Source organism: Lathyrus oleraceus, chromosome 5 (assembly GCF_024323335.1).
Source record: "Lathyrus oleraceus cultivar Zhongwan6 chromosome 5, CAAS_Psat_ZW6_1.0, whole genome shotgun sequence".
Taxonomy (NCBI): domain Eukaryota; kingdom Viridiplantae; phylum Streptophyta; class Magnoliopsida; order Fabales; family Fabaceae; genus Lathyrus; species Lathyrus oleraceus.
Window position 1 is genome coordinate 111568523 of NC_066583.1, and position 72089 is coordinate 111640611.

The following is a 72089-nucleotide window of genomic DNA, read 5'->3' on the forward strand; positions in this document are numbered from 1 at the left end:
ATAAGCCTCTTTTGAACCTGAATGAGATGTTGAAACTCATTTCTCCCCCTCTTAGCCCTCAGTTGACTTTTTGTTGACTTTCATGGTTGACAGATGACTTAAACATGCACAAATGATTTTGAGCCTCAACCATTTGATGAAATGGCTCCAAAATGAAACCCTAGCTTGTACAAGCTCACTAAAATCAATATGATGATCTCCATCTCAATAAAGACCTCATCTCCTTGAGAATCCCTGGTTGAAAGAATACCATTGATTAGGGTTGACCAGAGGTCAAAACCCTAATCCTAGAGAACATGATCAGGCACAATGAACCCCTTGAGGATGATAAGACCATGATGATGGTGATATATCCTTGCCAACAGGATAATGCTCAACCCTTGAGGAACCAATAAAACCCTAATTGAAGAGCAACCCTCAGATGATTGATCAATTCAACAAGACCCTCAGGCTTGAATCTCTCAACCTTTCTATCTTCTGAGAAAGACTTAGGAGGATGACTTATTTATTTTCACATGATATGCAAAGATGCAATGCCTAATGTCCTAAAACATGAAATGCAATATGCTAAGCTAGTCCCAAGAAGAGGAGGGCAAATTTTGAGGTGTTACAGTCATTTTTGCAAACAAAACAGTAAAATGAAAATGAACACAGAGATGTACTGAATAACATGATTTTATTGATTGAGTGGCCTCTGAATAGGCATTTACATCAGGAAGCAATCCCTGGAAAGAGGTAATTGCGCAAAAGATAAAAATAGAAATTAATCTAATGGCGATGTGAAATGGATTTCTATCGGGCTCCAATCCTGCTATGACTCGCTCGTCTTCAAGATCCTCCAGATGATCAGCTTTCTGAAAAGGGTGATTGGAATGTTTCCTACCTTTCGAAAGTTTCCAGTTATTGACATGAGATGAGATTTAGAACTACTCAGAACGCAGTCATTCGCTTAATCCCTAACTTTTGCCTGGATCGCCCTTTTCGGGTTTTCAATCCACTGGGATACCCATTTTTGCCTAAGTTGCCCTTTCAGGTTTTCAACTTACTGGGTGTACAATCTTTTCATTTTTAATCCCTAATTTTTGCCCGAACCTTTTCATTTTCTTGGTTCGTCGGGATGCCCATTTTTTGCCTGGACTATTCTTTTTATTGTCCAGCGGGTCTATTTTATGCGAAGTATTTTTTAACTGCGTCTGAGTTCACAGGGGAAGTGAAGTTTTCACCAATCATAGTTGCAAGCATTAAGGCCCCACCATCAAAAACCTTGTTGACAATATACGGTTCATCATAGTTAGGAGTCCACTTGCCCCTGTGATCTGTCTGGGGAGGAAGGATCCGTTTCAACACTAAATCTCCAACTTGGAAACACCGAGGATGCACTTTCCGGTCAAAGGCTCTCTTCATTCGACTCTGATACAACTGCCCATGACAAATGGCTGCCATTCGCTTCTCTTCGATAAGACTCAACTCGTTGAACCTCGTCCAAATCCATTCAGCTTCGTCTAGCTTGACATCCAACAGGACTCTTAGAGAAGGAATCTCCACTTCAACAGGTATGACTGCGTCCATACCATATACAAGGGAGTAAGGGGTTTCCCCGGTCGACGTACGTACTGAAGTACAGTACCCATGCAAGGCGAAGGGTAGCATCTCATGCCAATCTCTGTACGTAACAACCATCTTCTGCACAATCTTCTTTATGTTCTTATTTGCCGCCTCAACAGCACCGTTCATCTTAGGACGATAAGGGGAAGAATTGTGATGTTGAATGTTGAAGTTCTGGCACAACTCCTTCATCATTTTGTTGTTGAGATTAGAACCATTATCAGTAATGATTCTTTCGGGAATCCCATAGCGACAAATGATTTCTTTCTTGATGAATCGGGCAACCACATGTCTGGTGACATTTGCGAACGATGCTGCTTCGACCCACTTGGTGAAATAGTCGATGGCAACAAGGATGAAGCGATGCCCATTGGAGGCGGTCGGCTCAATCTTTCCAATCATATCAATGCCCCACATAACAAAAGGCCACGACGAAGACATCACATTCAAAGGATTTGGCGGCACATGTACCTTATCAGCATAAATCTGGAATTTATGACACTTCCAAGCATATTTGAAACAATTAGATTCCATGGTCATCCAGTAATAACCCGCTCTCAATAATTTCTTAGCCATTGCATGTCCGCCAGCATGAGTACCGAAGGAGCCTTCATGAACTTCCTGCATTAACATGTCTGCTTCGTGTCTATCCACGCATCTGAGCAAAACCATGTCGAAGTTCCTCTTATACAACACATCATCTTTGTTCAAGAAGAAACTGCCTGCCAATCTTCTCAAAGTCTTTCTATCATCGTTGGATGCCCCTGCAGGGTACTCTTGATTCTTCAGAAAGCACTTGATGTTGTGGTACCAGGGCTTGTTGTCAACTACCAGTTCAGCATCAAACACATACGCGGCCCTGTCGAGGCGCATAACATCAATCCTAGGAGCGTGGTTCCACCGAATCACCTTGATCATGGAGGACAGAGTAGCAAGAGCATCTACCATCTGGTTCTCATCACTATAACACCTCAAAATTTGCCCTCCTCTCTTGGGACTAGCTTAACATATTACATATCATTTTTAGGTCATTAGGCATTGCATATTGCATATCATGTGGTTACATTGTGCAAGTTATCCTCCTAAGTCTGGATCAGAAGATGAAGAGGTTATGTGCAAGCCTAGGGTTTTATTGACTGATCATTAGCCATCTGAGGATTGGGCTATAAATTAGGGTTTTTGATTTCTCAAGGGGATTGGTCTTGATCTTGGTTGAAGTGATACATCATCATCATCATGGTCTTGATATCATCCAAGAGATTCAGAAGATTGATCGAAATACCTTGAGATTAGGGTTTTGACCACTGGTCAACCCTAATCAGTTGCATTGGGCCAATCAGGGCATATGAAGGAGATGGGGTCTATGATGGATATGGGGATCATTTCATGATTGTATTGAGCTTAGGGAGGCTAGGGTTTCACCCTTGAGCCATTTCATCAGGAGATTGGGGCTCAGATTGATCAGTGCATTGCCAGATTCATCTATCAGTTGAAAAAGTCAACTGTGGTCAACTGTGCTTGATTTTATGGATTTGGAGGTGGGATTGAGTTGGATACACTTACTTCATGTTGGAACAAGTGTCATTTGACATGTCAAAGCTCAAGAATGAAGAAAATAAAGTCAGAACAAAAATTGCCAAAAATGGAAAGTGACTTGTAATGGAAGTTTCCAAAAATGGAAAGTTTTTCACCACAAAATTACATGTCCAAGAAAGCTTCAAATGAAAATTTGTTCAACATGAAAGTTGTAGATCTTGGTCTCACCTTTCCAAAAAGTCCAAGAACTTGAAAATCCCACGTATGGTTGGCAAGTTATGGTCCATTCAATTTCAAAAATGACCCATAATCAAAGTGGCATAACTTTCACATGGAGTGTCCAAATTGAGTGATCTTTTTATGAGCAAACTCCATTTAACATGAACTTTCATGGTGCATAATTGGAATTCATCAAAAATGGTCAATGCAAAAGGTCAATTTTCAAGTGCACAATTAAAAGTCCAAGGGCAAAATGGTCCAAGTTGAGAAATAATTGGAATTTTGGCATGGGAGTTTTTGCAACACCTCACATATGCCAATTATAGATGGTTTGAATTGTCACAAGTGCTCAAGGTGCAATATTTGGTTAAGTCATTTTGGAACTTCACTTGAAAATGCACAATTTGGCATAGCATAGTAAAAATGAAAAATACAATGCCAATTGATGTGGGACCAATGCCAACACATCACAAATGATATTTGGAAGGTGTCTGAGCTGTCATACAGCTGTCACAAAGCTGTCACAAAGCCTGATGTGAAATACCAATTTTGCCCTTGCCTTAAGAAATTGCATTAAGCTAATCATTTTCATTTTGGTTAATTGGTGATTAATAAGGTGATTAAGTGGAAGTATAAGAGCTTAATCATAACTGAATTTGGATCAGAAACACATTTCACAAGAATTCATAACCACTTTTCCCTCCAATTTTCCAAATTCATCAAGAACCTTCATCAACCAAATTCATTGGAACTTCCTCAATTCTTCACCAAAGTGCAAAATTCCTTTTGCTTCGTGCTCTAATCATCTTCCTCTCCATCTGTTTCATCAAACCTTGGCCTGTATCATCAAGATTCGCAATTGTTCATAAGGAGCTCATCAATGGCAAATTGGAATTGTTCACATCTGGATCGTGTTTGAGCTTACTTAATCACTCCAATTACCTTGCCGTACCTCCTTCTTCATCTGTTTTGAGGAATCGCGCGCAAAAGCTCAAAGATCCAACACTGTCTTCAATTTAAGGTGTGATTTCGAATCTCATGATTTTGTGAATTGTCATATGCGTTCTATAGAGCATGCCACGTAGATGATTGTGATGTGCTTAGTTTTTGAAATGATGAACTATAGGTCGAGTTATGTGCCTTTGAATGTTTGAATGCAAAACCTAAATTGATCGATCCGGATTGTACAGTTAGAGTTAGGTTAATTAGGTTACATATTTGAAATCCTCATGCTCAGACCTTTCCAATGGATATCCGTTTGTTAATTTTGATGGAGATTTGATGTTCATGCGTTCTTGGCATTTTCTGGAAAACTGGTGAAGGACGATGATGATTTTCTGGAAATAAGCTTGTTAGATCTTCGTTTTCGCCTGGCCGTTTGAAATTGTTGTTTGCCGCCTTCGTTTGGCCAATTGGAACATTCCAATTCCGCGCCTGAAACGACGCCGTTTTGGCCGGTTTCACCTTAATTTCAAAAATGCCACTGCCTATTTAATTTAAATAATTATTCTATTTCCTTTTTATTTGTTTTTTCATTTAATTACATGATCTTAGAAAATTCCTATAGGATTCATTTTTTATCCAATTTGAGTGCAATTTTTTGCATTTTTCTCATGAGAATGTGTAGAATTTAATGATATTTTTTGTGGATTTTTTGCATGTGTAGAAAAATAAAATGCTTAGGGATTGTTTGATGTGTCACATTTTTGTACACTTCACCATATTCATCATGAAATGCTCATACTTCCAAAGAAATGATTGAAATTTTTTGTGCTTATTCTGGACATGTTGATGGTGATTTTCATGTAAATTTTATGATTTTTGGATACTTGGTTGATTAGATGTGATTTTTTGAAGTAAAGTGTGACAATTTGTGTCACACCAAGCTAGGTCAACTTTCTGATTTTATTTGTCTGGCTTAAAAATGTTGAATTGCTCCAATTTTTTGCATGAATGATCATTGATATGTCAAGATAACATGTGATTTTTGCTGGAATTTTTGGTTGCATTTTCAAATTGATTGATAATTTTCTTCACTGTTGGTTCATTTTGCAACATTGTGTGATACATGTTGGCATTTTGCTTGTGAAATTCTCATAGTGTATTGGATGAAGATGAAATTTGGTGTGAGCATTGTAGACACATTATAGGACATCATAGTTTTGATCCCATTCATTTCTTAATTGTTGTCACTGTTTTATGAATTATGGAAGTTGATGCTTATGTTGATGCCTTGAATTGGCTTGAATAATTGTGTCTGGATTTCTTGATTTTCATTGACCTACTTTCTTTTGTCCAATTGAGCTGAAAATTGACATGCTACTTGTTGATTGTGTCCTGTTTAGGTGTGAATTATTTGAGGATTTTTGGAATTGTTTTGGTATGCTTTTGAGTGAGATAGTTCTGTTTGGTCAATTGAAGTTGCAAATTGCATGTTTGATGTTAAATTGTGCATGAAATGATAATGGTGAATGGTATGAGCATGGGACCAATTGCATTTGCTTTTAATTTGTTTGAATGTGATTTTGGTTGGTTGACACTTGCTGTTTAGAGTTTTTTATCCCCTTTGGACCCTAGGCTTGGCCTAGTGGTCTAGTTTCTCACATTTGGTGTGGATTTTCAGGTTGAAATGCAAAAGGCTTAAGGGAAAAAGTGCAAGTTGCAAAAATTGAATGTGTTTGATGTTGTCCACTAACATGACTTTGTGTTGTAGGGATTAAAGCTTGAGCTTGGGATTATAGCTTGCACTTATGTGCATTAACTTGTGTTGTCTGTATAGATTGACTTTTGCTGTTTATTGTTGGTTTGTCTGAGTACTGATGATACTTGATTGATTTCAGGTACATTTAGTCGCTTACAGTTCTTTAAGAACTTGCTTGCTGCTGCTTGGTTTTTAAACCAATTGAGGTAGGACTTCTATTCTTCATGTAGTCTGGAAGACCTGGCCTGTTACTTGGCCAGGCAACTGTCTGAAGTCCTCCTTAAGAGGCGATGTTTGTGGTTGTTTACATTTGTGCCCAAGCAGGTAAAGACCTCTATGAGGCAATTGGCGGATCATAGGGATATGCAATCTATCCCCCGCTATTCTGTTGAGTCGTCCCTCTGCTCACACGGCTGCGTATTGATGCATTGGGACACAAACCCAAGATCTTGTGCTGTTGCACAATCGAGTCAGAGTCTTTGAGCGTAGAAGGGTCCCTTCATTCTGGACCCACGCTCCTTTGTCTGAAGCTCTCCCTGGTCAGGGATAAGAGCTGTGAAGTCTAATCTTCACTTACCTTTCATCTGCTTCACCTTAGCCCCGCAATGGCAAGGTTAAGAGCGAATACTACCCGTGTACAGATGACTTGCTTCGGCAGTCAAACCCATTGTTTGAGCCTCACTTGACTGGTTATAGTGTGTGCTTTGTGAATATTTGTTTGCTCTGTTTGCTTGTATGCTTGTATGCTTGCTTTCTTCCTGGATAGGATTAGCTTGCAGTTGTGCAAGTAGGTAGAAACCTCAACGTAGGGCAATGATGCATGATAACACTAGGCTCGAGTCCAGCTCCCTGGTAGTGTGTCTCCCCTTTGGTTTCTGGCTAGAATTTCTTTCCCTTTCAGGGGAACTACATCGCCCTGATCCTCGTTCCAGACGAGGTATGTAGGCAGGAGACCGTGCGAGGTCTCTCCGGGCACCCTTTTCTTTTTTGCGTGTGTTTTGTTTGCCAGCTATCAGGCTCGAGTTCCCGACTCCCTGTTAGTCTGTGTGTTCAGTTTCTTCTGACGTCTCAGCGTCTCTTCTGGCTTGCTTGATGACTTGTAGGCTCGAGTTCCCGACTCCCTACTAGTTTGCATGTTCTTTCTTTCCCTTTCGGGGGAACTACATCGCCCTGATCCTCGTTCCAGACGAGGTATGTAGGCAGGAGACCGTGCGAGGTCTCTCCGGGAACTTTTTTTCTTTTTGTATGCGTTTGCTTGTTATATTCTTGTGTGTCAGGATATGGACGTAAGCCCAGCGATTGGCTGTACGTATCCTGATTGTGTTTGTTTGGTTCGGAAGCTGACGTAATTCCATCGAGTGGTTGTCGGGTTCCAGGTTTGCCTGTGGGTGTGTGTGTTGTTTGGCGTGCGTGAGCCGAACTACGGCAGCTCTGATTCTCGTTCCAGACGAGATACGTAGGCATAGGATGCGACGTCCTATCGAGCTCCCTTCCTCTTAACCCCACATGTGTTGTCTTCGGTGCGTGTGTGTGTGTGGTGTTTTAGCAACCTTTTCTTTTCTTAGAGCGTGGATCCCGTCGAGTACGACGGACGTGAGGGGTGCTAATACCTTCCCCTTGCGTAACCGACTCCCTTACCCTTTCTCTTTGGTCGCGAGACCATGCTTTTTCCAGGTTTCTCTGAGCGTTTCCTTTCCCTATTTTGGGATAAATAACGCGCAGTGGCGGCTGTGTTGTTTTTTTGTTTCAGCTCGCCGGTTGTTTTTCGCGGATGCGACAGCTGGCGACTCTGCTGGGGACTCTCGGATGTAGACCTGTGCTGGTCCATCGTCCCTAAGCGAGTCCTTCCTAGCGTGCTAGGATTAGTTTAGGTTGCTTGTGTTGTGTTATTTATTGCATTTATTATTCTAACCAGTGTATATATTTGCATAAATATTTGCATGCATCATACTATCATGTTGCCGTCCTCTGTGCAGGTGGTTCCTCTGTTTTGGGGTGGGTGTTCTGAGTGGGGCTAAAACCCAGGCCCGAGTATACACCTAGGATTAGTGTGGTCTCATGTTGCCTCTTTCATGTTAAGTCAATATGTGCCTGGCAACATGATGTACCACAAGCCGGACGAGGTTCATTTGATAGTGCTTGCCTCTGTGGGTATTCCACTTTGGTTGAGTTACTTCATCTGAACTGTTGACTCTGGTGACCGATCATTTCCCGGATCTTTGGTTTAGACGATCTCAGGAGAGCTACAATGGCACACCCGAAAGGGCAAACCCATTGAGTATCTCTGCCCGATTGTCGAGACTATTATCCGCCTTAGGATGACCTGATTAGAATTTACCTATGAGGGGAGGGTGATTCTTTCAGATGCATGTTCAGATGGTGACTCAGATGGTGATTTTTTGTTCCGTGGATCAGAGTCCTATTTATAAGTAGGATTTATGGCCATTTATTTCTGAGACGCCGGAGTGCTGTCCAAGTTACTTATCAGTGGGGATCCGTTTATTTCAGGATTCCCCGGGCCGATTCAGATGATTGTGGGTATCTGCTCAGAGATGGTCTGGTGATGATGATGATGTATCTTGCAGTTCCGCTTATTTCGGAACCCGTGGATCGGATTATTGGTTACATATTTCCCTCAGATGGTTATGATCAGTTCAGAGACCAGGTTTCAGTGCAGATGATCAGATGGCTTGGAGGATGGCAACGCATTGCATTCATTCATCAACATCATTACATCTTGCATTAATTGCATCTAACACATGTTTATCCATATGCAGGGACATTTTTGATCGAGATCCTGGTTGAGAGACTTTCTGCTGAGATATGAGGACCGGTTTGAAAGACAACGTTGCCTACAGTTTCTTCAACCCAGAGATTGACGAGTTGAGAGATATGATAGCATTGATTATACCCGACCATGTGGGAATGTTCAGAGAGTCATACGGTAGTATCCTGAAGATGGTTTTCAGACTCACTGACAGCGACAGAAGTGCCATTCATACTCTTCTCCAGTTCTATGACCCGGGCCTGAGATGCTTCGTGTTTCCAGACTATTTGTTGGGACCCCTGATGGAGGACTATGCTAGCATTCTAGGTATGCAGATCCGTGATCAGATTCCTTTCTGTGCTATTAGAGGAGAGCCTGATGTCCTGGGGATTTCCCGTGCTCTTTATTTGAGTCCGGAAATGATCAAGGAGGGTTTGAAGGAAAAGGGGAAGTTACCTGGATTTCATTTGAGTTTCTTGGAGGCTAATGCCAAGGAGCATGCTGTTATGGGTAATTGGAAGACGGTTTGTGCTTTGGTTGCTGTGAGCATTTATGGGATAGTTCTGTTTCCTAATCAGAAGAACTTTGTGGACCATAATGCCATCAGATTGCTTATGCAGAGGAACCCTATTCCTACTCTGATCGGAGATGTTTACTACTCGGTTCATAACAGGAACGAGAAGCGGCGTGGGGGTTTGATCAGGTGCTGTGCTCAGTTACTCTTTAGGTGGTTTATGGGGTATTTGCCTTCCAGAGGTGCTTTTGCTCATCTTGATCCTTCGGTCAAGTGGTCCTTCAGGTTGATGGGTTTGCGGGCTGATGATATTGCATGGACTCATAATGGTTTGGCAGGACGGGATTTTATATATAGCTGTGGGAGTTTACCTAATGTGCCTCTTGTGGGAGTTCAGGGTTGCATCAATTACAACCCGGTGCTTCTCAGGAGACAGATGGGGTTTGCTGTAGAGGGTCCTCCTCTCAGTCGAGAGATTCAGGAGTCCTTTTACTTCCCGGTTGATGGCAATCAGGCCAAGCTGAGGCAAGTGTTGGATGAGTGGCGTGATATTCAGAGGAAGGGCAAGATTCCTTATGGGAAGGTCAACTGTCGGTATTTTCCATTATTTGAGGATTGGTTGCGGAAGAGAATTGAGATTACACATCTACCATTTCCGGGAGGTGATCTTGGGTGTCCTATGATCGAGGGTCCAAGTTCTTCTGTCAGTATGGAAGAATTCCTCGAGATGAAGAGAGCCAGAGATCAGTTGCTTGCGGAGAAAGCGGAATTGGAGATGACTGTTGCTCGGGTTCAGATAGCCAACCAGGAGATCAAAGTGAAGATGGAAGATCAAGACAAGCGACATGCCATGGAAGCAAAGCGCTTTGAGATAGACACTGCCTACTATGGGAAAATTAACCAAGCCCTAGCGTCATCTACCAGAGAGCACGACATCACTAAGGAGAAGCTAGCCAGAGCTGCAAAGGTTATTGAGGATCAGAAGAGGAGGCAGATTCTCGTGAAGGATCAGAGAGACGACAGAGTCAGAGTTCTCATTGCTGAGTGGGAAGCCAAGCTGAAGGTTAAGGAAGCGGAGAAAGCGAAGATTGTCGCCGAGAGAGATCACTGTATAGCTGAGAGGGATCATTATATGGCAGAGAGAGATCACTACTTCAGGCAGATGAAGATTCATCAGAAAGAAGTGGGGAGATTGCAGCAGGAGAACACCGAGCTCAGGTTCGCCGTTGAGTTCGCGAAGATGGAAGATGAGATAGGGCCATCTGTGGGACCCTCATCCAGCTAGATCTTTCATTTGTGTTGGATTACCGTCAGGCTTGTTGACGGAATTCGTTTGCTTGTATTTCTTTCTCGATTCTGGAGATTTGTATCTGATTTGATGTATGACTATGGCACTTATTGTGCACTTTTGGCTATGTGATGGTATTTTTCATTCAGTGGTTGATCTTCAAGCTTTATTTGCTTTACCGTATGCACTCACACAAGCACACACATGGTTGGGGTTATTTTTGCTAAATCACATATCTCTGGATCTGCACGATGAAAGTAAATGCTGATTATCAAAATATTGATGCCGGATTATTATTTGTCTCAATGAAGCCAGGATCAAGAGACAAAGTGTTCCTCATGTGGATGGACATTGCATTCATGCATAATAACTTGTCTTCTGTTTTGCAGGTGTCGGTTTCTAACCTGTTTGATTGACACAGGAATGATGAATCCGTCCAACACCGACATTCTCGAGCTGAAAGAGAAGATGGGAGAGCTGATCAGTGTCATGCAAGAGTTCGCCTTGGGGCAGAAGGCGATTGCCGAGAAAGTGGGGAGGATTGAGGACTGGCTGAAGAAGGGGGAGATGCAGGGAAACGTTTCGTCGTCTGGACCGAAGAAATCCTTTGGTAATGACCAGCGCAAGGATGAGGGTGAATCGAGTGCTGTGCATGCCCAAAGAGGACGGGGTAGGGATCGTTACTACCAGCACACTGCTGCAGTAACCCTCCCTGCTGGCAATCAGTCAATCCGACGGCAGCATCAGCCAACCTCACAGAGAGCACAGGGAGCTGGGAGCCAAGTGAGAGGAAAGGGGGTCGATCGCCATTTTGACAAGCCGCCCGTGACATATGCTATTCTGTTTAAAAAGTTGATGGATTTTGGGTTGGTTCAGCCGAGGGCGATGGTTCCGATGAGAATAGATCAGAAGCCTCCTAACTATGATGAGAATGCCCAGTGTGAATTTCATTCTGGAACACCGGGGCATAACATTGAGGGCTGTAGAGCATTCAAGAATGTTGTCCAGGATCTGGTAGACTCCAAGGCTATCAGTTTTGCGCCATCGCCGAATGTTAATGCTAATCCCATGCCGGCGCATGGTCAGGCAATGGTGAGTGCAATTGTTGAAGATTCGGGTCACGCCTATACAGTGGGTGAAAAGACTGATGGTAACTGCAAGTGATGGTTGGATAAAGTTGTGCGCACCAGGGATGGAAGTCCAGAACTGGAAGGCTAAAAAGATCATCCGGGTCACTCTGCTGGAAGAGTAATATTTTTCCTGTTTTCAGATTTTATTTGCATGAAAGCCTTACGTGTTGCCCGACACATAATGGTTCATTGTAAGGGCCACCTCATGTTTAAATTTGCAAATTCGCATCATGAATAAAAGGATGTTTTTCAATTAAAAGCGGTGTTCCCTGTTTTTCATTTATTTTTGCAATTTAAAAATAAAAACAAATAAAAATGGCAATGTTTTCATTTTTTCTTTTCAATTTCTCACACCGGTTCTAAAGCAATGCATGAATCAACATTCATGCAGATGCGATTCTTCTCCGGATCTCATTGATAACAATCCTGTTACACCCTTGTATGACTTCGACAATCCAATCTATCTTGCTGAAGAAGAAGACGAAGAAGATTGTGAACTGCCAGGGGAATTAGCCAGGTTGTTAAAACAAGAGGAGAAGGTGATTCAGCCGCACGAAGAGCCGATTGAGGTCGTGAATTTGGGTACCGACGAGGTCAAGAGAGAAGTGAAAATCGGGGCTGCTTTGGAGGAAAGTGTCAAGAGCAGATTGGTAGTATTGTTGAAAGAGTATGTCGACATCTTTGCCTGGTCTTATCAAGATATGCCCGGGTTGGATACCGATATTGTTGTGCACAAGCTACCGTTGAGAACAGATTGTCCTCCAGTGAAGCAGAAGTTGCGCAGAACTCGACCTGACATGGCAATGAAAATTAAAGAGGAAGTGCAGAAGCAGTGGGATGCTGGTTTCCTTGCTGTCACAAATTACCCGCCATGGGTTGCGAACATTGTGCCAGTCCCGAAGAAAGATGGGAAAGTGAGAATGTGTGTGGACTACCGAGATCTGAATAGAGCTAGTCCGAAAGATGATTTTCCATTACCGCACATTGATGTGTTGGTAGATAATACAACTCAATTCTCGGTGTTTTCCTTCATGGATGGCTTTTCTGGCTATAATCAAATCAAAATGTCACCAGATGATATGGAGAAAACAACGTTCATTACACCATAGGGCACCTTTTGTTATAAGGTGATGCCATTTGGTCTCAAGAATGCCGGTGCTACTTATCAGAGGGCCATGGTGACTTTGTTTCATGATATGATTCATCATGAAATTGAATGCTATGTTGATGACATGATAGCAAAGTCCCAGACAGAAGAGGGGCATTTGGTAGATCTGGCCAAGTTGTTTGACCGGCTGAGACAGTTCAGACTGAGGTTGAATCCGAACAAGTGCACGTTTGGAGTGCGGTCCGGTAAATTGCTGGGGTTCATTGTAAGCGAGAAAGGAATCGAGGTTGATCCTGCAAAAGTAAAAAACAAAATAAGAAATGCCTGAACCGAGAACAAAAAAAGAGAGGTTCGTGGTTTTTTAGGTAGATTGAACTACATGTCATGGTTCACATCTCACCTAACGGCCACGTGGGAACCCATTCAAGAAAAAAAACAGATCAAACGGTCAGGTGAAATAATGATTGCCAAGGGGCATTGAAAAAAAAAGAATGACTAGCAGGAACCTCTGATTCTGTTGCCTCCCTATGGAAAGAGATTGTTAATCTGGTATTTGACGGCCTTCGAGGGGTCTACGAGGTGTATTGGGGCAGCATGACTAGTCTTGTCGAAAAGAGCATGCAATTTACCTAAGCAAAAAGTTTACCGACTGTGAAACAATACATTCACTGCTCGAGAAAACTTGCTGCACTTTGGCATAGGCTGCTCGCCGACTGAGACAGTATATGCTGGTTCATACCACTTTGTGGATGTCTAAGACGGATCCGGTCGAGTATGGGTTTGAGAGCCAGCAATGACCGGACGGGTTGCGAAAGGGTCAATGATTTTGATTGAATACGATATACGATATACCTCTCAGAAAGCAATCAAGGGGAGTGTATTGTCTGATTACGTTGCCCAACAACCCTTGGAGGATTATCAATCGATGAAGTTTGAGTTCCCTGATGAGGACATCTCGAGGTGCTCTGGTCGAAAGATTGAGAGTAGCCGATCCCGGAGGAGGGGCCTGACCCTGAATCCGAACGGATTCTGATGTCTGATAGGGAGGTTAAAGTGAATGAGCTTTTGTTGCCTGGATAACATTTGGATGCGCTCACAGGGGTGACTGAGTACGAAGCTTGTACCCTGGGTGCCGAACCTCGAGGCGTACATCTACCGGGGCAACTCCTTTCTCATTGGTATATGGAATGAAAGTTGTGTTACCGGTTGAGGTTCAAATTCCCTCTTTGAGAGTCCTGATGGACGTGAAGCTGCAAGAGGCTGAATGGGTAAGGACCCGGTACGAAGAGTTGAGCCTGATTGAGGAAAAGAGGCTAGCAGCCATCTGTCATGGGCAGTTATACCAGCAAAGGATGAAGCGTGCTTTTGACAGAAAGGTACGACCTCGGGTATATCACGTAGGTGATATGGGGCTGAAAAGGATCCTTCCTCCTCAAAACGATCGAAGGGGCAAATGGACACCGAATTATGAAGGTCCGTTCGTGGTCAAGAAGGTTTTCTCTGGCGGAGCCTTGTTGTTAACGACCATGGATGGTGAGGATTTTCCATCCCCTGTGAATGCGGACGCAGTTAAAAAATACTTCGTGTAAAGAGACCCGCTGGACGAAAAGAATAAAATAGTCCAGGCAAAAATGGGCATCCCGGCAACCAAAAACAGAAAAAAGGTTCGGGCAAAAATTAGGGATAAAATGAAAAAATGTACACCCGGCAAGTCGTAAACCTGAAAAGGCGACTTGGGCAAAAAGGGGTATCCCGGTGGACTGAAAACCCGAAAGGGCGGTCCAGGCAAAAGAGGGATTGAAACGAACAACTGCGTCTAGCATGATCGTTTGCGCTTTGGTTAAGGCACATGGATAATACCCGGTGGGGATCAATCAGAAACGTCTTGTTCAGAAGGCAGAAAGCACGGAGAGTCTGAGGACATATGGGGTGTAACCGAGTTGGAACTCGATGAGATCACGGGTTTCACATTGCCATTAGGATAGATTTTTCCTTTTGTGCGCAATTACCTCTTTTCAGGAATTGCTTCCTTTGTATTGCTCATTTGAGCCACACAATTTTCAATCAATAAAATGCATATTCAGTCAAATAATTTTGTTTTTGTTTTTCATTACCGCTCTGATTGCAAAAACATCCAATTGTTTGTGATAAAGAATCTTGCATTTTAAGACATACAGGTCCCTTCCGATGCATGTTTATAAGATTGAAAGCTGGAAATCTTATTCGGAAGGTTGGGTGACCCAAGTGTTGAAATCTTGACATGCCTGGGGCACGGTTCTATCTAACGATCTGTTTCGCAGGAACTGTTAGATATTTTCACTCACTTGCAGGTTGTGATGTGGAAGCTGTTGACAAAACAAATCTCCATGGAGTCCGATCAGGGACGAGGGACGGACGAAAGAATGTGAAGGGATGACGAAGAAACGTTGAGACGTACGCCGATCCTTGAATGATAATCAAGAAGACTCTTCAAAATCGGAAGATTGGAAAGTCTGTGGAAATTCCCCGCAGGGTCCAGGCAGGGACGAAAGAATATGAAGGAATGACGGAGAAGACGTTGAGACGTACGACGATCCTTGATGATAATCAAGAAGACTCTTCAAAATCGGAAGAGTGGAAAGTCTGTAGAAATTCCCTGCAGGGTTCAATCAGGGACGAATGAATGGGTAGAGAAGCAGTGAGAGACGTCGAGACGTCCGACGACCCTTGGAATTATTCAAGAAGACTCTTCAAAGTCGGAAAATTGGAATTTCTGTATAAGTCCCAGGAGTTCGCTCTCCGTCGAGCGCGGAGCGATTGGGAATACAAGATGATGGAGCAGAAAAGGTCCAGACGAGTCTGGAAATTCTCAAAAGTGGAAAGCTGATACGAGATTGGGAGGTGGATACCATGGTTCGACAGGTCGACGGGTGTTCTATACCAACTATTCTCATTTCCCCAGCGAGGTCCCCCAGCAGAGTTGTGAGGGCCAACTCCCCAGCAGATCCAAGGTCTATGGATCCCTTAGCCGAGTCGAGATGGTTATCCCCGGCAGGTTTAAAACGGTGTCTCCTTAGCAGCCAGGCTTGAAGGTTGCTATTCCCTGAGTGGAGCGGGTTTCAATGAAATATATCTCCAACAGTGTTCATCCTACCAGTGGATTGGATGAGTTTCCGTAGCAGTCTGATATCTGCATCCCCAACTGAGTTGATTCTACCTATGGATTGCATGGGTTGTCCCCAGCGGAGTGGCATTCGCTTCCCTAGCAGGGTCAGGATGGTTATCCGTAGCAGGTGTCAGATCGATGTTTCCCTAGTTGCCAGGCCTGGATGTGGCTGTTTCCCAGTAGAGTATCTGTGAGCATTTCCCCAGTGAAGTCGTCAGGTATCTGTGAGGGTTTCTCGAAGCAGAGTCGGGATTGATATCCTCAGCAAGTCGAAGACTGTTGTATCCCCACAGAGTGTTGGTGGTTCTTATCCCCAGCAGTTTCTTGAGCGGATTGGGTGCAAAGGAAGTTCTTCCCCAGCAAGGGTTGCCTTATCCCAGCAACAGTGATATTCCCCAGCAGGTTGGAGATCGGAGATTGTCGAGTTCCTCAGCAGAGTGTTTCGAGCTCCTCAGAGGAGTCCCTTGAGGGGGACATTTTTTATACATTCATCATGAAAAATAGCATAGCATGTTGCATAAAAAATAATAATAAATCGCGTAGCGTTTCCATAATTATGGAGCATTACGCAGAAAAAATCAATCATGCATCATATTGCAAGCACAAGTTAGTCTCAAGCCGTGGTTACTATTTGAGAGGTGGTTTTATCCGCAAAGCAAGGTGTTACTCCGAGGAGTTTGGCCTCATGATTTGATCAAAGGTATTTCCCCAGTAGTGCGATACTGGAGGAGTTTTTCCGTCAGGCAGAGATGGAAAGGTTACGCGATCAGCGCGATTCAAGCCGTGGTTACCGCTTGAAGGTTTGGTTTCATCCGATGGTGAAGAGGGTACTCTGAGGAGTTTAGCATCACGACGTCAGATCAACAATGTTCCCCAGTAGTGCGATATTGGAGGAAATGTTTCCGTCGGACAGAGATGGAAATAATATCAGAAGACGTTACGCGATCAGCGCGATTCCGGGGTTCAAATGGAGAAAAGGAGATGTTGCGACATTTTCTGGAGATCGGGGTTCAATCAGAGAAGAGTATATGCTGAGGCATTTTCTGGGGTTCAAATGGAGATTGGAGTTGAAGATTATGTCCGGGATGAGGTCCTCAGGATTATCTTCTGTTCATGTGTCACCTTAGACTTTGGCGGATGCCAGTGGGGGTCGTTACGGGTGTCTTCGGAAGAAGAGATGCACATGTTACCTTCCTTTTGTGAAGGTTTACCCTCTAATATGTCGCCCTCAGAGTGGTGTTTGGTGTTATTTCCGACGTTGCCAGCGGAATTATCACAAGAAATTGGAGATCGGGGTTCAAACGGAGAAAGGGAAGTGTTGAGGCATTTTCTGGAGAGCGGGGTTCAAATGGAGAAAAGGAGACACGAGGTGTTTTCTGGAGATGGGGTTCACATTGGCGATCGTGAGTTATCGTCAGGCGACTGGGGTTCAAACTGGAGAATGGGGTTCATTATTTTGGCAAATAGGAGAACGGGGTTCAAATGCAGTGATCGGGGATCATTGGCGCGAAAGAAAATTTCGGGGTTCAAGAAAAGCATAAAAAAGAAGAAATAATAATCCCCAGCGGATGTGTGGTGTTCAGGCCAAGGTTATCCCTGCGTTACCATTTATTTTGGTATCCAGGTGGATATTGCTGTTTCGGTGATCAAGCCGAGTTTTCTCCGTTCCCGACGGATTTTTCTTCAAGACTGCTTCTTTGTCGATTCTGAGAGGCATTGTTAATTATTTTCCCGATCAGAGTGCAAATTGTTCGTCTGTTCTTGGTATTCAATCACTCTTCATCCTGATCATCTGAAAGCCGAGGCTGTTCATATCGACAGGTTCACAGTGGATTGAATAGGGGCAGCTGTAACACCTCAAAATTTGCCCTCCTCTCTTGGGACTAGCTTAACATATTACATATCATTTTTAGGTCATTAGGCATTGCATATTGCATATCATGTGGTTACATTGTGCAAGTTATCCTCCTAAGTCTGGATCAGAAGATGAAGAGGTTATGTGCAAGCCTAGGGTTTTATTGACTGATCATTAGCCATCTGAGGATTGGGCTATAAATTAGGGTTTTTGATTTCTCAAGGGGATTGGTCTTGATCTTGGTTGAAGTGATACATCATCATCATCATGGTCTTGATATCATCCAAGAGATTCAGAAGATTGATCGAAATACCTTGAGATTAGGGTTTTGACCACTGGTCAACCCTAATCAGTTGCATTGGGCCAATCAGGGCATATGAAGGAGATGGGGTCTATGATGGATATGGGGATCATTTCATGATTGTATTGAGCTTAGGGAGGCTAGGGTTTCACCCTTGAGCCATTTCATCAGGAGATTGGGGCTCAGATTGATCAGTGCATTGCCAGATTCATCTATCAGTTGAAAAAGTCAACTGTGGTCAACTGTGCTTGATTTTATGAATTTGGAGGTGGGATTGAGTTGGATACACTTCCTTCATGTTGGAACAAGTGTCATTTGACATGTCAAAGCTCAAGAATGAAGAAAATAAAGTCAGAACAAAAATTGCCAAAAATGGAAAGTGACTTGTAATGGAAGTTTCCAAAAATGGAAAGTTTTTCACCACAAAATTACATGTCCAAGAAAGCTTCAAATGAAAATTTGTTCAACATGAAAGTTGTAGATCTTGGTCTCACCTTTCCAAAAAGTCCAAGAACTTGAAAATCCCACGTATGGTTGGCAAGTTATGGTCCATTCAATTTCAAAAATGACCCATAATCAAAGTGGCATAACTTTCACATGGAGTGTCCAAATTGAGTGATCTTTTTATGAGCAAACTCCATTTAACATGAACTTTCATGGTGCATAATTGGAATTCATCAAAAATGGTCAATGCAAAAGGTCAATTTTCAAGTGCACAATTAAAAGTCCAAGGGCAAAATGGTCCAAGTTGAGAAATAATTGGAATTTTGGCATGGGAGTTTTTGCAACACCTCACATATGCCAATTAGAGATGGTTTGAATTGTCACAAGTGCTCAAGGTGCAATATTTGGTTAAGTCATTTTGGAACTTCACTTGAAAATGCACAATTTGGCATAGCATAGTAAAAATGAAAAATACAATGCCAATTGATGTGGGACCAATGCCAACACATCACAAATGATATTTGGAAGGTGTCTGAGCTGTCATACAGCTGTCACAAAGCCTGATGTGAAATACCAATTTTGCCCTTGCCTTAAGAAATTGCATTAAGCTAATCATTTTCATTTTGGTTAATTGGTGATTAATAAGGTGATTAAGTGGAAGTATAAGAGCTTAATCATAACTGAATTTGGATCAGAAACACATTTCACAAGAATTCATAACCACTTTTCCCTCCAATTTTCCAAATTCATCAAGAACCTTCATCAACCAAATTCATTGGAACTTCCTCAATTCTTCACCAAAGTGCAAAATTCCTTTTGCTTCGTGCTCTAATCATCTTCCTCTCCATCTGTTTCATCAAACCTTGGCCTGTATCATCAAGATTCGCAACTGTTCATAAGGAGCTCATCAATGGCAAATTGGAATTGTTCACATCTGGATCGTGTTTGAGCTTACTTAATCACTCCAATTACCTTGCCGTACCTCCTTCTTCATCTGTTTTGAGGAATCGCGCGCAAAAGCTCAAAGATCCAACACTGTCTTCAATTTAAGGTGTGATTTCGAATCTCATGATTTTGTGAATTGTCATATGCGTTCTATAGAGCATGCCACGTAGATGATTGTGATGTGCTTAGTTTTTGAAATGATGAACTATAGGTCGAGTTATGTGCCTTTGAATGTTTGAATGCAAAACCTAAATTGATCGATCCGGATTGTACAGTTAGAGTTAGGTTAATTAGGTTACATATTTGAAATCCTCATGCTCAGACCTTTCCAATGGATATCCGTTTGTTAATTTTGATGGAGATTTGATGTTCATGCGTTCTTGGCATTTTCTGGAAAACTGGTGAAGGACGATGATGATTTTCTGGAAATAAGCTTGTTAGATCTTCGTTTTCGCCTGGCCGTTTGAAATTGTTGTTTGCCGCCTTCGTTTGGCCAATAGGAACATTCTAATTCCGCGCCTGAAACGACGCCGTTTTGGCCGGTTTCACCTAAATTTCAAAAATGCCACTGCCTATTTAATTTAAATAATTATTCTATTTCCTTTTTATTTGTTTTTTCATTTAATTACATGATCTTAGAAAATTCCTATAGGATTCATTTTTATCCAATTTGAGTGCAATTTTTTGCATTTTTCTCATGAGAATGTGTAGAATTTAATGATACTTTTTGTGGATTTTTTGCATGTGTAGAAAAATAAAATGCTTAGGGATTGTTTGATGTGTCACATTTTTGTACACTTCACCATATTCATCATGAAATGTTCATACTTCCAAAGAAATGATTGAAAATTTTTGTGTTTATTCTGGACATGTTGATGGTAATTTTCATGTAAAGTTTATGATTTTTGGATACTTGGTTGATTAGATGTGATTTTATGAAGTAAGGTGTGACAATTTGTGTCACACCAAGCTAGGTCAACTTTCTGATTTTATTTGCCTGGCTTAAAAATGTTGAATTGCTCCAATGTTTTGCATGAATGATCATTGATATGTCAAGATAACATGTGATTTTTGCTGGAATTTTTGGTTGCATTTTCAAATTGATTGATAATTTTCTTCACTGTTGGTTCATTTTGCAACATTGTGTGATACATGTTGGCATTTTGCTTGTGAAATTCTCATAGTGTATTGGATGAAGATGAAATTTGGTGTGAGCATTGTAGACACATTATAGGACATCATAGTTTTGATCCCATTCATTTCTTAATTGTTGTCACTGTTTTATGAATTATGGAAGTTGATGCTTATGTTGATGCCTTGAATTGGCTTGAATAATTGTGTCTGGATTTCTTGATTTTAATTGACCTACTTTCTTTTGTCGAATTGAGCTGAAAATTGACATGCTACTTGTTGATTGTGTCCTGTTTAGGTGTGAATTATTTGAGGATTTTTGGAATTGTTTTGGTATGCTTTTGAGTGAGATAGTTCTGTTTGGTCAATTGAAGTTGCAAATTGCATGTTTGATGTTAAATTGTGCATGAAATGATAATGGTGAATGGTATGAGCATGGGACCAATTGCATTTGCTTTTAATTTGTTTGAATGTGATTTTGGTTGGTTGACACTTGCTGTTTAGAGTTTTTTATCCCCTTTGGACCCTAGGCTTGGCCTAGTGGTCTAGTTTCTCACATTTGGTGTGGATTTTCAGGTTGAAATGCAAAAGGCTTAAGGGAAAAAGTGCAAGTTGCAAAAATTGAATGTGTTTGATGTTGTCCACTAACATGACTTTGTGTTGTAGGGATTAAAGCTTGAGCTTGGGATTATAGCTTGCACTTATGTGCATTAACTTGTGTTGTCTGTATAGATTGACTTTTGCTGTTTATTGTTGGTTTGTCTGAGTACTGATGATACTTGATTGATTTCAGGTACATTTAGTCGCTTACAGTTCTTTAAGAACTTGCTTGCTGCTGCTTGGTTTTTAAACCAATTGAGGTAGGACTTCTATTCTTCATGTAGTCTGGAAGACCTGGCCTGTTACTTGGCCAGGCAACTGTCTGAAGTCCTCCTTAAGAGGCGATGTTTGTGGTTGTTTACATTTGTGCCCAAGCAGGTAAAGACCTCTATGAGGCAATTGGCGGATCATAGGGATATGCAATCTATCCCCCGCTATTCTGTTGAGTCGTCCCTCTGCTCACACGGCTGCGTGTTGATGCATTGGGACACAAACCCAAGATCTTGTGCTGTTGCACAATCGAGTCAGAGTCTTTGAGCGTAGAAGGGTCCCTTCATTCTGGACCCACGCTCCTTTGTATGAAGCTCTCCCTGGTCAGGGATAAGAGCTGTGAAGTCTAATCTTCACTTACCTTTCATCTGCTTCACCTTAGCCCCGCAATGGCAAGGTTAAGAGCGAATACTACCCGTGTACAGATGACTTGCTTCGGCAGTCAAACCCATTGTTTAAGCCTCACTTGACTGGTTATAGTGTGTGCTTTGTGAATATTTGTTTGCTCTGTTTGCTTGTATGCTTGTATGCTTGCTTTCTTCCTGGATAGGATTAGCTTGCAGTTGTGCAAGTAGGTAGAAACCTCAACGTAGGGCAATGATGCATGATAACACTAGGCTCGAGTCCAGCTCCCTGGTAGTGTGTCTCCCCTTTGGTTTCTGGCTAGAATTTCTTTCCCTTTCAGGGGAACTACATCGCCCTGATCCTCGTTCCAGACGAGGTATGTAGGCAGGAGACCGTGCGAGGTCTCTCCGGGCACCCTTTTCTTTTTTGCGTGTGTTTTGTTTGCCAGCTATCAGGCTCGAGTTCCCGACTCCCTGTTAGTCTGTGTGTTCAGTTTCTTCTGACGTCTCAGCGTCTCTTCTGGCTTGCTTGATGACTTGTAGGCTTGAGTTCCCGACTCCCTACTAGTTTGCATGTTCTTTCTTTCCCTTTCGGGGGAACTACATCGCCCTGATCCTCGTTCCAGACGAGGTATGTAGGCAGGAGACCGTGCGAGGTCTCTCTGGGAACTTTTTTTCTTTTTGTATGCGTTTGCTTGTTATATTCTTGTGTGTCAGGATATGGACGTAAGCCCAACGATTGGCTGTACGTATCCTGATTGTGTTTGTTTGGTTCGGAAGCTGACGTAATTCCATCGAGTGGTTGTCGGGTTCCAGGTTTGCCTGTGGGTGTGTGTGTTGTTTGGCGTGCGTGAGCCGAACTACGGCAGCTCTGATTCTCGTTCCAGACGAGATACGTAGGCATAGGATGCGACGTCCTATCGAGCTCCGTTCCTCTTAACCCCACCTGTGTTGTCTTCGGTGCGTGTGTGTGTGTGGTGTTTTAGCAACCTTTTCTTTTCTTAGAGCGTGGATCCCGTCGAGTACGACGGACGTGAGGGGTGCTAATACCTTCCCCTTGCGTAACCGACTCCCTTACCCTTTCTCTTTGGTCGCGAGACCATGCTTTTTCCAGGTTTCTCTGAGCGTTTCCTTTCCCTATTTTGGGATAAATAACGCGCAGTGGCGGCTCTGTTTGTTTTTGTTTTAGCCCGCCGGTTGTTTTTCGCGGATGCGACAATCACGAGGTATATGATACAGCCTTACTGTTGTGAAGAAAGTCAACAGTCTTCTCGTGTAATCTCTGTAGGGGACCAAATTGGGCTGGAGGGTGTTCCAATCACCATTCACTTGATTGATCACTAGAGCTGAATCTCCAAAGATGTCCAGAGTCTTGATTCTCAAATCAATGGCTTGCTCAATACCCAAGACACAGGCTTCATACTCAGCTTCATTATTGGTGCACTCAAAAGTCAGACAAGCGGTGAAAGGCATGTGGGCACCTTTCGGAGTAGTAATGACAGCATCAATTCCACTTCCTCTGGCATTGACAGCCCCATCAAACAACAAAGTCCACTTTTCATCTGGATCAGGTCCCTCCTCAACAACTGGCTCTTCGCAGTCTTTCATCTTGAGGAACATGATGTCTTCATCTGGAAAATCAAACTTCATCGGCTCATAATCATCAATCGGCTGCTGAGCAAGATAGTCTGACAAAATACTCCTTTTGATGGCTTTCTGGGATGTATACTGGATGTCGTACTCTGTCAGTACCATTTGCCAACGAGCAACCCTTCCGGTGAGAGCTGGCTTCTCGAATATATACTTGACTGGATCCATCTTGGAGATCAGTAGGGTCGTGTGAGTCAACATGTATTGTCTCAACTGCTTAGCAGCCCATGCAAGTGCACAACATGTCTTTTCAAGCGTTGAGTATCTCGACTCGCAATCTGTGAATTTTTTACTCAGGTAGTAGATGGCATGCTCTTTCCTACCTGTCTCGTCGTGTTGACCGAGAACACAACCCATGGAATTGTCTAGTACTGTCAAGTACATAATCAGTGGTCTCCCTGGGACTGGAGGCATGAGGATTCTGCAAATACTCTTTTATCTTCTCGAAAGCCTTTTGGCAATCATCATTCCACCTGATGGCCTGATCTTTTCTCAACAATTTGAATATTGGCTCACACGTGGCTGTTAGGTGAGAGATGAACCTTGCAATATAGTTCAACCTCCCTAAGAAACCACAGACTTGTTTCTCTGTTCTTGGATCAGGCATTTCTTGTATCGCTTTTACTTTAGCCGGATCCACCTCAATCCCTTTTTCACTAACAATAAAACCCAGCAGTTTTCCAGATCTCACCCCGAAAGTACACTTGTTCGGATTAAGCCTCAGCTTGAATTTTCTCAAACGCTCAAACAGTTTCCGTAGATTCACCAAATGTTCTTCTTCTGTCTGAGATTTGGAAATCATATCATCCACATAAACCTCGATTTCATGATGGATCATATCATGGAAAAGAGTCACCATCGCTCGTTGATATGTTGCCCCAACGTTTTTCAGACCAAACGACATCACCTTGTAGCAGAAGGTGTCCCATGGGGTTATGAAAGTTGTCTTCTCCATGTCTTCTGGTGCCATCTTGATTTGATTATAGCCAGAAAAGCCATCCATGAAGGAGAATACCGAGAACTGAGCTGTAATGTGAGGTAATGGGAAATCATCCTTAGGGCTAGCTCTGTTCAGATCCCGGTAGTCGACACACATCCGTACCTTTCCATCCTTCTTAGGCACCGAAACGATATTTGCAACCCATGGCGGATAATGGGTGACTGCTAGAAACCCTGCATCCAACTGTTTTTGCACTTCTTCCTTTATCTTGACAGCCATCTTTGGTCTTGTTCTTCTGAGCTTCTGCTTGACAGGAGGACAATCCTCTTTGAGAGGCAAACGGTGTACCACAATGTCTGTGTCAAGCCCTGGCGTGTCCTGATAAGACCAGGCGAAGATGTCAACATACTCTCGCAACAATTCAATCAGCCCCTTCTTCACATTATCTTCCAAAGCAACCCCTATCTTGATCTCTCTCTTGGCGTCCTCGGTGTCGAGATTAATCACTTCAACAGACTCTTGATGTGGTTGAATGACCCTTTCCTCTTGTTTTAATAGCCTGGCAAGTTCTTCAGGGAGTTCACAGTCTTCATCACCCTCTTCTTCAGCTTGAAAGATTGGATTTTCAAATTCGAAGCGAGCCATAGCAGAACTGTTATCAATAGGATCCGGTGACGTGCATCTGCATGAGTGATGGTATGTGCTTATGAGTGTGAACAAGAAGTGGAAACTAAACAAAACATTGCCAAATGTATTTTTTTTATTTTTGAAAACTGCAAAAATAGAAAGATAGTGAACAAACTATTTGAGTGCAAAAAGACGTCCTTTATTGATGATAAAAAATGCAGGTATTCACATAGATGATCCCTACAATGAGTCATTATGCCCTGGGCGGAACGTAAGACTTGGATATGCATGAATAAACAAAGAAAATTACTCCTCCAGAAAAGTGGCTTGGACAATCTCCTCAAAAGACCAATTGTTGAGAACTTCACCCGGGACCCTCGAACGCACCCAGTTGTCGATGTCGCAATCACTATCCCTATCTTCATTGTTGACCGTAAATACTTGGCCATATTGGATGATGCCAGCACTGGAGAAAGTAATCGGCCCCTGACGAGTCTGAAGTGTTGAAGTCAGAGCTGGCTGATACCCAATCCCGAACTTGTCTTCCTTCATTTGTAACTCCAACAGACGTCCCCAACCGGGAGCAACACTTGAACCTACCAAAGCCTGTGCCTGCTTGAAGGATGAGATAGAGGCACCCGCTTTAACTTCTTCCACCGGAGCTGCGTCCTTGATCTGAACTGCCTCAAAGTGATGTGATGCAATGCAAAATGAATGCAAAATGATGTGATGCAATGCAAAATGAATGCAAAATGAATGCAAATGATGTGATGCAATGCAGTGACATGGAAATCAAGATTGCTGTATCTGCTTGAACAACTGTCGGATTGCACTGTTTGAAGAGAAACCCACTGAGGAATATAATACAAGATCAAAACTCTGCTCCAGAAAACCGGGTTGGTTGAAGGTTGAGGTTTCCTGAATTTAGCCCGCCCCTCACTGGTAGGTTCTAAGAACAGAAGTTCGTCAGCTTCGGTCCTTCAGTCGAGAATAATACGTTTACCACTGAAGGTTTGGCATTATTACGGGATAAAAGACCTCCACTGACTCCCCTCAACAGGATATCCTAAAGCAAGTTCCCAGTCTCGGGGTCCTCGGATTGAGCAGCGAGAATGCGCCCACCAGAGCTAACATAAACGCGTCTCGGAGGAGAGGCCTCGACTGAGTTCTCGGGAAATGGTCACCAGAGTCGACGATTTCTAAAGGAACATCATGTCGTTACGAAACACCCGTAGGGCAGAATATATCCAAAAGAAACCTCGTCTGGAATGTGGGTCTTCATGAACGACTTAACGTAGCAACATGCCACGCAAGCCTCATGACTATCCACTCTAAAACCTGTGTGTACGCTCAAGCTTGGGTAGTGGCCTTATCTCTCATGGAACATCCCACCCCAACAAACAAACAAACCAAACAGAGCCAGCAGACACAACAATGATATGTACATAATGCAATAAGATAAAGCAGATAAATGCCGAAAGTAAATAACTGTACAAAAGACTAAACACCCAACAAACAAGAAAACTACAAAAGCTAGGAGGGACTCGCTTAGGGAAACATATTCCCCAGCAGAGTCGCCAGCTGTCGCAACCTGCGAAAAAACAACCGGCGAAAAAAGAAAGAAATGACAGAAGAGTCACCACTGTGCGTTATTTATCCCAAAGGAGGGAAAGGAACCGCTCGAAGTAAACCTGGAAAAAGGAAAGGAAAAGACAAGGTCTCGCAACCAAATCTCGGGTTCGGGAGCCGATTATGCGAGGGGAAGGTATTAACACCCCTACGCATCCGTAGTACTCTACGGGATCCACTCTTGTGGTTCTTGTCTAAAGGGTGTGGGTTTATCTAATGTACTATTTACTAAAAGAGGGGTCAAAAGAAAATGACTCGCACGGATGTCGCATCCACTGCATACGTATCTCATCTGAATATGAGAATCAAAGTCTTCGTAGCTCGGCTACCTATGGGTTAAAGAGGAATGTGCTCGCTAAGACATCGCGTCTTATGCCTACGTATCTCATCTGGAATGAGAATCAGAGCAAGCCATAGTTCGGCCGACTACGGGTTAAGGGTTGTGTTTTTTAGACGAACGACGTTACTACGCAATCTACCGGATGCTCGACCTTTGGAGACTTACTCACCTGTAGTAGAAGGAGTTAACGTGTTCTTAGGGGAAGAAAAATCAATGAGTTTGTTTGTGTTTTAGGAATGCTCATGCAAAAAGGGAGTCCTAGACGAAGGAACCGTGCTACCTTAATTGACATGCAGACGAGAGACTATACGAAGCCTAGCAATCCTATGGGGAGACGATCACACCACACAAAAAAGCATGCATAAAGTAAACATGCCAACAAGGGGCTCAAACATACGTGGGTAGGGCTTTAGTCAAGAGGGGTCATATCAACCTCGACAAACAAGCCATGGAAAGGTAATCAAATGGACTCTTAACCAACTGACATTGAACGTCAGGGTGAGCAGATCAAAAGGGTAAAGAGGGTAAGACCTCATAGCTCTTAACCCTGGACAGGGTGAGCTCATGACAAAAAGTGGGGATTCAGGAAGATGGAACCCTCTCCACTGACTGACCGGACAAAAGATCTGGGGCTTTTGTTCTGAAGCATTGGCACGTAGTGCGAGCATAAAGAACGACATACTGAATAATAGGGGATTGACTACTAATCCCTTTTATCCGTCAATTTCCTCTTCATGGAGGTCTTTAGGCACAAAAGTAAACACACAAAAACATTGCCTCCTATCGAGGTCTTCCAGCTAAGAAAGCGATAAAATACGGGAAAGACGTAAAAGGGATCAAGAGATCTACCACACGGATAAAGATCCGAAGTAACAGCAACTAAAGAAATAAGAATCCCGGAGGTCTCTCAAGCTAACACCATCAAAGAAAGCAAGTCAGCAAAGCAATCAGAATATATCTCTCAAATGGTATCCCACAAATAAAGTGGAATACCAAGCAAGCTATTTCTTCAAGAGTCATGTGAGCCCTCACAAAAACTCAACAAACAAGTTAGACTAATAAGATGGGGTGCCATCAAAAGTTGCACCAAATCAGAATCAAAATGTAACCACATGAATCACACCACAAAAAGCTCACAAAAAGCAACCAAGGGTAAGAGGCCTACACCTCTTGTCAAACAAATGCATCAAAAAGGTATCAAAACTCAAAGTCAGGGGGCAAGGATCCACACATCGAGACATGACATACATAGTAAAACACATGCCCGGATGCAATAGAAAGCATGTCATAACAAACATAAAACAAGTTGGAGAGCAAACAGAAAAAACAGCTACTGTCGCGATCGCTACTGCTTCGCTTAGCGAAGGCTTAGCGAAGCTTCGCTGCAGGCTCGCCTAGCGATGGGCTAGTGAATGCCTGCGGGTTCTGGGTTTTTCTCTGGTAACAGTACGATTTCAGAAATTAAGTGATAAAACATTCAAAGCATTGTTCTACACATTCATGCATAGCTAAACCCACATGTGAAACCTAACGGTACCCACTCTTCCAAATTCACCCGTAATGCCTTATACATTTAGAAATTTCAAATTGAAAGCACGAAATAATGGAGATAAGGCAAACCTGATTAGAGAGATCGGATGAAATTGAATTGCCCAGTTGGGTTTGCAAAGCAATCTTAGAATTGGTAGAGGTGATCCTCTGCAGAGAAAAAAAAATTCTTCAGTGTCTATGGAGGCTGCTCTGAATTCTGTTAGCTCTTCTCTTCTCTCTAGGGTTTTGTTTCAATGAAATCTTAGAATTTATAACCTGATTTTCGTGGCTTTGTGGGCTCAAATGAGAGAGGTCCAAGCCCAATATTTTTCTGTTATATTTTGAAAATGCGTTCGCTTCGCCTAGCGAGCATGACAGTTCAGATTCGCTAAGCGAACCACGCTGCTCGCCTAGCGAGCATGACAGCTCAGGAATAGACTTTTGCTCCTTCAAGATTAGCGTTTTGAATGATGGATAGACCCCATTTGAACATGTTGGAAGTAACTCAAGTCATTCCCTTGTGTTGACTGATCGCCCAGATAGAACCCACAAAGTGTCTTGGATGATATTCAAGCTTTTTGGAGCTAATTCTGACTGACATGATGAAATGCAATATGAAATGTTAAATGACCTAAACATGAATGCATGAATGAGGGGGGAAAATTTGAGGTGCTACAGTATTCGACTACCACATTATGGTATTCGAATACCAAGGTGAAGAAATGCATTATTTCATGTTCTTGATGTTTCTAACACTTTGCAATACTTCATACTTTGATTCCAAACATGTGCATCTGCTCATAGAGGTATCATAGGATATATATAAGGTTATATACTTTTTAAATTCAAATCACCTCTTTCATAAATTTAATTTCATATGATTCAAATAAGTTTTCAAGTGTCCATACAACTTTAACAATGAAACTTTATGTATAACATTCATATCATTTGATGAGTTTCATTCAAACATTCTCAGCACTTAAGATTTATATGATATAATTGTAATATTGAGAAAGTAAGATCTATCATCTTGGAATCAATTCAAGGAATAACTTTATTCATTTCCATACAAAGTGTATATATTACTTTTCATCATAGCGTGTTGATGAAAGGTGTTTGTAAATAAAAAGTTATGCATTTTCTATTTATTTTTTTGTGAGAATCATCATAGTGTTTGATGATTTTGAAAAAGATTCTATGAATTGAAGTGATTCAAAGTCCATCATAAGTTTGATGTCTATTGTTGTAAAAAGAAAGCAGTGTTCTTTCTTTTTGTGTATGCTTTATAAGGATGTATAGAAGTATTGGCATGAGAGACTTGTAAAAGAATCTAAATATAGTGGAAAAATGTTCAAGGTATGAAGACACTATGTACCATTGGTTGATAAGGAGAACTAGTATAATTGTCTTGTGTCCTTTATTTTTTAGCACTTTAATTTTCTTCATTTTGTTATCCTAAGAGCACGTAACATATTCATAACTACCATAAAAATCGGGAAACCTTAACTCACCCCCCCCCCCCCCCAATGCCCTCTTACGTTGCAACCTGTAGTTACATATGAAAAAAAATCTCTCTCTCTCTCTCTCTCTATATATATATATATATATATATATATATATATATATATATATATATATATATATATATATATATATATATATATATTATGTACCAAAATAATTTGTTTATACCAAAACCAAAATGACACACATGTTACTTTTTATAACAAAACTAAAATATACAAATGGTTAACCAACAAGGCAACAACCAAGAGAAATTAGTGTGCTTGTAAAATAAAAAACTATAGGAAGCACGTTGCCCAACATGAATGAACGTCATTTATGTCTTCTTTTATGAATGGTGTTCGGTTGTTAAAAACCTATAACTTAAATGACATTTAAATTAGGTTATCACAACAACAATAACATTAAACTTACAATCTCCAAAACAATAACAGTAAACCTTTTACATGTTGAAAAAAATTAAATCTTAGTAAAAAATATTCAAAAGTAAAGTGGACATTTTAGTATTACAAATAATACCACTAATGCGCTAGTTATATCTTTTATACTTGAATCAAGTTGTTTGCCTAAGGAACATAACATAATTACACTATTCTTCTAAGGATTTGTCATTATTAATTATCAATGACCACTATATGAACACCTGAAAAATTAATAAGTAAAGTTGCATGTCTCTGCTGCCTTAAGGGTTATGATTTTGTTGCCTGTCTTTTAAGCTTTTCATTTTAGTTTTATGTAATTTAGTCTCCTCATCAATTGAGCATCTATGGATTGAGTTTTAGATCCTTTTTTTTTAGCATAGGCATAAATCAAACAGTTTGATTATATTATAAGAAATATACTTTAATTCTTTTTTTGAATCAAGAGCTATATTTTAGATTGGTTCAAGTCATGCAATTGGTAGAATCCCAAAAGCTCTTTAAAATTTCAATAAAATTTAGATTCTAGGAGTGTGATTCGAATCATACATCCCATGACTCGAATCAAATGAAACAAAGACTTTTAGGAAATGTTTGAAGCTATTATGACTTGAATCATAACTTGTACTTGATTCGAATCATAACACCCTTGATTCGAATCAAGCATGACTACATTTCTATGGTTTACCATTGTCTCATTTGATTAGAATCACATGTTTCATGACTCGAATCAGGTGACTCGAATCACACAGATGAGTTTCTCATATATTTTAGGTCTTGATTAAAAAAACTTTTCCATTTGGCTCAAATCTTACTTTTTGCTTATGACTCAAATCAAACATCCTTTTTCACTCATTTTTATGTTAGATCTCTAGCACCTATAAGAATCATTTTCTCTCAAAGCCTTCACAATTCTAGAAAACACACACTTTTAATATTGATTTAAAAACTCACAAACCACTTGTTCTCTCATATTTTCAAAAGAGTTTTGAATCTCTCTTGAACACTTGCAAAAAAATTCTTTCATCTCCTATCTCATTCTTTCTCCATTATTGTATGGATCTGAATCTCATCTTTGGAGATTTGTCATTGTTAATGAGATTCATTTTTGGATTTAACTTCCTTTGAAGATTTGGTAAAGATTTTAGAGGTCCACAAGGTGCGTGATGTTATGGTTGTTTTTGACAATTCCAATGGAAGAGAAGGAGATTCTTCTTTCCAGGTTCATCTTGGTAGTATTATGCGGAAGCCTATAGACAAGGTGGGAGTTCTTCTCAAACACCAAATAGACAAACACTCAAGATACCTATAGGATCGAGTAAATATTGATGCAAAACAGAGACTTAGGAGAAGGTTGTTAGGGATGGAAGATTAATGATGATTTCGTGTGAAGATTTCGTAAAGAGTTTAGTTTGTAGACTGTGTACAAGTCAAATATCCATATTGAATATCTTTATATTTTTAGTGTTAATTTGGATATTGTGATTATACTAAACTCATGTAATATGGTCACAAATATTATTGGAATACCAAATTTTTTAATGGGAAACCATTGAATAGTGGATTAAGCTTAGCGATGACGATAACACAACCACTATAAGTCTCGGTCTACACTTCTCTCTCTCTCTCTCTCTCTCTCTCTCTCTCTCTCTCTCTCTCTCTCTCTCTCTCTCTCTCTCTCTCTCCTTTTAAGACATTGCATGTTAGGTTGTTCTTTATTGCTTTCTAGAATTGCATGCCTTTAGGATTTCTTCTAGTAGTGGTTTGTTCATAAGGTGTATGTATTTTTTAGAATTGGAAATTTAATTTTGTCTTGTTGAAGATTAAGCTGAAAACTGTGATTGTAGAATCCATATAGTGTTTGTGTTATAAAATCACACTTCTCGTGTAATTTTGTCAATTATTCAAATACAACTCATTAGTTTGTATATTTGGTTTACTTTTTGCTTCAATCTTGATTGTTTTTTGAACTCTCTAAGTCATTATGTGCCAATTCCAATCGATAACCATAATTGCTCTATTAGCTAAAAGTTGCTTTTGCCGCGCAAAATCATTTTTGTTTTAAAACTATAATAAAAGTTTTTCAAATTATTTTCAACAAAAGTTTTAATTGGGATGTCTATTCACCCCCCTCCCCCCAGACCTTTGGTGTACTTCATAAATGGTTATAAATAAGAGAAAATACAAATTCATATATACTTACGAATTGATAAATGGTGATTGGTAACAAACTCTTTTATGTTGAATTAACTTATTTTGTATGTAAGTTTGAATTTCTATTTATTAATGCCCTAAATATTGAATATTATATGGTCCCAAGAATACATACACATCGGATTTATTTATTTCTTTACAAAGCCGATGCATGTACCTAAATATTAAAACAAAATCAATATGTATTTTAGAACAACTAATATAAATTTATATCACTCTAAAATATGTATTTATGTGCATCATAATTGTAGTATATCCATCTCAAGACAATTAGTACCCCATACAAGATCCATAATACACCTCTTTTGAAGAAAAAAAAACTTCATAATGCTCTAGATCGTGCTCGAATAATATTTTGATAGCATCTCCCATATCTTTGAACATGCTTGGAAATCTTCGCATTGGATCTAATTGAGGAACTGAGGTCTTAATCTTATGTTGGGGGATAGAAACTACCTTTCGTGATTGCACCATCCAAAGCAACTTTCTCAAAAAGGTATAATGGATTATTATTTGGTCAGATGAATAGACCCATCGATTTGAATCTCTGCATATTAAAAAAAAATAACAACACAACATATGATTTTAAGAACACAAACAACAACAACACATAACATATACTTTTAATCAGACAGAAAAAAAGTAAGTTCCAAAACCAAACTTATAGTGACCTCAATCACCTTTCAGACAACCCTCACCCGCACAATCAATTTCTCCTTTTCAAATATTTCTTCAAACCTTTGATCAAAGAGTTATTAAATTTGTTTCTATCGCAATTCTTCAATATTTAAAGATGATCTGAAATGATGTCTCGGGTCGATGCCTCATTCGATTCCACAAACACACCCACCATGCTCCTTTGTTCCAACCGCTTCTACTAATATTTCATGGAATTATTGTGTAACAAAGGCACTGACATTGGATTTATCAACTAACAAATCCTACAGCACAAATAAAAGTTCATTACCAAAGTGAATTACTTACAATTAATATTCTTGAAAAAATAATATACTTACAATCTTCTCAGCAACTACGTTTGTAGCCTATGATGTGAACTCGTCTCCTAGTCTTTGTCGTGCTCTCTTCCATTTCTCATGACGTGATGGTGGAGATGAGTTATGATCAAGGCATAATGAAATATCTCCCAATTATTGTTCTCTTTGTTTTATTTTTTTCTTTAAACATTATCTCCTCTAATTCTTCATATCCTCCACGAGACAATCTATGTGGATATATATTTTTAGCATTATTTTTATTTCCTCTTTGACTCTTAGCCTATTATAAACATAGTGGATACTTATTTAAGGGGTTGTATTAATTTAAAAAATGATCAAAATTATACATAAAATTAATACTAACCTGGACATCAGTAGAGTAGTGAGACTCTACAAACTTATCTCAAGTCTCATGGTCAACATAACTATACATCTTAGGTGGATGCTTTATGTTAGGCTTTGGACTTGTAATTTAATATTTTATGAGTTGTGTCTTAAAGCTCCTCCAACACTCACCAACATATGAAATTCATGTCTTTGTCAGCTTATCATCATCATGAACAATAAAAACATCATACATTTAAATCATAAATTTGGTATTAGTATTAAACAAAAAAAATGGTTATATATACTTATAAAAAAATATGAAAGTTAAAATTAATATTGCAACATTGGTCCATATGCTTTCTTTCACTTCAAGATTTACCTAGCTCTAATCTTCTAACAAAATACTCATTTTGCTTCAACTAAATAATGTCACATAACTTCGAAACATTGTAGCATGAGCACCATAACAATATCCCTCAACATAATTTTCATACCCTAATTTTGACCCTCATTCAATAAATCAATACATATATCATGACATTTGTATCATCTCCATAGCATAACATATATTTCATCTCGCAATGCCTAAAATGTGAACCAGAATAATTTTTCGGATTTACAGACATATCGGTCAAACTGATTCTCAATTGTGCGTAAAATTAGTGGATAATTTTTTTAAAAATCGAGCTTGCAGATGTCAGTGTTCTTAATATATGGTTCGCGTGGTTTAATCCGACATGCTCATTTTTATTTTTTAACTATTTTTTCGGTTGCATTTTGACCCGTCTGAGCAGTTTAACCATCAAATTTTATTTCAAAGATTGATTAAAACTTGTATGTTTCCAAAAAAATTATTTCGCGATGATTATTTTAGTGTATTCGATTTAATTTTTAGAGCGTTTTTGCATCCAAATTTTATTCATTTTGAATTATTTTATTTAGGTTTTTATTTACCAAAATATTTAGAAAAAATAAATAGGTTTATCTATATTTTCATTTCAATTTTATTCTGATTATTTTAAATTGTTTGAATTTTATTTTATTTATTTAATTTGAACTTGTTTTAACTCTAAAATAAACATTAAGGACTTTGTTGTCATTTTTAAAAAATTTAAACCCTAAGTAACACAAATATATACTATGTGTTGAAAAAGAGAGGGGACGAACACCAATCAACACAGAGGCGGAGCGACACCCATTAATCTCACTCTGAAAATCCAAAGCAAAAAAAAACAAAAATAAGGAGAGATGACTTATTTCTTTTAGTTTTGAATCAATAGCCTCCAGTATTCATGCACATACCTTGTCCTCTTTATCAGTAACCAATAATGCACAGCGAACCACATACCAAATTACTACTACAAGACCCTCATCTTAATTATTTTCTTCTTCTCATTTTTGAAAAGCCACATTTTTATACACCATCACCTTAAAACTACACACATACAAAATCTTAAAAAAAAACTCATCTCTAACAAACAACCACGCTTCAAGAAGCACAAAACCTTACTTTCTCACCGACTAAAAACAACTTCATTCATTTTTCTACTCTTATTTTTTTATTTATTATTATTTTACTTTCTTTTACTATTTACTCTTTTCTTCTTTATATATATATATATATATATATATATATATATATATATATATATATATATATATATATATATATATTAGTTTCATATATGTTGTTGTGCTTAGTGATTGTATATAGATAAATAGTTCTAACTTGTTAGTTTTTTATATATTTTACCATTCTTTTTAATTATATAAAAGTTTCGATAATGATTATAATAGCCACTTTTTAATCCCAATTTGCTAACATTTCAGTAAATATGTGCTACTTTATATAGTTACTTTGTTGTTTCGGTTTCCTTTATATATATATATATATATATATATATATATATATATATATATATATATATATATATATATATATATTACTTTACTTTTTGTATTATAGTTTTATATATGTTTCTTCACTTTCTATTATAGTTTTATATATGTTATTTCAATTTATGTCATAATTATATATATATATATATATATATATATATATATATATATATATATATATATATATATATATATATATATATATATATATAATTTTTTTTATCAATTTCATAGCAATACGAATTTATTGTGAATACTATATGTGTAGTGTTTAGGTTTCTATTATTTATTTATTTAATTTAATTGATGTAAAAAAATTGTGACATTGTAATAATAATAATGTGTTTGATTGTTGTTTGATTTATTGTCGTGTTGCGATTTCAAAGTTAAAATCTAATTTAACTTTCGAAAATTGTTTGGACGCATAGACTTTGTTGTTCGGCTTCTTATAAAGTGATTCATCTATGAGTCTACTTTAAGTTAGTTTAGAGCTAAGTTTGATTTGCTTTCGATTTCGGTTGGATTCCGGTCTCGTGGTTTACTCTTGGGCCTTCTTACAATGAGCTCTTTTCTTTTTGCGTGCTCGCATTTACTTGTTTGCATTTCAATTATCCTCAAATCACTTCAAACCATTTTCATAACTAAATTGGAAGAAAAAGACTACCTGAATGAAAGGTCCAGATGTAGTCCCGAATGCTAGGCCCGAGTTGTAAGAGCCTGTGAGCCATAAGTGTTCGTCTTCCCTTCAAAACACTTGTAAATATTCAAACCCTTTATCTTAATAAAATTGGAAGAAAAAGATTACCTGGGTGAAAGGTTTAGACGTAGTCCCGAGTATTAGACCCAAGTTGTAAGAGCTAGCAAGTCATAAATACTCGTCCTTCAAGCCCCAAAAATACATCCAACCAATCAAACTCTTTTCTTCACCGTCGTGCAGTCTTTAAAACCTTTTCATAAACGAAAGACATCTTGTCTTAAGATGATGTAAAGCAATGCTTCGTCCATAATTGTTGAGTTGAGATAAGTGTGATTTTTCCGAATGTTGATTTGTAAATCCATTCGATGTGTGGTATACGTCCGCTCTTTATCTGTTTTGGGTAAAACAATGTTTTTCGTTGATTAATACATTATAGTTTTCGCTAAAATCGACCAACAAACAAACATTTTCTACCCAGAACTACGTAATCCTTGAGTTCTCTATTGCATCCAGAGATACGTAGGAGCAAGATTTGTAAATCTTGTTAGGCCCATTAATAAAAAACTTAGCTTTAGTCCCCTTCGTTAAAAATCCAAAAACATTCTTCTCTCTTCTATTCTTTCTTTCCCACTTAATAACTTGAGAAGCGTAACATTTCTAAGCTAACACTAACACACACAATTAACCTAATGGTTCCCGTTGAGTACAACAGACGTGAGGGGTGCTAATACCTTCCCCTTGCGTAATCGACTCTCGAACCCTGATTTGGTTGCGATGACCATAATCATTGTCATTCTTTCTTTGGTTTTATCAATATTTCCCCTTTCCCATTTTGGGAATAAATAAAGTTCGGTGGCGACTCTGTTTAGTCCATCCTGCGAGCGTGCGATTGCACTTTGCTAAGTCGTGTTCTCATCTTTTCGAGGTGCGACAGATGGCGACTCTGCTGGGGACAACGATTTCCCTAAGTGAGTCAAGCCTAGTTAGGTCGCTCGGAGAGTAAGTTGCCGTAAGTTTTGATATTTTCATTAGGATCCATGACTCTGAGGATCATTTGTAGAACCTTAATCCTTTGACCAATTAGGAAATATGGTTGCATAGTGTGGATCCGCGAGATGAATTTCTCATTGGGTCCATGCGAGAACCTCACTTAGAGTAGATTCTTTGGATGGAGTTGATTCCCGGCAAGTAAGTTTCCACAGGAAGTAAATAGTCTAATGAATCCATGACAATAAGAACTTTTTTTGAAACCCTACACCATACCTGGTGAGAACTCTGTTCCATATGAAGCAATCAAATTTATCCATACCTCGAGCCTATGAACTTATATATAAAAAATGCAACACATACATTGCATCAACATCATAAAAATAAAACTCTTAGTTATCTCTTAGTTGTTTCAGGAATTGAGAACTTGAAAATGACAACTCCAAGAAGAAACACGTTCTCACTTAAGTACAAGGAACCTAAGCTTGACAGTCTGAAAGAATTAATCTCTGATTTGACTCTCAATAAGCGTGATGACTTCGGAAAAGACTATGGGAAAATTTTGAGCCTTCTGACTAAGAAATATGACTATGGGATTATCAACTCTTTGGCACAATATTATGATTCGCCTCTACGCTGTTTCACATTTGTTAATTTCCAACTAGCTCATACTTTGGAAGAAATTGAGAGAATTTTGGGTCTAAAGTTGAAAGACTTCAATCCATTTCTAAAGCTTGAAGAGGAAGTGGTCCCAAAGAAGATACCATTAGCCCTAAGTATCAAAGTCCCAACAGTTCTAGCCAATTGGGCCGAGAAAGGGGGATTTCAAAGGTTTTGCCATGAGGTTCTTGGAAGAATTAGCTCTGAAGTTCAAGAAAGAAGGAAATTGGAAGGCATTTTATGTTGTGTTGGCTCTGTTGATCCATGGGATTATGCTCTTCCCAAACATTAAAAAGTTTGTGGATCATGTAGCCGTAGAAGTCTTTCTCTCCGGCAATCCTGTATCATTTCTCTTAGCTGACATTTACCATGCCTTTCCCGCTTGACATGAAAAGAGGGGTGGAACTTTGTTATGTTATGCTCATTTGCTTTATACTTGGTTCATGCAACATATGCCCGAAAAAGTCCCTTTTATGGCAAAAGAGCTTAAATATCCTCAACGAATAGCTCCTCTCACTGTAAATTCCATCAGATGGTACGTCAGAGAATGGGAAACCCCATACATTATTGTCAGCTGTGGTGAATTTCCTAAGGTGCCACTGTTAAAAACTAAGGGTTGCATCAATTATAACCCTATGTTATCTCAGATGCAACACGGCTACTCCATGGATGGTCCTCCTGAAGCAAAAAACTTCCAGCCATTTGTGTCTTTGACATCCAAGCAAGTAATCCTGATGTAATAATAATCCGTAAGGCTTGGTTGAAGATTTTTAGAAAGGGTAAAGAGTTCGAAAAAAGGAACACTCTTGTCAAAGAACCTTACACTCAATGGGTGAAGGAGAGATTTGAAGTAATCCATTTGCCATTTATCTTTGATGCTTCAGCTTTCCCTAAGGTTCCTGAGCTAAAACCTATACTTCTTGAGGACATGGAGAAAATCAATGTTAAGGTTAAATAGCTAGAATTGGAGAATATTGAGTTACGAATTCAGATGAACTGAGTTGTCTTGGAAAATCAAAATTTGAAGGATGAACGTAAGGGGAAAGCCCAGAAACTTAAAGATAGTAAAAAAAGAGCCAGGTTATTGGAAGACCATAAAGATGATCTTGATCATATCCTTATAGGTTCCATATCAGTGATCTAGACCAGAAAGGAAGAGCTAAAGAAAGTTGAATATATAATTTATGAGTTAGGAAGGATGTTGGATAGGTCTCTTATAGAAAATAGGGAAATTAAGCTTGACTTTGAAGCACAGATCTGTGAATTAAAGGACACTCTCAAAAAGTGCAAACATAAGTTGTCTCGTGAGATACTCTAGAAAGAAGAAGCTGAAAAAAACTGTCATCATCTCGAGTACCAGTTGGAAGAAGCTAATAGGAGGTTTGCAGTTTTGGAGAACCAAGAAGGTGATGCAACCTACTTGCTCTTAAAGAATGACTGTGTGTATTGGAGGAGGCTGTATAGAGAGGCTAGAGCAGCCCTAGATGAAGATCAATGCGTCACCAAGAAACTCTGAGACCTCTATGTTGAACGGAATGGCAAGTTCCGCTACTTGGCTAGATTTGCTAACCTCAACATGTTGGAACTCCCATAAAAACTCCAAGAAGCTGATTGGTGTATGTGTCCAGAGAACACACCTCCCCAGGTTTTCAATTTTGTCAAGTTTTGCAGGAAAATGGTTAAGGAGCTCACCACAGATCTTGCTACAATCAAAAGGGCTGAGATGGAGCTTAAGTTTACTTGTACTTGAATTTGAATTGCTTGTATTTGATGATTTTGTATTTGAATTTGAATCATTTGTACTTGAAGTTAAAACACTTTGCATTCGAATTTGAATTTAAATTAATGGAAGTTGTCATTTCGGGTCTTAATTATTATGCTTTTATTCTTATTTAAGATATTGCAAAAAATATGTTCTAATATTTCTGAAATAAATAACGAAGATAACTAAGAGTTTTGCACAAAATGCATCCATATATGTGCCCATACATGCATCTATGACATTCTTCAAACAAAAAAACTCATTTTTGTGTCTTCTTCCAGTTCCACACTGAGTCTTCAATACCACTACAACACCAGAGTCATCGCTCATCAAAGAATGGAAGATCAAGAGTAAGAATTGGAGAGAGTAAGCTCAGAACTTGAGGAACTACGAGGAAACATGGGTCAAGTCATAGAGATACTACAAGTCATTAAGGATATGTTGGACACCCAAACGAAGGTTATTTCAGAAGTCACCTGTCCTACGATTGAACTCCAACCTGCAAGAACAATGCCTACTACTTGGCCAATCTTCGGTTTACCTCCCGACTTCACACCTCCAGTTGAAGGTGGCCCTGGTGTTGTACAATCCACACAGCAGACAGTTCCTCTACCAACTATCAATGAAGCTCATCCTGTAGTCCACACATTTGCACCACCCCTTGTCCATGCACATGTGCAACCTTATTTTGAAGATCAACAACATGCTTAGGATTTTTCTGACGAAGATGATGAAAGGCATGAAGACATAAGAGGAATGAAATAGAATTTCCATATTCTTGAGAAAAATTTAAGGGCTATGTAAGGTGATCGAGTCTTTGGTGTCGCTCTTAGGGAGATATGCCTAGTGTCTGGTCTAGTGATCCCCGCGAAATTCAAGACCCCGTATTTTGATAAGTACAAGAGCCACTCATGCCCTAAAAGTTACCTCATTATGTACTATCGGAAAATGCTTGCGCACATTGAGGACGATAAACTTATGATACATTGCTTCCAAGACAGCTTGAGGGGTGCTCCCTCTAAGTGGTACTTAAGCCTTGATCAAAATAGAATTTGTTGTTTCCAAGACTTATCTGATGCTTTCATCCAGCATTATAAGTATAACATGGATATGGCTCTAGATAGAAGGAAATTGTTTAGCATGTCTCATAAAGATAACGAGACTTTTAAGGAATATGCACAACGATGGAGGGAAGTGGCCTCGCAAGTCAAACCACCCCTTGTTGAGAAGGAGCTAGCAAATTAGTTCATGGATACAGTAAAGCCTATGTTATATGAAAGGATGGCGACTAGTGTATCGACAAGTTTCTCTGACTTGGTTGTCGTGGGCATAAAAGTCGAGCTTGGATTGAAGAATGGAAAAATGATAACTACCACTGAAACATTCAGTAACAATGTCAAAAGATTTTCTGGAGGTTTTCAAAGAAAGAAAGAGGGTGAAATAAACACAGTGTAAACCAGTCAAAGAAGGAGTTACTCGTGGAAGAAGCAGTAGTAACAAATTGCTCAACACCAACCAACTTATACAGTGCATTATATCCAACAACCGTATATGGAAGCAGTCACACCGGCTTTCAACCAACCACAAGCTCCTATCTATCAACCTGTTTAACAAGTACAAGTATACCAACGAGCACCTACGGAACCCATTTATCAACAACCAAGGCCATAAGCCCCACGTCCTTAAAATATTCCAAATCAGAATAGGGTACAAAAGAGGTAGAACTCTTTTTGCTCCGATCCCTATGATGTACATTGAGTTGTACCCATTATTGCTGCAAATACTTTGCCTTCATGGTGACTCCTAGACCTTTGGGTCCTCCACCAAATACTTTGCCTCCATGGTACAATCAAGATGCCCATTGTCCTTTCCATGAGGGCTCCCCTGAGCATGATTTGGAAGGATGTTATGCTTTGAAGCATATTGTGCCAAAGTTGGTTGAGAAGAAGATCTTTTCATTCAGAGATGTTGGACCCAACGTAAAGAGTAATCCTCTGCCTACGCATGGTGCTGTTAATGCCATTGAAGATGTATATGACATTTGTATAATAAAAAATGTTAAAGATGTTAAAAATCCATTGCTAGCACTCCATGCAAGATTTATGGGAGTTAGTTTGATCATTACCTGTCACGATAACTGTGAAGAATGTGTCATTTGTCCAAGAGGGTGTAAATTGGTACGAGCCGATATTCAAAATTTAATGGATCAGAGTGTTTTACAAGTTTGTGGTCCTGCAACAAACGAGGAAATTTTAGTAATTGAACCCTTTTTCAATCTACCAGAACTTGTTGAGATAACCTATCAAAGAAGAGATGTTGTTCATCCATCACCCGCGGTAGTCTGTATGCCTACCCCCTTTTCCCTTCAAAAGCACCAAGGTCGTGCCTTGGAAATATGACATAACTATGGTAGATGGAGTGGTGGATGGAGTGGTAGATGGAGAATCCAAAGATGTTGGATGTGAGAAGAGCTTGGAGAATGTTGATGTCAATATTATGAACATCATAGGGACGAGCAGAATGACCCGCAGTGGTCAGATTTATACCCCTGATTTCAATATAATTCCGCAAGAATTGACAAAGGAAACTACAACTACAGTTCCTGCCCCAGAATCTGGAGGGGTACAGTCAGTGGTGCAATCTGATGAAGCAGTTGAATTTCTGAAAATGATAAATAAAATCGACTACAAGATAGTCGATCAGCTACATCAAACACCGTCAAAAATATATATCTTATCTTTTCTTTTGAACCCCAAGCTCGTAGGGAGGCTTTACTGAAAGTGTTTTCTCAAGCTCATGTTACTCAGGATATAACGGTTGGCTAATTCGATGGGGTGGTCACCAATATCACAGCTTGCAACACTCTAAGTTCAACAATAAAGAGTTGCCCAAGGAAGGACAAAATCACAATCGTGCCTTGCATGTATCCCTAAAGTGACAAGAAGATGCTCTGTCCAGGGTCTTAGTTGACACTGGATCATCCCTAAATGTATTTCCAAAAAGGGTGTTTGCTAAATCATCTTACCAAGGTTCAGAGATGAAACCCAATGCGCTCGTGGTAAAAGAATTTGACGGTTCCCAGAGGACAGTAGTTAGGGAGGTAGAGCTACCAATCCAAATAGGACTGCATGTATTCCCCATCACATTCCAAGTCATGGACATCAATCCCGCTTATATTTGCCTTTTGGGACGTCCATGGATACATGTTGCTGGGGCAGTAACTTCTATTTTGCACCAGAAAATGAAGTTTGTCGTCAACAACAAGCTCGTCATTGTCTTAGGTGAAGAAGATTTCATCATTAGTCAACTCTCATCTTTCTGTTCAAGGCTGATGAAGATGCATTGGAGACTTCTTTCCAAGCACTTGAAATAGCCAATGCCACACTTGCATAAGTAAAGGATCCCATTGAGAATGCCAGTTTGTCATTCGCATCTTTGAAAAGCGTGAAATCAACAGTTGAAAGTGGAGGTCCTGCAGGTTGGGGGCAAGTCATCAACGTCAGTGAGAAAAAGGATCGTTTCGGTTTGGGGTACAAGCCTATTGCTAAGGAAGGAGCCCCGATCCCTGCAAAAGACCGTATACGGAGCATTCAAGAAGTCTTCTTAAGCACAGGTTTTATCCATAGGGATCAAGCTGGTGCAGTTGAAGGTGACACTGAAGTTGGAGAAGCATCAAATCTGATATATCGTTGTGAAGCAGCCTTAACAAATTGGGATGCAGTTGAGATTCTAGAAGCTTTTCCCGTGTCAAAGTAATTGTGTTTTCTTTTGTTTTTCAAAACCCTTAGCTCTGTCCAAGGCTAACGGATCATTTGTCGGGCCACTTTAAATTCCAATCCTTTCAAAAACTACAAAAATATTTTTCTTTCTTTTGCATTTTTATTTCCACTCTTCTAAGAAGACCATCATATAAAAAACATGCAGAATAATCAATAAACCAGTTGAATTCGGTGACCCTACTACTTCTTATAACTTTGAATTCCCCACCTACCAAGCAGAAGAGGATAGTGAGGAAGATTGTGACTTCCCCGAAGAAATGGAAAGGTTGCTCGAGCATGAGTCCAAGGCCCTTCAGCCGCATCAAGAACCAGTGGAGACAATCAACCTTGGCACCGAGGAAGAGAAGAAAGAGGTCAAAGTTGGGACTACACTTGGGCAAGCATCAAAGAAAGATTGATCAAGTTGCTACAAGAATATGTAGATGTATTTGCATGGTCGTATCAGGATATGCCAGGTTTAGATACTGATATTATTGTTCACAAGCTGCCACTACAGCTAAATTTCCTGCCAATGAAGTAGAAGCTCCGAAGAGCAAGACTCGACATGGCTCTAAAGATTTGTGACGAGGTAAAATGCCAATTTGATACCGATTTTCTAGCAGTTGCGAAGTACCCTTAATGGGTAGCTAATATCATACAAGTACCCAAAAAGGATGGCAAGGTTAGGATGTGTTTTTATTACAGGGATCTAAATAAAGCTAGCCCAAAGGACAATTTCCCCCTGCCACATATTGACACTCTGGTAGGAAACATTGCTAAGTTTGCAGTCTTCTCCTTCAGGGATGGATTCTCAGGTTATAATCAAATTAAGATGACTCTAGAATACATGGAAAATACCACATTCATCACCCCTTGGGGAACATTTTTCTACAAGGTAATGTCATTCGGTCTCAAAAACGCCGGGCAACTTACCAAAGAGAAATGGTCACTCTTTTCCATGTTATGATGCACAAGGAAATTGAGGTTTATGTCGATGATATGATCGCAAAATCCCATAGCGAAGAAGACCATATGGACCATCTAAAGAAGTTATTTGAGAATCTTAGAAAATTCCAACTATGATTGAATCCTGCTAAATGCACCTTTGGTGTCCGATCTGGAAAGTTGCTTGGTTTCATTGTTAGTTAACGAGGAATTAAGATAGATCTAGAAAAGGTTAGAGCAATACAAGAAATTCCTGCTCCACGTACATAGAAAGAAGTTAGAGGATTCCTTGGACGATTGAACTATATATCTAGGTTTATATCTCATATGACTGCTACGTATGAGCCCATATTCAAGTTGCTTCGAAAAGATCAAGCAATTGAATGGAACTTTAACTGCCAAAGAGCTTTCGAGAAGATCAGACAATACCTGCAAGAGCCCCCTATTCTAATTCCACCTGTTCATGGGAAACCACTCTTTATGTATTTAACTATGCTTGAAAAGTCAATGGGATGCGTGTTGGGACAACATGATGAAACCAGTCGAAAAGAACATGTCATCTACTATCTGAGCAAGAAGTTTACCGATTGTGAAACTCAATATTCACTCTTGGAGAAAAGTTTTTGTGCTTTAGCATGGGCCGCTCTCCGTCTAAGGCAGTACATAATTTGTCATACTACTTTGTTGATCTCAAAAATGGATCCAATAAAGTATATCTTTGAAAAGCCTATTTTAACTGGAAGACTCGCCCGTTGGCAGATGTTACTGTCTGAGTATGACATCCAGTATGTATCCCAGAAAGCCATTAAAGGAAGAGTGTTGTTTGATTACCTGGCACACTAGCCTGTTGAAGACTACCAGACATTGAAATTTGACTTTCCTAATGAAGACATTATGGTAGTAAAAGATTGTGAAACCCCAGGAACTGATGAAGGGCCTGGACCCAGATCTTGGTGGAAGCTCATGTTTGATGGTTCCTCCAATTACATGGGGCATGGTGTCAGAGTTGTTATGTTAAATCCAAATGGTGGATACACCCCTTTCACAACAAGGTTGTGTTTTGATTGCACGAACAATATAGCAGAGTATGAGGCGTGCATCCTAGGCATTGAAGAAACAATTGACCTCTGAATCAAAATTCTTAAAGTATATGGAGACTCAACCTTGGTGATATACCAAGTCAAAGGCGAATGGGAAACCTATGACACCTAATTGATCCCATATCGTGCCTATGTCGTGGAGCTGATAAAATACTTTGACGAAATCACTTTCCGTCATATCCCGAGAATTGAGAATCAAATAGTTTATGCTTTGGCTATGTTGGCTTAAATATACCAAGTTAGATTCTATAATGAAGCGCCTCTCATTCAGATAGAACGGAAAGTTGAGCATGCCTACTATCAGTTGGTTGAAGAGGAAACGATGGTAAACCTTGGTTTCACAATATTAAATGCTTTTTGCAAAACCAAGAATGTCCAACAGATGCAATAACCATTGACAACAAAACATTGAGGAAGTTAGCATCCAAACTCTTCTTAAGAAATAATGTGTTATACAAGAGAAGCCACAACATGATTCTACTCATATGCATGGATGGTCACGAAGCGGACCTGCTGATCAAGGAGATTCATGAAGGATCCTTTAGAACTCATACCAATGGGCATGCCATGGACAAGAAGATTTTGAGAGCTGGTTACTAATGGTTGACCATGGAATCTGACTGCTTCAATAATGCCAGAAAATGTCATAAATGCCAAATTTATGCTGACAAGGTGCATGTGCCGCCAACGCTACTAAACGTTTTGACATCATTGGTTGTTCTCAATGTGGGGGAATTGACATGATTGGCGTCATCGAGCCTAAAGCTTCCAATGGTCACCACTTCATCCTGGTTGCCATTGATTACTTTACCAAATGGGTAGAAGCCGCCTTTAATGCTAATGTGACAAAACAAGTGGTCACACGGTTCCTTAAGAAGGAGATTATTTACCGCTATGGAGTTCCAAGCCGGATCATTACAGACAATGGGACGAATCTGAATAATAAGAAAATGAAATAATTATGCGAAAACTTCAAGATTGAGCAACATAACTCTTCACCATATCGTCCAAAGACGAATGGTGTTGTTGAAGCCACTAATAAAAACATCAAGAAGATCCTGCAGAAAATGGTGAAAACCTATAAGGATTGGCACGAAATGCTACCCTTTGCACTGCATGGATACCAGACTTCCGTTTGCACTTCAACCGAGGCAACCCCATTTTCTTTAGTATACGGGATGAAGGAAGTTCTCCCAATCGAGGTGGAAATACCTTCAATGAGAATCTTAAGGGAGACCAAGCTGGAAGAGGATGAATGGATCCAAAACAGATTCGACCAGTTAAACCTCATAGATGAGAAGCGAATGACCTCTTTGTGCTATAGACAGTTGTACCAGAAACGGCTCAAGAGGGCTTTTGACAAGAAAGTACGTGTTCGGGAATTCAGAGAAGGAGACCTCGTGCTTAAGAAGATCTTGGTAGTACACAAGGACTTGCGTGGGAAATGGACTCCCAATTATGAAAGCCCATATTTTGTAAAGAAAGCCTTCTCCGGAGGTGCCTTGATTCTTACAACTATGGATGATGAAGAGCTCTCACACCCCGTGAACTCTGATGCAGTTAAAAAATACTATGCCTAATAAAAAACCCGCTAAGTCGAAAACCTGAAATGGAGACTTAGGCAAAAATGAGTATCCTGGTGGATCGAAAATCTAAAAGGGCGATCCAGGCAAAAGTTAGGGATAATAAAAATGATAGCTCGCTAAGTTGAAAACCCGAAAAGGATACTTAGGCAAAAAAAGCATCCCGGTGGATTGAAAACCTGAAAGGGCGGTCCAGGAAAAAATTAGGGATAAAAGGCATAAACTACATTAGTTGTTACTGATCAACACAGAAGAATCAGAGGTGGAAAATCAATCCAGTTATTCCCTTCGGAAGGTTTTGGGGAGTCATGGTATTAGGGATAGTAGTGGCCATTGGATTCAATGTAAACCTTTCCTCATTGGCATTTTCAAAAATTGTAACATTTCATGGAGCTACTCCATTTTCGTGCTACCATTCTTAATAAAATACAAGTTTTGCCTGTTAATCATTGTTAATTGTGTTCTTCTATGTTTTTCTTTATTATGCAAAGCGCCATTTATTTGTTAATAATGAAATTTTTAATCTTGAAAAGAATTAAAAACATATTGAAAAAAAAAACTTTGATATATGTGAAAACCAAGAGAAAATCATTTGTTTTCCCGAAAGTCTCAAGGTTGCAGAAGCACTCCTAGATCACCAACAAGAATCTCCATGAAGCACAACCTATTAATCTTACCAAAGGATCCCCTTGGATAGTTGTATTTGTCTCTTGATAGAGTCTCCTTTGAATGCGCCTATTATATGCGATTGGTTAAGTTATTGCTATTGAGGAATCAGGACCTTTATAAACAATCCCTACAAACTCCTAGTCTGCTTAGCGCCAGCATTGCATATCATGGTCATTCATATATCACGCATAAAACCAAAATCAAATCATGCATGGTTCAAAATGTACTTTGTACTCATTTGTGCCGCCCTTTGGTATCGTCTTTGATTGTTATCCCTTGAACCAAAGTCCAGTTGTCACTGGCACCCCGTCCAAAGTCCAATCATAATGGGAATCCTGAAGAATTCACTCGCCACTGGGGTTATTTCTAATCCGATTGTTATTTGTATGTCTGGTTCAGTTGTCACTGATATTTTGTCAGAAATCCAATTGTTATTTGGTACCCTTAAAATCTAGTTGTCACTAGTATCATTTCAAAAGCTCAATTATCATTGGAGTCTCTAGAATTCAGTTGTTACTGGCATTATCTTCAAAAAATCTAGTTGTTACTAGCATCATTTCAAAATCCCATTGTCATTTGTATTTATTGAAAGTCCAGTAGTAACTGGTGCTCTGTTCTTAAAATCCAATTATTGTTGGCTTTCTCTAAAAGTCCAGTTATAACTGGCACTCAGTTTGAAAATCCAATCGTAATTGGTACCCGAAGATTGGTTGTCGCCAACATCATCTAAAGTCCAGTTATAACTGGCACTCCATTTGAAAATCCAATCGTAATTGGTACCTGAAGTTTGGCTATCACCAACATCATTTAAAGTCCAATTGTTGTTAGCACCAATCCGTTAGAATTTGGTTGTAACTAATGCTTACGGTCTAAGTCCAACTTTGTTGGCACATACAAAGAGTTTTATTACCCTGTTGTTCCTGAAGGTTCTTAGAAATTCATGTACGACTCATTATTTTAAGTAATTCCCATAAGCTTGGATGTTATTCTAGTTAGAAATAACTCCAATGATGTTTGCATTGATTGATTTCTTCATAAAGAGTCATCTTAGTCTTTTACATGGAGGATCTTCTCGTAAGAAGACTCTTAATTTAGTTTGTGTGGATGATTTTCTAGTAAGAAAACTCCAATATGTTGTGTGCATGATCTTCTCGTAAGAAGTCTCCCATTTATTTTTGTCTTGGATAAATTCCATGTTAGGAATCTCAAAATCTTTAATTGGATGAATTTCTTGTGAGAAGTCTCCAGAATTGTCAGAAGTATTCTAAAGGGTTAGGTCATGTCTGAACTTGTTTGATAAAACATACTTTGGATATTTCTTATGAAAAATCTCCAAAACTATCAGATACATTACGAAGTGTTAGGTCATATCTGAACCTATTGACAAATCATACTTTGAATGTTCCCCAGTATCTCTTCTCCAACAAATTGTCGTCCCCCAATGAGTTTTCACTAATTGCTTTTGACATTTCCCATGGACCACCGACACCATATGTCTCTATCACTCCCCACGGGTTTTTCCATCATCTATCATAAAAATGCTAAGGCCTGTTTCATTTCACATCATATCTCTAGTAAACAAAAAAAGGTCTGTCGCACCTCAAAAAAAATGAGAACACGACTTAGCGAAGCATAATCGCACGCTCGCATGATGGACTAAACAAAGTCTCCACCGAACTTTATTTATTCATAAAAAAGAAAGGGGAAATATCAATACAACCTAAGAAATAACGACAATGATTATGGCCGTCACAACCAATATCAGGGTTTGGGAGTCGATTATGCAAGGGGAAGGTATTAGCACCCCTCACGTTCGTTGTACTCAACGGGAACCATTAGGTTAATTGTGCGCGTTAGTGTTAGCTTGAAATGTTAGGCTTCTCAAGTTATTATGAGGGAAAGAATAATATGATCAAAAGAAAAGAGAAGATGTTTTTGGATTTTTGCAACAAAGGGGACTAAGCCTAAGTTTTTTATTAATGAGCCTGACAAGATTTACAAATCCTGCTCCTACGTATCTCCGGATGCAATAGAGAACTCAAGGCTTACGTAGTATTGGGTAGAAAAATATTTGTTTGTTGGTCGATTTTAGCGAAAGCTATATTGTATTAATCGACGAAAATATTATTTTACCCAAAACAGATGAGGAGCAGACGTATGCCACACATCGAATGGATTTACAAATCAACATTCGGAAAAACGTCACTTATCTCAACTCAACAATTGTGGCTGAAGCATTGCTTTATATCGTCTTAAGACAATATGTCTTTCGTTTATGAAAAGGTTTTTCTGATCAATCGCACGACGGCAAAAATAGAGTTTGATTGGTTGAATGTATTTTTGGGCTTGAAAGACGAGTATTTATGACTTGCAAGCTCTTACAATTTAGGTCTAATACTCGGGACTACGTCTGGACCTTTCACCCAGGTAATCTTTTTATTTCAATTTTATTGAGAAAAGAAGTTTGAATATTTACAAGTATTTTGAAGAGAAGACGAATACTTATGGTTTGCAGGTTCTTACAACTTGGGCCTAGTATTCAGGATTACGACTGGATATTTCATCCAGGTAATCTTTTTCTTTCAATTTTATTGAGAAAAGAAGTTTGAATATTTACAAGTATTTTGAAGAGAATACGAATACTTATGGCTTGCAAGCTCTTACAACTTGGGCTTAATATTCAGGATTACGACTGAATATCCATCCAGGTAATATTTTTCTTCCAATTTAGTTATAAATATAGTTTGAAGTGATTTGAGGGTAACTGAAATGCAGACAAGTAAATGCGAACACACAAAAAGAAAAGAGCTCATTGTAAGAAGGCCCAAGAGTAAGCCGAGGGACCGAAATAAACCGAATTCGAAAAAGCAACTGAATTTAGCTCTAAGCTAACTTAAAGTGGACTCATGTATGAGTCACTCTACAATAAGCTGAACACTAAATCTATGCGCCCAAACGATTTTTGAAAGTTATATTGAATTTTAACTCCGAGATCGCAACGCAATGATAAACCAAACAACAACTAAGCACATTATTATTATTACAGTAGTGTCGTAGTTTTTTACATCAACTCAAATAAATGAAAAAAAAAATAGAAAACTAAACACAACACAAAAATGTTATCCATAATGAATTTGTATTACTAAAAAATTGATATAACACCAAAAATAAAATATTAAAACAGTATTACAATAAAAAAGGTATATATCTATCTAAAAGATAAATAAATAAATAACTGAAATATATATATATATATATATATATATATATATATATATATATATATATATATATATATATATATATATATATATATATATATATATATATATATATATATATATATATGCAGTATAATATATAATATATAAAAGAATAAATTATATATTAAAAAAAGTATATAAAATAAATAAATAAATAACTGAAATATATATATGCAGTATGGAATGCATGGTATGTTATGTAGAGATGTGACAACTATGATGAATGTACGAAATTCGTGATTTAAGGTCAAAATCAGGGTGTGATAAGGTCCTTCAGCCCATAACATGCACGACATTTGCATCCAGGGGCAAAATTGCATGTCTTCTATATTTAAATACCATTCACCTTGACCTCATGAGGACTGTCGTTACTCATGATATCGAGTGAACATATTTAATTCATCTCCATTCATGCATATACCTACCATACACCATGTCATTCATACATTTTGTTTTTTCATACATTGTTCCATTACATGTCCATAATTGGTATTTGTCTTGCGTCATTTTGAATGCTTGTTAGCATGGACATTTAGAGATTTTGTTTCATGACTTGTATTTATGGTTTAACTTTGATTTAATTAGTATGGCTATGTTTTTATATTGCATTTCAAAATATGTACTATTTGGTTTTGTTTGTGTTAATTCTTATTTACTAAGTTTTAGCAAAAAAGTTTTATTTGATTTACGTCTAAGTCATTTTTGGTTCTTATTGTGTGAATAGAAGTAGTAGTAATAGCAATTAAAATTTGTTTTATAATTTTAAATTAAGACAAAAAAATTTTTATAAAAAAGATGGTAATTATTTGAATTGGAATTAAATAAATTTTTTGCCACATTTATAATTAGACTTTCTATTTTAAATTTCAAAAATAAGTTTTATTTTATTCTTCTTTTTCTTTCTACGTCATAAAAACAAAATAATAAAGCAAAAATAATAGTCTTTAGTCACGACTTCATTTTTCATGTTACAGTAACTAAAACTAACATAACAAAAGGGATTTCAATTGCGTCAGAAAATTCACAATAAACTTTTACAGTAACTTGAAACGTTACAAAATAAGAATCATTTCAAAACATATCAAAGTTTACAACAACTTTATTTTTGCAATAAATTTTTGAAGCAAGTTTACAAGTTTATTTTTGCAGTAACGCAAAATAACACAAAATATCTTCTCCTTTTATCTTCTGCTGCATCTGTTTTTCTGAATAGAAAACCCCTTTTGTCCTATACAAACAGTGATAACAGAGCATAGAGTTAACATATTTTTTAGTTACATAACTTGAATCAAAGTCAATTGCAGGAAAAGTAAGAGAAAAATATCACTAGTTTGAGAATTTAGCAGAACCTGATCAGGATAACATAGTTTTAATCAATTCAAATATCTTATTTTATAAATCACAAGACCCTAATCTGAATTGATAAGCATCAATATAAAAGCAATCTCTATTAAGCATTAGAGAAGACACAATTTTTTTTTTGAAATCAATATAGATCATAATAAAAAAATAACCTAACTACAACATTCACACCATAGATAACGAAAAACCAATAGCCATCACAACAAGAGTATCAAAAATCATCATGAACAAATAGCCTAGCCACCCTAAGAATGCATACTAAACAACAACACAAACCGTATCAAAAAAAATTATAAAAAAAAGAGGAAGCAAGGTAACAACACTTAGAAGTAGAAGAAGTATCGAAGAGCAGAGAAAAGGGAGAAGGGACTTACCTCAAGGAATCGTCGCTCCGATAACTTTCGGATTGGTAACAAGTCACTCTTACCTTGCATTTTGTTATAAGTTTCATTTTGAAATATGATGCCATGTTGCTAGCCATGTTTGATTGTGTGAAACTTGAGTCGATTGAAGGATTTTTGTTAGGTTAGAGTTCGTTTTTGGGTGTTTCGATCTGGTTCATGTATTGTTTTTTTTTTGGTGATTTCATGGTGAGTTTGTGTAGATTCGTGATGAGGGATAAATTTTGGAGAGAGTTTGTGTAGATATTTTGTGTTTCGGTTTAGTTTTACAAAATTCCTGAGGAGTTTTGTTTTTTGTTTTTCATGGAGTTGTCTTTGGAAACTTGAAACGGGGAGAGAGAGGAATATGAATGTTGCTATGTGTTGTTTACTCCACTTTATTTTGTTTTTATTTTTTAAAATTTATTTCCTATTTAAAAAAAAATAAATGTCTAATTTTCATTGATCAAGGTTTATTTTGAATTGGTCAATTTTTCTTCATTCATTTTTATTATTTTCTATTTGGTTGTATGTTATTTTTTTTTAAATATAGCAAGCCATGAGTTGCAATATAATAAGAAATTTTTTAAAATTCAAAAAAAAAAATTATATTTTTATTCATTATTTTATATTTTGTTTTATTTTTAAAAAAATTGTCAAGACACTTGTTTCAATATGATTGATTTGTTATTAAATTTTTTTTAAAAAAAGGAAAGAGTTGATTCATGTTTACAAGTGGGGTGCCTCCCACTACTGCATTTTTTTCATTTTTTTTATATTTATTATTATTAATTTTATAATAATAATAATAATTATTTATTATTATTATTATTATTATTATTATTATTTATTTTTATCATTATTATTATTATTATTTATTATTATTCTTAATATGATTATTTATTACTATTATTATTATTATTATTATTTATTATTATTATTATTATGATTACGATTATGATTATGATTTTTTTCTCTTAATTAATTTAATTATTTAAATTAGCAATTAATTATTTGATTAAATGATTATTTGGTTTGTTGATTAGAGTTTATTTAATTATCCTTTTTAATTAGTAAGTGAATTGTTTGATTGTTTGATTTAGTCGTTTAATTAGGTATTATCTCTCTCAGGTTCATGTTTGCACCACTATTTGTTTTCTTTTATTTTTGTTGATTGTTTAGTTGCTTTATTTTATTTTCCATTATTTCTCTAGTGACAAATGTATATCTATCATTTGTTTGTAATTTGTTTATTTATTCATTTTCTTTATTTCTCTTAGCTAGATAATTTAAATATTATAAAAAAACAAAAATATAAAATCAATCTTTCAAATAAGAACAAAGACTTGATCAACATTAAATAAGTTTTCAAAATCTCACCATTTTCCATCAATCATTTTCATCACTTCAAACCATTCTCAATTCAAATCAATTCAAATGCTTTTCTTAATAAAATTGGAAGAAAAAGATTACCTGGGCGAAAAGGTCCAGTCGTAATCCCGAATGCTAGGCCCAAGTTCTAAGAGCTTGCAAGTCATAGGTGTTCGTCTTCCCTCTAAAACACTTGTAAATATTCAAACCCTTCTGTTAATAAAATTGGATGAAAAAGATTACCTGGGTGAAAGGTCCAGACGTAATCCAGAGTATTAGACCCAAGTTGTAAGAGCTTGCAAGTCATAAATACCCGCCTTTCAAGCCCAAAAATACATCCAATCAATCAAACTCTTTTCTTCGCCGTCGTGCGCTCTTTAAAACCTTTTCATAAACGAGAGAAATTTTGTCTTAATATGATGCAAAACAATGCTTCATCCACAATTTTTGAGTTGATATAAGTGACGTTTTTCCGAATGTTGATTTGTAAATCCATTTGATGTGATGTATGCGTCCGATCCTCATATGTTTTGGGTAAAACAATGTTTCTCGTCGATTAATACAAGATAGATTTTGCTAAAATCGATCAACAAACAAACATTTTCTATCCAGAACTACACAAGTCTTGAGTTCTCTCTTGCACCTGAAGATACGTAGGAGCATGATTTGACAATCTTGTCAGACCCATTAATAAAAAAACTTAGGTTTAGTCCATTTCGTTGCAAAAAATCCAGAAACATCTTCTCTTTTCTTTTGATCCTATTATTATTTCCCTCCTAATAAATTGAGAAGCCTAACATTTCAAGCTAACACTCACACACATAATTAACCTAATGGTTCCCGTTGAGTACAACAGACGTGAGGGGCGCTAATACATTCCCTTTGTGTAATCGACTCCCGAACCCTAATTTGGTTGCGGCGACCATAATCATTATCGTTATTTCTTGGGTTTTATCGATATTTCCCCTTTCCTTTTAGGAATAAATAAAGTTCGGTGGCGACTCTGTTCAGTCCACCATGCAAGTGTGTGATTGCGCTTTGCTAAGTCGTGTTCTCATTTTTCGAGGTATGACAATAATCAATAATCAATAAGAAATACACAATAACAAAAACTATCATTTCTAAGTTACATTTATAGATAAAGTGAGTTACGTACTGAAAGCATGATGAAGAAGATACGAAAATGGTGAATGAGACTTTATTTGAGTTTTGTTATCTTTCCTTTGTTTCAAGTTCTGTTGGTTGTTCAATGGCAATAATGGTGTTCGAAGGGAGAAAATGAAGTTTCAAACACATGGTTGTGTTGGAAAATGTAATGTTTTGAACACATACATGTGTTGGAGGTGATGAAGTTTTGTAACACAGTGATGGAAGTTGAATTTAGAAACACGTTTATGGCACTTTTATGGAGAAGGTGAAGATAAATATTTTCTAGGGTGTGTTCGATTTAGGGGTCGTTCGATTTCGCATGAGAAATGAAGATGAAAATGAAAGTTGAAAGGTAAATGAAAGTTAGAGTTTAGTTATGAAAAATATATTGAAATATATTTCCTCTCAGTTGGAATAACCAACTGAGGGAATATATAAATGAATGAGAGAGAGAGAGAGAGAGAGAGAGAGAGAGAGAGTCATTTGAAACAATAAAGCTGTGATTTTTCTATCAGTTGGAATTACCAATCGAGGGAATAGATAAATAAAAAACATCATTTCAAAGACGAGTTTTCTTCTTGGTTGGAACACCCAACGAGAGAATAGATAAATAAATAAATAAAGCAAAAAAAAGAAAGAAAAACGCCAATTAAAATAAATAAAAGTAAAAATGCAAAATATGGGATTCGAAGCTTGTTTCTTAAGCCACTTTTCCTATAGGTTGTTCCTACATTCAAGAGAATAGATTGACTTAGAAATAGAAACTAAGAAATATGTCAATTGAAAAATAAATAAAATTTAAAAATGCAGGAGCTGAGAATCGAAGTCTGATCCCTGATCCACGTTTCCTATCAGTTGTATCTCACAACTGAGGGGATAAAAGTTAAAACTATGTGCCCAATAATTATACCTTAGTTTTCTGTTAGTTTGCGATGAAAGCTCTGTCATAAAATTTATTATTTTTTGTAGTTCTCCTTTGTTTATTTTCTAGGTTTGGCTCGACATGAGATGTCTTCATTCCGACTAAATATGACAAACATGGAAATCGATTTGGGTTCGTTCGGTTTAAAGAGAAAGTTAACATTGGTTTATTGGAGCTTCAGGTGGAGAAATTTTGGTTAGGGGAGTTCAATATTAAGGTGAACACACCAAAGTTTAGTAGGTTTTGTGGTTATGTGTTGAGTAATATGGGTTTGGATGTTCTTGATAGGCAACCTAGGGCTCTTTCTAGGGTGGATCAAAAACGTAAATTAAGTGAGGTGGTGCAAGACACTTCTGGTGGTTGGTTAGAAGGTTCATGTGTGTTTCCTCCACGACTTAAAATAAATAGGTGTTTAGAGATATGGATTTTAATATAAAAATATATGTGGATAAGATTAAGTTCTTGGAAGTTAGAGCTAAGCAGAAGAATATGACTTCAAGTGAGTTGGCAAATACATTACTAGTTTCTCAAGAGCTTAGAGAGCTCCTTACGTGTCATGACTCTTATCTTTTTCAGTGTTCGAGGTCAGTCTGGATCAATGAGTGGGATGCTTGTGCAAGTTTTTAATACTCGCGTGTTAAATACAAGAGTAAGATGAATGGTCACATTGCTCTCAGGGTTATGGATAGTTTATTAGATAAAGTTTATGAGATCACTACGCCAAAAATGACTTTTAACAGCGCATCTTAGACAGCGCTTTTAAAAGAAAGCGCTGTCTAAGGTTAAAATTAAAAACAAACACGGAAAATGTTCCAAGAAAATAATAAAAGCGCTGTCTAAGGGGGGGTTTAGAAAGCGCTTTTGGAAAGCGCTGTCTTAGGCATACCTTAGAAAGCGCTTTCCACAAAAGTGCTGTCTAAGGTCTTATTAAAATAAAATTTCAGGATTCTATTTTCGTTCTCAGTCTTTTTGTTTTCCCTCTTCTTCACTCACCTCTCAGACACCCAAAACACGACATCCCCATTTTCCTTCAACTTTCGAAAACCCTATTTTCCGCCTTCGAGGGTCCCTCCGCCGTCACCCAAACAAGCGACCGCCGCACTCGCCTCTCACCTCCGAACCTCCACCATTTCCGCCACCGCACTCCTCATCTCAACAATCTCAACCGTGCCGATATTCCCAAAAAATTTTGTGTGTACTGTATTCTTGATTTTTTGTGTGTACTGTATTCTTGATTGAGTAAGATACTGGACACAATTACACTGTTCCTGTTTTACCTGCAATGTTCCATTGCTTACTGTATCATTTAATATCATTATATATTGTTCAGGCCAACGCCAAGGCAAAGTTTGACGAAACTGTTGAAGCACATATAAAACCGGGCATCGATTCCAAGCGAACAGAACTGGTATGTTTCAAGATACTTCTTTTTTTTTTTATTGTTTTTCTTGTGTTTGTGTGTTTTTTCTGAGCTAGGGTGATTCTATGAGTACCATGTAAATTTTAAAGCGCATATTCAATGAACAGAACCGGTGTGTTTGACTTGTGGACTTAAGTTCTTTAGGTTTGGCATATTCAATGAACTACATCCTATCTTCATTGATACTCTCAAAACTTGAGAGTCATATGCCCTTTGAAGACTAATTGTGTTAGGAGAGTTAGATTAGTAGTCAAAACAGTTAGGAAAATGTGTTATGAAAAATGTTAGTTAATAAGCTGTTAGTAATTAGAGGTGACATGAGTTAGAAGTCCATTGATCATGTTAGTTGAGGTTAGTATGGAAGTTAGAAATCATTATTGTGTTGATGGACGTTGCAATGATATGCTAAAGTTAATGATGCTTTGAAATCAATTTGAATGTTCATTGAAACTACTATGGAATATGGTTGGTTTATTGATTTTGAATGTTGATGTTAATTGAATTAATTCTAATTTTATTATGGTTAACTGTTTGTTGAAAATGCTATGCTAATCGGTTAGTTGTTGGTGTTACAAATGCAATGTTTAATGATAGTTGGTGATTTGGGAGTTGTTAGTTTGTGTATGTATGTATATTGAGTTGTGTATGTATATGTGTATGCAATTTGATTTTCTTTATACTTGCTTGGTATGCATGATGAATTTTGAAATGCATTGCATGTTGGGGCTGTCATGACTAGGCTTGGATTTAGATGTTCAATATTGTTCAAACTTCATGTTTCCTTAGTGATTATACTTGAAGATTGAATAGGTAGTTTTTTTCTTTTTAACTGTGAAAGTGTTGTTCATCTCACTTTCATTCTAAAGGAACAAGATTTCTCCCATAAAATGATTGAACGAACTCTAATATAGTTATAGGTATAGTTATAGGTATATTGTAATAGAAAAAGTTTGATTCTTGTAATATAAAAAATGAAAGTGATGAGGTAATTAAAGTTGGTATATTGGCGTATCGGATACGTTATTGAAGTTTATATTAACATTGGTTATGTATAGGTTTTTGAAGTTTAAAATGAATTAAAGCTTATAATTGTTAGGATATTCAAAGATACTACCTTAGTTATGTATTTTCGTCTGGATTAATTGTTTACTTTAATAAGTAGGAAAACCATGGATAAAACATGGATCTGTGCCGATCGAATGACCAAAGAGTACGAGAGTGGGGTTTTGGAATTCGTTAAGTATGCTGTTCAACACGCTGAAAACCCCAGACGAATGCATTGTCCTTGCTTGCGTTGTTGTTATATTGGTAAGGTTGACGTACATGGATTGAAATCGCATTTGCTGAGGCATGGAATTGATCAAAGTTATCAGTGTTGGATATTTCATGGTGAGAAAATTAACGAGAATGTTGAATCGAGTGGAAAAAGTAATACGACCTATGCTTCATACGACAAAGACACGGAAACATACGATTGTGATCGAGTTGAAGAGATTGTAGAAGCACTGGAAGAAGATCTTCATGATTGTCCTGAAATGTTTGAGAGGATGGTAAGCGATGCAGAGAAACCGTTGTACAAAGGTTGCACTAAATTCTCAAGACTTTCTGCGGTATTAAAGTTGTACAACTTAAAGGCGGGCAATGGATGGTCGGATAAAAGTTTCACAGAGTTGTTGGCCCTTATGAGAGAAATGCTACCGGATGATAATGTTCTTCCTAATCGAACCTATGAGGCAAAAAAAATGTTGTGCTCTATTGGCATGAGCTATGATAAGATACATGCTTGTCCTAACGATTGCATTTTGTTTCGTAACGAATATGCAATGTTAACTGAGTGCCCTAAATGCGGTTTGTCTTGATATAAGAAAAGATTATCTCCCGCAAAAGTCTTATGGTATTTTCCGATAATTCCGAGATTTAGGCGCATGTTTCGTAGTGAAACCGATGCAAGACATCTTACTTGGCATGCAGATGAAAGAATTATTGATGGAATGTATCGGCATCCGGCTGATTCACCACAGTGGTCGAAGATTGATAATGATTATCTTGAGTTTGGATCAGAAGCAAGAAACCTTCGATTGGCATTATCTACTGATGGAATGAACCCACATGGTCTTCAAAGTATCTCACATACCACATGGCTTGTGATTCTTATGATTTATAACCTACCTCCGTGGCTATGTATGAAGCGTAAGTACATGATGTTATCTATGTTAATCTCTGGGCCTAAACAACCAGGGAATGACATAGACGTATACTTGACACCTCTGATCGAAGATTTAAAGATTTTGTGGGAGAACGGTGTGGAGGTTTATGATGGATATAGGAAAGAAAGTTTCAATTTGAGGGCGATGTTGTTTGGCACAATTAATGATTTTCCAGCATACGGGAATCTATCTGGGTATAGCATTAAAGGTCAACGTGCGTGTCCTGTTTGTGAAGACGAAACCGATACGATTCGATTGGAACTTTGCCAGAAGAATGTGTTTCTCGGTCATCGTAGATTCTTACATTCTAAACATCACTACCGTGGGTGGAGAAAAGCATTCAATGGAGACACCGAACATCGTAGAGCTCCACCCGCATTGTCAGGTGAACAAGTTTTTGAAAAGGTGAAAGATGTGCGTACTGAGTTTGGCAAGCCTTTTGCACATAAGATTGTGAAAGGTGGGTGGAAGAAAAGGTCGATATTTTTTGAATTTCCATATTGGAAGTCTTTGTACGTGAGACATTTTCTCGATGTTATGCATATTGAAAAAAACGTATTTGAAAGTGTTATCGGTACATTACTCAATATAAAAGGCAAGTCTAAGGATGGCCTTAAAGCAAGGGAGGACATGTTAAAAATGGGAATGAGAACTGAATTAGCACCCGTGAAGAAAGGAAGACGAACATATCTACCACCTGCTGCTTTTACTTTATCTAAAAAGGAGAAAAAAAATTTGTGTAAGTCTCTGAGTGAAGTTAAGGTTCCAGAAGGATACTCATCTGATATCAGAAGACTTGTTTCTATGAAAGACCTCAAGTTGAAGAATTTGAAGACACATGATTGCCATGTTATAATGGAACATTTTCTACCGATAGGTATACGTTCTATTTTGCCAGAAAAAGTAAGAAGTGCCATAACTAAATTGTGTTTTTTCTTTAGGTCAATTTGTAGTAAGGTGATCGATCCCGAGATCTTACCAACACTACAAAAAGAGATTGTAATTACCTTGTGTGAGCTTGAAATGTATTTTCCTCCGTCTTTTTTTGACATAATGGTTCATTTAGTTGTTCATCTTGTGAAAGAGACACAGTTGTGTGGACCAGCTTATATGAGATGGATGTACCCTGCTGAACGGTATATGAAAATATTAAAAGGGTACGTGAAATCCCGAAGTCGACCAGAGGGTTGTATTGTTGAACGATACATTGTTGAAGAAGCTGTTGAGTTTTGTACTGAATATTTGTCTAACGTTCAATCGATTGGACTCCCCAGAGCTCAGATTTTCGACAAAATGGAAGGTAAAAAATTAATTGGGAATAAAATTGTGACAATATCAAGGGATGAACGGGATCAAGTTCATTTGTATGTTCTGCACAATAATAATGAGGTTGAGCCATATGTTGAAATGCACAAGGATGTACTCCGAAGGTTAAATCCGAACAGAAATGAAAATTGGATAGTTATAGAGCACAATCAAAGTTTCATACAATGGTTGAAGGATCATATTTATTTGAAGCACTCTTCAGATCCTTCTTCGGTAACAGAAATGTTGAGATGTTTGGCATATGGTCCAAGTTTGCATGTGTTTTCTCATAGCGCATATTCAATTAATGGATACACATTTTATACCAAAGAACAAGATGATAAGAGTACTATGCAAAATAGTGGTGTCACCGTGCTAGCTGAAGCAATGCATATATCAAGTATGAAGGACTTAAACCCCAAATATGCAAATTTGTCATATTTTGGAGTTATTGAGCACATTTGGGTGTTTGATTACGAGAAGTTTCAGATTCCCATCTTTGGTTGCAAGTGGGTGAATAGTAGTGGCATACGAATGGATAAGTCTGGATTTTTGCAAGTTGATCTTACTAGGGTGGGGTACAAAGATGAACCTTTTATTCTAGCATCTCAAGCTAAACAAGTGTTCTATGTGAATGACCCGAAGAGTACAAAATGGTCTATAGTGCTTTTCTCTAACAAAGTGACTGATGATAGCGGTGTCGATCAATGTGATATTGATGTTGAGAATGAATCATGCATTAGACGGAATGAGTTGAATAGAAATGATGAAGTTAAGGATCTTATACCGGATGAGTCATATATAAGAAACGATCATAATGAGGGAATTTGGATCAATTCATCCGTACGCATTGCTAAGAAACAAGTGATTAATATTCCAACAAAGAAAAGAAAGAGATGTTAGTGACTTAGGTAAATTATCCATGGTTTCTTTATTTTTTTTTTCATTTGTTTTGATTATAAGTTATATGTGATAATGCATGATTTCATTATATTTTTGTTTTCAATTGCTTTGATTATAAGTTATATCTGATAATGCATGATTTCTTTATTTTTTTGTTTTCAATTGCTTTGATTATAAGTTATATTTGATATTTGATGGTTTCCTTGGTTTATTACAGGTTAGACATGGCTGATGACCAACATGAGGAAGTTAGTAAAGTATTCGCGGAAGAAGAAATTCGAAGAGGCATCACAGTAATGCGAAGGATGGTCCAAGGAAGATCTCGAGGCATCATACTAGATGTCTCTTGGAACAACCAGGGACAACTTATAGAACCTAATGGGCATACCTTAACTAGTTTCATCGGTGCACTAGTAAGGAATGAAATTCCCATTACATGTGATGATTGGAGAAATAAAGAGTTGAAAGAGTCCAAAGAAAAAATTTGGAGTGAGATAAAGGTACAATCATTTGGCCCTTAATTATACGGTATCAATTATGTTTTTTCAATTACCGATACTAACTATCAATCTGTATGTTTTTCTTAGCGATGTTTTAACATCGAAGAAGAAAGAAGAGGGTTTTGTATGAAATTGGCCGGAAAGCTTCTTAGAGGGTTTCGGACATTTTTATCATCCAAGTTCCTTAAGGATGCGGATGGTAATTTTGTGGATGCGGAGCTTCCTAGAAAATATGAAAGTTTGATATCGGCTGAAGAATGGGAAGCTTTCAAATCCAAAAGACAAGACCCGACTTTTCAAAGAATAAGTGCTACAAATCGGGAAAGAGCATCAAGTCCCGCATATCCGTACCGAAAAGGACGTGTCGGATATGGACGCTTAGAACAATCCATGGTAAGTATTTATAAATTGCGAAAACAAATTTGTTCATCATATATTAGTTTTATCTGATCAAATTGTATGACTTAATGTGTAGCTGCAGAAGGAGGAAAGTTCAGAAACATCTCTTCCTGCACATGTTTTGTGGAAGGAAGCCCGTGTGGGCAAATCTGGAGTTCCTCAAGAAGAAGTTTTAAACGTATACCAGAAATGTGTAAGTATAACATTTTTTCATTAATTGAATAACATTTTTATACACAAATATTTGACAAGTATACGGTATTCATCTGATTTTTCAGGAGGAGCTATCTCAGTCTCTATCTCCCGATGATACTAAGAGCATACTTAGTCGGGCATTAGATGTCCCTGAGTATTCTGGTCGGGTGAGGGGTAAGGGATTTGGAGTCACTCCGACCTCCCTCAGTGTTAAAAAAGGAAAGGCTCCTAGTAATCGGGAGCTTCATGCAAGATTGGAAGCCATGCAAGCTGAGCTTGATGCATTGAGGAGAGAAAGAGAGGCTAGCGCCTCAACGGTATACAGAGATGCTTCGGACAAAAACAGTATCAACTGTACCTTTCAGCCGAACATTCCAGAGGTAATTACATATAATTGTCTTAAATTGAACTATTTTCTTAAATTATGTATTTGACATATATACACATTAACGATTTCTTGTTATTATTGGTTTTAGGGCATTTCCCATTGTCAGCTGTATTTGTCGTCACCATACTATCGGATGGTTGGCAAGGGAAAAGTGCATAACGTTAGCGGAGTATTACTCCACACTAGAGAGCTCCCTGCTGGATGTTTGAAGGTATCAGTTGATATTGCAGTTGAGCCGAATGCAGCATTACCATATCCTAGCGATGATTCGGATGCAACAACGGTGCACGAAGCAGTAGGTTCATTTGTTGCATGGCCGACAAACCTCATATGCGTAGGATATGAGGTATGCTTAAAACTTATGTTAACTTTAATGTGTATATTCAAAGTTTAACATTTATGCTTAAAATTTTACTTACATATTTTCCTTGGTTATGTTAAATAGACTCCCACAAAATCCAAATCAAAAGAAAATGAGGTTAGCAATGCCTCCGCACAACAAAAAAAGGAGGTTAGCAACGCCTCCGCACGGGTAAAAAGTTCTGGTGCTAAGAAGACCGTAGCTAGGAAAAAACCTACCACCAAGTATAGGTCGTGCCTCAGGACATTTCTAGAGATGACCGATATACCGACCGGAGGTGTTCGGAATGTACATATGGAGGTAGGGATTTTCGGCTTTGATTACGACCAAATGATTGGTAATGAAGACTTCATGCAAGTTTTTGGTCATGAAGAAATCGGCGTCAACGTTGTCAATACATATATTAGGTAAATCCGGTCTACTTTGTTTTATTAATTAAACAACTTATGTTAATGATGTTTACTTTATGTTAATCCGGTTTACTTTATGTTTCAAAAGAGGTGTTAATGATGTTTTTATATTGGACGAGTCATTCGGATTCTTAGCACCCGCGACCGTCAACTTAGGTTTAATCTTAAGTAGACCGCATACCGTGACGGAGTATGTTCTTCGGATCCTCATGGACAATAAAGATGCGGAGAAGTTGTTTTTTATACCGTTTAATACCGGGTTAGCATTTCATTCTAAATTCATCTATTATAATTATTTTCCAAGTTACCATCTAACATTTGCCTAATCATTACAGTGGACATTGGTTGTTGCTCGCAATCAATCCTATCCGAGAAATTGTGTATTATCTTGACTCGTTAGGAAATGATTGGACAACATACCCGGATATGAAGGTCCTAATTGACACGTAAGTGAGAATGTTCAAAATTTTTCTTAGTTTATGTGAATTGTTCTAATTGCTTCATTTTTATTTTATTAGCGTCCTACAAGCTTTTCGGGCCCAACGAGATATCCAAACCTCAAGGAGGGGCGCCAACTGCATTACATGGATTAAAGTGGCGGTATATTTTTAATTACCACATTTTTTATTATATTAGTGATGACACTTGATAAAACTTAGGATTTATAATCCATATTTTTTTTTCATGTAGTGTCCTCAACAACGTAATCAAATAGATTGCGGGTATTTCGTGTTGAGGTTTATGCGAGATACTCTTGCTTTGGGCCGATTAGTGATTCCCACCGATGTATGTATTTCTAACTTATGAGTTATTTTTACATTTACACATATCTCATATAATTAAATAGTTGGAATTAATTCAAAATATGTTATATTATTATGTAGTACTTTGAGGAATTCAAGTGTGCATTTTATACAAAGGATCAAGTGGACGAAATCAAAGAGGAGTGGTGTCAATTCATGATAGAGCTCAAAGTTTTTTCATAAATTTGTGTAATTAATGTGTACATTTGTAGTATATGTAATGACTTGTAAATGTGTACATAAATTTGTATATATTTTGATACATTTAAGGCAAAATTGGTTTGAATTGGTATATATATATATTTGTTAGCCAAAAATTGGTAGAAAAAAGGCCAAAATGGCATGTATAAAATGTGATAACTGTCTGTCAAAATCTGGTTGAAAACAGGTAGAAATTCTGGTTTATAAACCTGGAAAAAATGTGGTTTAAAACAAAAGCTTCAAAAATTTTCGTATACATTAGACAGCGCTTTTGTAAAAAGCGCTGTCTAAGGGGGGGATTAGAAAGTGCTTTAGGCAAAAGCGCTGTCTAAGGGGGGGGGGGGGGGGGGCTTAGACAGCGCTTTTTGAAAAGCGCTGTCTAAGCCCCCCCTTTAGACAGCGCTTTTGCCTAAAGCGCTGTCTAAGGTATACCTAAAAAAATTAAAATAGGGGGGGCTTAGACAGCGCTTTTTGAAAAGCGCTGTCTAAGCCCCCCCCCCCCCCCCCTTAGACAGCGCTTTGGCCAAAAGCGCTGTCTAAGGTATACCTAAAAAAATTAAAATAGGAGGGTCTTAGAAAGCGCTTTTGGCCAAAGCGCTGTCTAAGGGGGGGGGGGCTTAGACAGCGCTTTTAAGATTTAAAAAAGCGCTGTCTAAACCTTTAGCAGCAGAGGTTTAGACAGCGCTTTAAAGCGCTGTCTAAGGCTAAAAAAAGCGCTGTCTAAGGTCTTGTTTGGCGTAGTGGATTTAGAAAGAGGTTACTAAGTACTTTAAGGAGAACTTCTGGTAGAGATTTGAATTTAGAATTAATTTTGTTGGGACCTCTCTATGGTCTCTTAGAAGCGAAAGCAATTGCTCTCAGTTAAGATTTATCCTTTTGGAAATGGATATGGTGGTTGCTGGGATGGATGAGAGTAAAAGGTCAGGTCCTGACAAAATTTTAATTTTTACAAGAATATTTAGAATTTACTTAAGAAGAAGGTTTTTTTAATGAAAAATATATATTTATAAAATAAGATAGAGTCACAAACACACGGAACAAGAAAAAAGGCATATGAAGAAATAGTTAAACTTGTACAAGGTGTACTGAATACCTTAATCAAAGAAAAAGAAAGCAAAAAAAAAGGGATTAGTAGCCACACTTGCATCGAAGAAATAAAAAATTGATGACCTCAACACCACCAGTGGAAGCCAAATTATAGCTCGGGAAGAAAAACCACCATTAACATAACAACAACCTCCAAAACAGCTTAAGACCACTACTCCAAAATAACATGTTGAGACTCTCACAATCCTTATTGGTTCAAGAAGAGGATATGGTTCACAAGCCAGTTTAAAAAATTACAAGAGTAATTGACCAAAGAAAAGCTTAAATCTTCAATGTTCTCCTCGTTAAGTAGTTTATCTATAAAAATGAAATCATTTTGGATTTTCTAAATAGTTCATACCACTAAAATTCAAATCACGATAAGCCCCCCTTTATCCTAACTAACCCCCCTAAGAAAGAAAGCAATCTCAAATAGCAAAATAATATCTCCCAAAAGGACAAACGATAAAAGAGATTAAAATTTCACATATTGGTCCTATAAAATTGTAGCAATAAGTCCCAATGGTTTGAAATTGTACTAATTTGTTGATGTTTAATAGGATAATCAAATATGGACTAAATCACAATAATATATTGTTTGGATAGAATTTTAGTAAATTTGGTCAAATCTAAAAGATAATTTAGCGAATAAATATTAACTTATATTTAATACTATATTTCTAATTAATCAAATGATAAAAATCATATTAATGGGTGAGAAAAATATAACCTGCAATTGCTTCGTTCATTTTCCTGTTGTCTTAATTTACGACATCTCAACCTTCTTAGGTACCATTTCGCTTGTCTTTTTATTGACTTATCTTCTACTTTAAAAAGAAAGCAGGGATAAACAATATTTAGAAATAACTCCTTATAAAAAAGTGACTTTTCTATTAAGAGTAAAAACATAATTAAATGAGCTTCTAGTAAAGTAGTTGAAAGGAATTTTATAAAAACTCTTCAAAACTTTTACTTATACATACATCTTTGAATCTCCGTGAACATAATTTACACTACCAAGTTATTATAAATTATTTTTTCATTCTTTACACCAACATACATTTTCATTATTCTTCTCATATTACTTTATTTTATCTAATTAAAAAAAATATTTATTTATTTGTCAACATCATCGTTATTGTTATGCAGTATTTAACTACGATGGAAAATTATAGAATTTGTTAGTCTAATATACTAAAATCATTTATTTTAAAAATTTTAAGTTTTTCATGATATCAATTTTTTAATTAGTGAGTTTTTCATGCACACGCATATTTCTAAATATTAATAAAAAAATATTCATTTAATTTTTTATAACATAATTTATAACTTTTAGTAAACAGTAATAGTATTTTATTTTATTTTGTATCTATTTTTGTGTAAAACAAATTTATATATATATATATATATATCTAATATTTGATTACTTTTATAAGTATAAATAAAAAGAAGTACTTTTAAACACTATCTCACTCGCAAATATTATATATCAAGCACTTGCGTTAAATTTTGATAAAAAATCATCACCACTATAAATAATACATTTCATAACGACGATTTCACTTCCCTTATTAAAAAATTGAGGTATAATATTATTATTCAATAAGCCTCTTCTTCTTCAATAAGCCTCTTCTTAATGTCTTTTGGTAACATCTAAGAGTTTATATCACTATATTAACTGGTGTAGCTCTAGTAAACTAAAAGTTAATTGCAATTCTGTCTGAGTTTACAAGAATATATAAATTCATAAATGTTTTGGGTCTTGTTCAAAGCTAGTGGTTGAAAATGAAACATGGAGGGAAAATCTTGATAGGAACCTCATTTGGATTACTATATCAAAATTTAGGTTCCATTTAAATGATTGGAAAGTCTTTAGGTTTGGGGAGGTAATGAAGATGATGGGCTTGGATGGTTGATATTGTGTATGGAAGTTCCCTTCTTGAGTTTTGCTAACATGGTTTATTAGTTTTGGACTAATCTTTAAAGTTCTATTTTATAGATTTTGACTATGATTTCTAACCATTCATGATTATTTGCTGGATTCGTGTATAACTAATAGTGTGATTATCATTACTTGGGTTATCTTTTGAATTCTCATAATTTTGTAATTGTCCAAGGATCAAATGGTGTTTTAATTGTGTTTTCTATATCTCCTTTATTTCAATTTTAAGATCATTACAATTGGAGACCTTAGAATTTTTATTGGTTTTGTGGTAGTCCTTTCGAATCTTTTAAATAATATATCTTTTAAATATGTCTTTTATTGGCCACAAAAGGATTTTTTTGTTGGTTTAGCTTCAAGAGTTGATTTTAATTTTTCAAAATAAACCTTCTTATCCCAAGGTCACTCGCGTTTATGGCCTAAAAACGAGATTTTATTCCTTTTTTAGAATATTAATTTTGCTCGAGGATTCATAATTTTCTTCTGAAAAATCATCATTCTAAATTTGATTTAAATCCTCAAAGATTCTTTACTACATTTATATCATATATCTGTGATATTTTGATTAAGATTTAGAGTTTCTATTTTTCCATTTAATATGTAATATTTGCTTATATGGTTTGTTTCACCATAATTATAACCAACAATGACGACCTAGGTTTTATAATGACAAATGTAAAAAAATCTAAACGTATTTTTTCCAACGTTTTTAACCTTGGCTAAAATATGCAGCGATGGTTAGGAACTATTGCAAAAGCCTATCTAAAGAATGTGAGCTTATCAAAGGTTACATTCAGCTGCAAAAAATTTAAGGGTAGTTAAAAATCTTTCGTGGTTACAAATATTACGGACTCCGTCAACTCGTCATCAGTGTGGAGTGTGATAAGAAAATAACATGTCAATGTGATCCAACAATCAACTGTTATTTTCTTTGTCAGTTCTTAATAATTTCTCTCAAATGCATTAAAGTCAAAGAAGTTGCATGGTTTTACAAATCATAATGCCTCAACTCCAATATGGCGTCAACCACCGGCAGAATGGTTCTGACAACGCCGAACTTAAAATCATACCTCAACTTCAATATGGTATCAACCACCGGTATAATGGTCCCGAAAATCCCGAGCTCAAAATTATAACCATACCTCGAACTTCAAATTAGTGTCGACCATAGGCACGGTGGTCCCAATGACACTGAGTCCCTATTTTAATAATTGACATATAAATAAACAATAAAAAATAATAATAACAATATTCATTGTAATATCAATTTCTCAAAATAGAAAGTATTTGACTATCCAACACTTAAAGTGTCCAAAATAAAATACAACATGATAAGAAAATGGCATAAACAACAAACTCTCACTAACAAAGTACAACAAAAGAACTCACAATGTTCATGCTCTCAACATGGTTTTTGAACACAATGGGCTTAAGCACCTTACTTAGGGGATCACCTAGTACGAAATCAGTACCAATGTACTTAACAACAATGTCATTTTTCTTTACAAGATCTCCGACAGTCAAATACTTCAATTCCAAATGCTTAAAACCGCTAGAAATTTTATTATTCTTAGAGTAGAACACAGTTGCACTGTTATCACAGTAAAGTTTTAGTGGTTTGGAAATGGAATCAACAATACGAAGTCCAATCACTAAATTTCTCGATCAAACAAGATGAGTGGCAGCAGATAACAATCAACAAACTCTGCATGCGTAGTAGAAGAGGCGACAAGAGTTTGCTTTTTATTCTTACATGATATTGCACCTCCATCCAACATAATGTAACCAGAAGTAGATTTCCTATCATCAACGCACCTAGTAAGATCAGAGTCAGTATACCCAACTATTTCCAGGTTGTCAACTCTCCTAAAAACAAGTATATACTCTTTAGTTCTCTGAAAATATCTCATCACTTTATTAGCAGCAATCTAATTATCATTCCCATAATTAGACTGGTATCATCCCAATACGCCAACTATGAAAGCAATGTCAGGCATAGTGCATACTTGAGCATACATCAAGCTGCCCAATGCATTGCCAAAGGGTTTTCCCTTCATCTCTGCTAGCTCAATCTCATTTTTAGAACATTGATCTTTACTAAATTTGTCTCCTTTAGTAATTGGAATATCCTCTGGCTTACAGTTCTGCATATTGAACCTCTCCGGGACTCTATCAATATAATCCCTTTGTGACAAGCCAAGTACACCACGTGATTTATCTCTGTGTATTTTAGTTTCCAACACAAAGGATGTTTCACCAAGATCTTTCATATCAAAGAATTTGGTAAGCATAAGTTTGGTCTCATGAAGTAGACCAAGATCACCACTGGCTAGCAAAATATCATCAACATACAACACAATAAAAATGAATTTGCTCCCACTGACCTTAAGGTAGATTCACTTATCGACTTTATTTTTTTCAAAACCCAATGAAGTCACCACCTTATAAAATTTCAAGTACCATCCTCTGGAAGCCTGTTTCAAACCATAAATCGATTTTCTCAATTTACAAACTAATTGCTCATTACCACTTGACACAAAACCATCAGGTTGCTGCATGTACACCTCCTTATTAATATCATCATTTAGAAAAGAAATCTTAACATCCATCTGGTGCAACTCTAAGTCAAAATGTGCTACAAGGGCCATAACGATTCTAAAAGAGTCTTTAGTGGAAACATGAGAAAAAATTTCATTAAAATCAATTCCTTTTTTTTTTTTGTGAAGCCTTTAGCCACAAGTCTTGCCTTAAACATCTCAATTTTACCTTTTGAGTCCTTATTTATTTTGAATATCCACCTGCAACCAATAATCTTACAGTTTCTTGGTAACTCCACTAGTTCTCAAACATCATTATCTACCAAGGATTTCATTTCGTCATCCATTGCATATGTCCACATGCTAGATTGAGAATAAGCAATAACTTATAAATAATTTTTAGGATCAATAACGATATCAACATCATAAGCATCATCACTAAGATAAACTACAAAATAATCAGGGATAACAAATCGCTTTTGTCTTACCGACCTTTTAACATGAATTTTCTCATCTGGCTCATCAGGTTGTGCAACCTCTGCTATAACAGGAGGATCAACTACATTTTCAACATGTGGTTCAACCACATCTTCAACTCGATGTTCAGCCACATTCTCATTTAGAGTAGAACCTCCATGAGCAGTGGATGATCCAACAATATCAAAATTAGGTTGTGGCAAAGTAACAACGACAGGCATAACAGAATCAATATTATCATATGTAATGACAGGCTCAGCAACATCAAGCTCAAAGAATTTTGCATGCAAGAACTCCACAATTTTATTACCTCTACCAACACAAAAGAATATGTATCCTTTAGCTCGATC